The 72089-nt window shown below is 29.6% G+C and overlaps 1 long non-coding RNA gene across 1 annotated transcript; it reads left to right on the top strand.

Moving 5' to 3' along the window:
• The first annotated feature begins 44703 nt into the window (after positions 1 to 44703).
• Positions 44704 to 56621, top strand: LOC145270376 (uncharacterized). Its single transcript, XR_013865329.1, has 2 exons — positions 44704 to 45218; positions 53641 to 56621. It is a non-coding gene; the product is annotated as an uncharacterized LOC145270376 (long non-coding RNA).
• The last annotated feature ends 15468 nt before the right edge of the window (positions 56622 to 72089 follow it).

Below are 72089 nucleotides of genomic sequence, written 5' to 3'. Positions count from 1 at the left end.
ATTAAAAGTAGTTTTTTTAATAAACTTACATATTAAAAGTAGTTTTTTTAAATAAACTTACATATTAAAAGTAGTTTTTATTAAATAAACTTACATATTAAAAGTATTTTTTTTAATAAACTTACATATTAAAAGTAGTTTTTATTAAATAAACTTACATATTAAAAGTAGTTTTTATTAAATAAACTTACATATTAAAAGTAGTTTTTTTAATAAACTTACATATTAAAAGTAGTTTTTTTAATAAACTTACATATTAAAAGTAGTTTTTTTTAATAAACTTACATATTAAAAGTAGTTTTTATTAAATAAACTTACATATTAAAAGTAGTTTTTATTAAATAAACTTACATATTAAAAGTATTTTTTTTAATAAACTTACATATTAAAAGTAGTTTTTATTAAATAAACTTACATATTAAAAGTAGTTTTTTTAATAAACTTACATATTAAAAGTAGTTTTTTTAATAAACTTACATATTAAAAGTAGTTTTTATTAAATAAACTTACATATTAAAAGTAGTTTTTTTAATAAACTTACATATTAAAAGTAGTTTTTTTAAATAAACTTACATATTAAAAGTAGTTTTTATTAAATAAACTTACATATTAAAAGTAGTTTTTTTAATAAACTTACATATTAAAAGTAGTTTTTTTAAATAAACTTACATATTAAAAGTATTTTTTTTAATAAACTTACATATTAAAAGTAGTTTTTTTAATAAACTTACATATTAAAAGTAGTTTTTTTAAATAAACTTACATATTAAAAGTAGTTTTTTTAATAAACTTACATATTAAAAGTAGTTTTTTTAAATAAACTTACATATTAAAAGTATTTTTTTTAATAAACTTACATATTAAAAGTAGTTTTTTTAATAAACTTACATATTAAAAGTAGTTTTTTTAATAAACTTACATATTAAAAGTAGTTTTTTTAATAAACTTACATATTAAAAGTATTTTTTTTAAATAAACTTACATATTAAAAGTATTTTTTTTAATAAACTTACATATTAAAAGTAGTTTTTATTAAATAAACTTACATATTAAAAGTAGTTTTTTTAATAAACTTACATATTAAAAGTAGTTTTTTTAAATAAACTTACATATTAAAAGTATTTTTTTTAATAAACTTACATATTAAAAGTATTTTTTTTTAAATAAACTTACATATTAAAAGTAGTTTTTTTAATAAACTTACATATTAAAAGTAGTTTTTTTTTAAAAATAAACTTACATAATAAAAGTAGGTTGGTTTCGTTAAATATATTAGAGGAAATATATTTTTTAGGTGTTCTACTCCCTCCCCCCCACTATATTTCATGATCAAAAAACTAAACAAAATAAATGTAGGTTGATAAAAGTTTCAACATTTTTTAAAGCTGAAAAGATCAAATAATTCAAAAATCGTAATTTATATATATATATATGTGCCGTGCCGATATATATAAAATAGATTGGTTCGAGGTGCTACATAGAGCGGACTCCAAAAACCATTTAAAGATTTTGGAGGCCGTCTCTATCGCGGTGCATCAACCTTCTTTGTGCCGGCAAAAGGAAACATCAAACGCATTGTTTCTCTTTGGGGAACTTTGAATTTTTTCTCCAGCTTTTTTTTTTTTTTTTTCCTCCCTCGTTGTGCCAACATTTTTAATCGTTTTTTAAACATAAATAAATTTAATTAATGTCCCCGTACGTTGGCACATTAAATAAGTTCCCCAATAGAACTCTTTATTTTCGTTACAATATTATTTAGATTGCTATCGATTTACTCCTGAAGAGATGATAGCCGAAAGAGCTCTCGAGAAACTTCCGCCTAGTATCTTATTTAAAACCATATATATATATATATATATATATATATATATATATATATATATATAAAATCCTGAGATTTATTTCACTTACCTCAAAATTGTAAATAAAATTGGACATAAATTCAATATTATGTTAAAAAAAAAAACACTTTTTCTTGATAATTTTTTTCTCAGTAATATAATTATTTGAATTACAACAAAACAAAAACAATTTTAAAAAATAATTACTATAAAAAGCTTTAAATGATATTAAATTCAAATATTATGCGATATGAAGTTTAAATGGATTTTTTTAATAACAGGTTTCCAATAATAAAAAAATATATTCATATGAAAGAATGTAAGACTATTGAGATAATAAAAATGGTAAATCCAAAATCAACCTTTAAAAAATTCGGTTTGATTTTGTTATTTAAATTGATAGAGGGTGGTCCTTATGTTTTGTGCTTTTTTAAAAAAAGTATGGAAGCCTGTAAGCAACATTATCTTTAGATACATAAGTGTCAACAGAAGATGTTAAAATTAATTTATTTTATTAACTCTCGTGTGTAATTCGTTAATAAACATCTATTTGTTTTATAAAAGGTAAGTTTTATATTATTTTTTTTATCCATAGCAAAAAAAAACGTTACTTCCATTAACTATTATAACGCAAACGCCCATCCATAGAGATTGACACAAACACATAAAATGATGACGTCACTGTTAATGTTACAATGCTGACTATTGAGATAATAAAAATTGTAAATCCAAAATAAACCTTAAAAAAATTCGTTTTCATTTTATTATTTAAACTGATAGAGGGCGATCCTTATGTTTGGCGCTTTTTTTTCAAAAATGTACGGAGGCTTGTAAGTAACGTTATCTTTAAATACATGTGTCAACAGAAGACGTGAAAATTAATTTTATTTCATTAACTCTACTTTGTGTAGTTCGTTAATAAAATTGTATTTGTTTTATAAAAGGTAAGTTTTATATTATTTTTTTATTCGTAGCAAGAAACAAACAAAACAAAAAAAACATTACTCCATTAACAGTTATAATGCAAACGCTTATCCATAGAAATTAACACAAACACACGAAATGATGACGTCACTATTAATATGTGTAATACTGAAGTTTTACACATCGTCATCAACTATCCTTGCATTTTCTTTTTTTTTTTGTAATGTGAAAAACTAGGTGTCGGTGTTATTAATATTATAAACTTTGTTACAGTAAAAAAATAAATAAATAAATAAAAAAATTTTTTTAAATAAATAAAAATAAATAAATAAAAAATAAAATAAATAAAAAATAAATAAAATAAAATAAAAAATAAAATAAATAAAAAATAAATAAAAAATTAAAATAAATAAAATAAATAAAAAATAAAATAAATAAAAAATAAATAAAATAAAATAAAAAATAAAATAAATAAAAAATAAATAAAAAATTAAAATAAATAAAATAAATAAAAAATAAAAAGTTGAAAAAAATTGAAAAAAAATAAATAAATAAAAATAAATGAATAAATAAAAAATAAATAAATAAATTAAAATAAATAAATAAATAAATAAAAAATTTAAATAAATAAAAAATAAAAAAGTTGAAACAAATTGAAAAAAAAATAAATAAAAATAAATAAATAAACAATTTAAAAAAATAAATAAATAAAAAATTTAAATAAATAAAAAATAAATAAAAAATAAATAAAAATAAACAAATAAAAAATAAATAAAAACAAATAAATAAAAGATAAATTAAAAAAAATAAATGAATAAATAAAAAAAATAAAAAATAAATGAATAAATAAAAAAATAAATAAGTCGCCGCAGCTTTAAAATTTTCATCCTTGTTTTATAAAAGAATGTCGTTCTTTTGTAAATTTTTTAAGGTTAAAAAACTAATTTTTTTAATAAGCTTACCATTAACATTTACTTTTTGATACTCGTACAGTTTAGTCAAGACATTAAAAAATAAAAATACCGAAAAAAAAGTTTAAATTGTATGTATCCGTTATGGAACGAAGTTCTCCGAAAAAAAATTCACTGAATTCTATCAAGTAGTTTTTTTTTACAGCGGAAAAACACGTTTTCATGAGAGCGCGTTGAAGGCAGCCATATTGGATTTAAAAAAAAGTTTTTTTGAATTTTAGAAATGTCAAAGGGAGATAACTCCAGTTAAAGCGCTGACACCCCTCCCCATCCCTAATACTAGTTTTTCTTCCTAAAAATCGAAGATTTTTCTCGGTATCATAACAAATTGTTTTTCGCTGTAAAAAAAAAAAAAAAAAAAAAAAAACTACTTGATGAAATTAAGTGAAATTTTTTTCCGGAGAACTTTGTTCCATAACGGATACATACAATTTACACTTTTTTTTCGATATTTTCATTTTTTTATGTCTTGACTAAACTGTACAAGCGCCTACTTTTTAATTAAAAAAAGTTGAAACTTTTTTAAAAAATGTTTTCATCTAATGAAAATATTGTTGGTTTTCTCTTAATAGTCGCGTAAAGATTACATTTGGTTTTATTAATGTTTTATTAATGTTATTAATGTTTTATTAATGTTATTAATTGTTATTAATGCATTATTAATGTTTTATTAATGTTATTAATTGTTATTAATGCATTATTAATGTTTTATGAATGTTATTAATTGTTATTAATGCATTATTAATGTTTTATTAATTGTTATTAATGCATTATTAATGTTTTATTAATGTTATTAATTGTTATTAATGCATTATTAATGTTTTATTAATGTTATTAATTGTTATTAATGCATTATTAATGTTTTATTAATTGTTATTAATGCATTATTAATGTAATTAATTATTAATGCATTATTAATGTTATTAATTGTTATTAACGCATTATTAATGTTTTATTAATGTTATATTAATGTTATTAATGGTTATTAATGCATTATTAATGTTTTATTAATGTTATTAATTGTTATTAATGCATTATTAATGTTTTATTAATGTTATTAATTGTTATTAATGCATTATTAATGTTATATTAATGTTATTAATTGTTATTAATGCATTATTAATGTTTTATTAATGTTATTAATTGTTATTAATGCATTATTAATGTTATTAATTGTTATTAATGCATTATCAATGTTTTATTAATGTTATTGTTATTAATGCATTATTAATGTTTTATTAATGTTATTAATTGTTATTAATGCATTATTAATGTTTTATTAATGTTATTAATTGTTATTAATGCATTATTAATGTTTTATTAATGTTATTAATTGTTATTAATGCATTATTAATGTTTTATTAATGTTATTAATTGTTATTAATGCATTATTAATGTTTTATTAATGTTATTAATGCATTATTAATGTTTTATTAATGTTATTAATTGTTATTAATGCATTATCAATGTTTTATTAATGTTATTAATTGTTATTAATGCATTATTAATGTTTTATTAATGTTATTAATTGTTATTAATGCATTATTAATGTTTTATTAATGTTATTAATTGTTATTAATGCATTATTAATGTTTTATTAATTGTTATTAATGCATTATTAATGTTTTATTAATGTTATTAATTGTTATTAATGCATTATCAATGTTTTATTAATGTTATTAATGCATTATTAATGTTTTATTAATGTTATTAATGCATTATTAATGCATTATTAATGTTATTAATTATTAATGCATTATCAATGTTTAATTAATTTTATTAATTGTTATTAATGCATCATTAATGTTTTATTAATGTTATTAATTGTTATTAATGCATTATTAATGTTTTATTAATGTTATTAATTGTTATTAATGCATTATTAATGTTTTATTAATGTTATTAATTGTTATTAATGCATTATTAATGTATTATTAATGTTATTAATTGTTATTAATGCATTATTAATGTTTTATTAATGTTATTAATTGTTATTAATGCATTATTAATGCATTATTAATGTTATTAATTGTTATTAACGCATTATTAATGTTTTATTAATGTTATATTAATGTTATTAATGGTTATTAATGCATTATTAATGTTTTATTAATGTTATTAATTGTTATTAATGCATTATTAATGTTTTATTAATGTTATTAATTGTTATTAATGCATTATTAATGTTTTATTAATGTTATTAATGCATTATTAATGTTATATTAATGTTATTAATTGTTATTAATGCATTATTAATGTTATATTAATGTTATTAATTGTTATTAATGCATTATTAATGTTTTATTAATGTTATTAATTGTTATTAATGCATTATTAATGTTATTAATTGTTATTAATGCATTATCAATGTTTTATTAATGTTATTGTTATTAATGCATTATTAATGTTTTATTAATGTTATTAATTGTTATTAATGCATTATTAATGTTTTATTAATGTTATTAATGCATTATTAATGTTTTATTAATGTTATTAATTGTTATTAATGCATTATTAATGTTATTAATTATTAATGCATTATCAATGTTTAATTAATTTTATTAATTGTTATTAATGCATCATTAATGTTTTATTAATGTTATTAATTGTTATTAATGCATTATTAATGTTTTATTAATGTTATTAATTGTTATTAATGCATTATTAATGTTTTATTAATGTTATTAATTGTTATTAATGCATTATTAATGTATTATTAATGTTATTAATTGTTATTAATGCATTATTAATGTAATTAATTATTAATGCATTATTAATGTTATTAACGCATTATTAATGTTTTATTAATGTTATATTAATGTTATTAATTGTTATTAATGCATTATTAATGTTTTATTAATGCTATTAATTGTTATTAATGCATTATTAATGTTTTATTAATGTTATTAATTGTTATTAATGTTTTATTAATGTTATTAATTGTTATTAATGCATTATTAATGTTATATTAATGTTATTAATTGTTATTAATGCATTATTAATGCATTATTAATGTTTTATTAATGTTATTAATTGTTATTAATGCATTATTAATGTTTTATTAATTGTTATTAATGCATTATTAATGTAATTAATTATTAATGCATTATTAATGTTATTAATTGTTATTAACGCATTATTAATGTTTTATTAATGTTATATTAATGTTATTAATGGTTATTAATGCATTATTAATGTTTTATTAATGTTATTAATTGTTATTAATGCATTATTAATGTTTTATTAATGTTATTAATTGTTATTAATGCATTATTAATGTTTTATTAATGTTATTAATGCATTATTAATGTTATATTAATGTTATTAATTGTTATTAATGCATTATTAATGTTTTATTAATGTTATTAATTGTTATTAATGCATTATTAATGTTATATTAATGTTATTAATTGTTATTAATGCATTATTAATGTTTTATTAATGTTATTAATTGTTATTAATGCATTATTAATGTTATTAATTGTTATTAATGCATTATCAATGTTTTATTAATGTTATTGTTATTAATGCATTATTAATGTTTTATTAATGTTATTAATTGTTATTAATGCATTATTAATGTTTTATTAATGTTATTAATTGTTATTAATGTTTTATTAATGTTATTAATTGTTATTAATGCATTATTAATGTTTTATTAATGTTATTAATGCATTATTAATGTTTTATTATTGTTATTAATGCATTATTAATGTTTTATTAATGTTATTAATGCATTATTAATGTTTTATTAATGTTATTGTTATTAATGCATTATTAATGTTTTATTAATGTTATTAATGCATTATCAATGTTTTATTAATGTTATTAATGCATTATTAATGTTTTATTAATGTTATTAATGCATTATTAATGTTTTATTATTGTTATTAATGCATTATTAATGTTTTATTAATGTTATTAATGCATTATTAATGTTTTATTAATGTTATTGTTATTAATGCATTATTAATGTTTTATTAATGTTATTAATGCATTATCAATGTTTTATTAATGTTATTAATGCATTATTAATGTTTTATTAATGTTATTAATGCATTATTAATGTTTTATTAATGTTATTAATGCATTATTAATGTTTTATTAATGTTATTAATGCATTATCAATGTTTTATTAATGTTATTAATGCATTATTAATGTTTTATTAATGTTATTAATGCATTATCAATGTTTTATTAATGTTATTAATGCATTATTAATGTTTTATTAATGTTATTAATGCATTATTAATGTTTTATTATTGTTATTAATGCATTATTAATGTTTTATTAATGTTATTAATGCATTATTAATGTTTTATTAATGTTATTGTTATTAATGCATTATTAATGTTTTATTAATGTTATTAATGCATTATCAATGTTTTATTAATGTTATTAATGCATTATTAATGTTTTATTAATGTTATTAATGCATTATTAATGTTTTATTAATGTTATTAATGCATTATTAATGTTTTATTAATGTTATTAATGCATTATCAATGTTTTATTAATGTTATTAATGCATTATTAATGTTTTATTAATGTTATTAATGCATTATCAATGTTTTATTAATGTTATTAATGCATTATTAATGTTTTATTAATGTTATTAATGCATTATTAATGTTTTATTAATGTTATTAATGCATTATTAATGTTTTATTAATGTTATTGTTATTAATGCATTATTAATGTTTTATTAATGTTATTAATGCATTATCAATGTTTTATTAATGTTATTAATGCATTATTAATGTTTTATTAATGTTATTAATGCATTATTAATGTTTTATTAATGTTATTAATGCATTATTAATGTTTTATTAATGTTATTAATGCATTATTAATGTTTTATTAATGTTATTAATGCATTATTAATGTTTTATTAATGTTATTGTTATTAATGCATTATTAATGTTTTATTAATGTTATTAATGCATTATTAATGTTTTATTAATGTTATTGTTATTAATGCATTATTAATGTTTTATTAATGTTATTAATGCATTATCAATGTTTTATTAATGTTATTAATGCATTATTAATGTTTTATTAATGTTATTAATGCATTATTAATGTTTTATTAATGTTATTAATGCATTATTAATGTTTTATTAATGTTATTAATGCATTATCAATGTTTTATTAATGTTATTAATGCATTATTAATGTTTTATTAATGTTATTAATGCATTATCAATGTTTTATTAATGTTATTAATGCATTATTAATGTTTTATTAATGTTATTAATGCATTATTAATGTTTTATTAATGTTATTAATGCATTATTAATGTTTTATTAATGTTATTAATGCATTATTAATGTTTTATTAATGTTATTAATGCATTATTAATGTTTTATTAATGTTATTAATGCATTATTAATGTTTTATTAATGTTATTGTTATTAATGCATTATTAATGTTTTATTAATGTTATTAATGCATTATTAATGTTTTATTAATGTTATTGTTATTAATGCATTATTAATGTTTTATTAATGTTATTAATGCATTATCAATGTTTTATTAATGTTATTGTTATTAATGCATTATTAATGTTTTATTAATGTTATTAATGCATTATTAATGTTTTATTAATGTTATTGTTATTAATGCATTATTAATGTTTTATTAATGTTATTAATGCATTATCAATGTTTTATTAATGTTATTAATGCATTATTAATGTTTTATTAATGTTATTAATGCATTATTAATGTTTTATTAATGTTATTAATGCATTATTAATGTTTTATTAATGTTATTAATGCATTATTAATGTTTTATTAATGTTATTAATGCATTATTAATGTTTTATTAATGTTATTAATGCATTATTAATGTTTTATTAATGTTATTAATGCATTATTAATGTTTTATTAATGTTATTAATGCATTATTAATGTTTTATTAATGTTATTAATGCATTATTAATGTTTTATTAATGTTATTAATGCATTATTAATGTTTTATTAATGTTATTAATGCATTATTAATGTTATTAATTATTAATGCATTATCAATGTTTAATTAATTTTATTAATTGTTATTAATGCATCATTAATGTTTTATTAATGTTATTAATTGTTATTAATGCATTATTAATGTTTTATTAATGTTATTAATTGTTATTAATGCATTATTAATGTTTTATTAATGTTATTAATTGTTATTAATGTTTTATTAATGTTTTATTAATGTTATTAATGCATTATTAATGTATTATTAATGTTATTAATTGTTATTAATGCATTATTAATGTAATTAATTATTAATGCATTATTAATGTTATTAATTGTTATTAACGCATTATTAATGTTTTATTAATGTTATATTAATGTTATTAATTGTTATTAATGCATTATTAATGTTTTATTAATGCTATTAATTGTTATTAATGCATTATTAATGTTTTATTAATGTTATTAATTGTTATTAATGTTTTATTAATGTTATTAATTGTTATTAATGCATTATTAATGTTATATAAATGTTATTAATTGTTATTAATGCATTATTAATGCATTATTAATGTTTTATTAATGTTATTAATTGTTATTAATGCATTATTAATGTTTTATTAATTGTTATTAATGCATTATTAATGTAATTAATTATTAATGCATTATTAATGTTATTAATTGTTATTAACGCATTATTAATGTTTTATTAATGTTATATTAATGTTATTAATGGTTATTAATGCATTATTAATGTTTTATTAATGTTATTAATTGTTATTAATGCATTATTAATGTATTATTAATGTTATTAATTATTAATGCATTATTAATGTTTTATTAATGTTATTAATTGTTATTAATGCATTATTAATGTTTTATTAATGTTATTAATGCATTATTAATGTTATATTAATGTTATTAATTGTTATTAATGCATTATTAATGTTTTATTAATGTTATTAATTGTTATTAATGCATTATTAATGTTATATTAATGTTATTAATTGTTATTAATGCATTATCAATGTTTTATTAATGTTATTAATTGTTATTAATGCATTATTAATGTTATATTAATGTTATTAATTGTTATTAATGCATTATTAATGTTTTATTAATGTTATTAATTGTTATTAATGCATTATTAATGTTATTAATTGTTATTAATGCATTATCAATGTTTTATTAATGTTATTGTTATTAATGCATTATTAATGTTTTATTAATGTTATTAATTGTTATTAATGCATTATTAATGTTTTATTAATGTTATTAATGCATTATTAATGTTTTATTAATGTTATTAATGCATTATTAATGTTATTAATTATTAATGCATTATCAATGTTTAATTAATTTTATTAATTGTTATTAATGCATCATTAATGTTTTATTAATGTTATTAATTGTTATTAATGCATTATTAATGTTTTATTAATGTTATTAATTGTTATTAATGCATTATTAATGTTTTATTAATGTTATTAATTGTTATTAATGCATTATTAATGTATTATTAATGTTATTAATTGTTATTAATGCATTATTAATGTAATTAATTATTAATGCATTATTAATGTTATTAATTGTTATTAACGCATTATTAATGTTTTAATTATGTTATATTAATGTTATTAATTGTTATTAATGCATTATTAATGTTTTATTAATGCTATTAATTGTTATTAATGCATTATTAATGTTTTATTAATGTTATTAATTGTTATTAATGTTTTATTAATGTTATTAATTGTTATTAATGCATTATTAATGTTATATTAATGTTATTAATTGTTATTAATGCATTATTAATGCATTATTAATGTTTTATTAATGTTATTAATTGTTATTAATGCATTATTAATGTTTTATTAATTGTTATTAATGCATTATTAATGTAATTAATTATTAATGCATTATTAATGTTATTAATTGTTATTAACGCTTTATTAATGTTATATTAATGTTATTAATGGTTATTAATGCATTATTAATGTTTTATTAATGTTATTAATTGTTATTAATGCATTATTAATGTTTTATTAATGTTATTAATTGTTATTAATGCATTATTAATGTTTTATTAATGTTATTAATGCATTATTAATGTTATATTAATGTTATTAATTGTTATTAATGCATTATTAATGTTTTATTAATGTTATTAATTGTTATTAATGCATTATTAATGTTTTATTAATGTTATTAATGCATTATTAATGTTATATTAATGTTATTAATTGTTATTAATGCATTATTAATGTTTTATTAATGTTATTAATTGTTATTAATGCATTATTAATGTTATATTAATGTTATTAATTGTTATTAATGCATTATTAATGTTTTATTAATGTTATTAATTGTTATTAATGCATTATTAATGTTTTATTAATGTTATTAATTGTTATTAATGCATTATCAATGTTTTATTAATGTTATTAATTGTTATTAATGCATTATTAATGTATTATTAATGTTATTAATTATTAATGCATTATTAATGTTTTATTAATGTTATTAATTGTTATTAATGCATTATTAATGTTTTATTAATGTTATTAATGCATTATTAATGTTTTATTAATGTTATTAATTGTTATTAATGCATTATCAATGTTTTATTAATGTTATTAATTGTTATTAATGCATTATCAATGTTTTATTAATGTTATTAATTGTTATTAATGCATTATCAATGTTTTATTAATGTTATTAATTGTTATTAATGCATTATCAATGTTTTATTAATGTTATTAATTGTTATTAACGCATTATTAATGTTTTATTAATGTTATCAATTGTTATTAATGCATTATTAATGTTTTATTAATGTTATTACTTGTTATTAATGCATTATTAATGTTTTATTAATGTTATTACTTGTTATTAATGCATTATTAATGTTTTATTAATGTTATTACTTGTTATTAATGCATTATTAATGTTATTAATTATTAATGCATTATTAATGTTTTATTAATGTTATTAATTGTTATTAACGCATTATTAATGTAATTAATTATTAATGCATTATTTGGTTTTATTAATGTTTTATTAATTGTTATTAATTGTTATTAACGCATTATTAATGTTTTATTAATGTTATTAATGCATTATTAATGTTATCAACTTTGTTAGATTAAAAAAGTTGTTGCAGCTTTCTTGTTTTAATGTTTTGATTTATTTATATATGTGCGGCTTTCTGTGGCGGTTTTCTTTGTTGGAGTAAGGTGCAAGTTATTCTAATTATGTGTGTATCTAAAGAAATGGGGCTTGAAGTTGTCATGTGTGTTTATTGTGTTCATTTGCGTTGTACCGACGAACACATTTTTCTTATCGTCGCCATTGTTGTTGCCACGCAGCTGCTGCTGCTTTTCTGGTTTATTCATGTGAATATTGAGGGTTATGCGAATATAACAGTAGGGTGTATTCCAATTCCTGCTATAGCTGTTCATTTGAACGTGAAATCATAAAAATTGGTCAGTCATCTCATAAAATGTATAGCAATAATATAGTGAATTTTCAAGAGTCTATGACAATTTTAAATGTTTGTACAAAACAAAAGGTACTTGTATAGTTTAGTCAAGACATTAAAAAATGAAAATATCGAAAAAAGTTTGAATTGTATGTATCCGTTATGGAACAAAGTTCTCTGAAAAAAAAAATTTCATCAAGTATTTTTTTTTTTTTTTACAGTGAAAAACCAATTTATGATATCGAACAAAATGTTTGATTTTTAGGAAGAAAAGCTAGTATTTAGAGATGGGGAAGGGTGTCGGTGCTTTGACTGGAGTTATCTCCCTTTGGCATTTCTAAAATTCAAACAAATTTTTTTTTTAATCCAAGATGGCTGCCTTCAATGTGCTCTCATAAAAACGTGTTTTTCCGCTGTAAAAAAAAACCTACTTGATGAAATTAAGTGCAATTTTATTTCAGAGAACTTCGTTCCATAACGGATACATACAATTTAAACTTTTTTCGATATTTTCATTTTTTAATGTCTTGACTAAACTGTACAAGTACCGGTTTTTGTTTTGATTTTTTAAACGCTAGTAATGTTTATGTCTCCGCCTCGGAGAACAACCGGTGTTTTTCTTAGAAAGTCGCCCAATTTTTTATTTGGATGTATCATTTATTTATTTATTATTCTTAAAAACAGTATATATATATATATATCATCGCATCGATAGGTGTATCAGAATTTTTGTAGGAATTTTTGACACCCCTAACACGAGACTGCGAATAAAATATAAAAAAAAACTCGTAATTTCTCTTTTAAAAGTGGGTTGTTTATTTTCTTTATGGATTATACTTCCAAAATAAACTATTAAAGTTGTTTTAAAAGTAATAGAAATATTTTTTTTATTTTTTAAAAAACAGTAATGAATTTTACGAACTCAATATTTTTCAATTTTTAAACTTTAAAAATCTATCAAAATTTTTCTATTGATTCTATTTTTACAATATTTTCAGGGTCAATGTGAAATTTTATGCTCTTTCCAATAAACCGAATATAATATTTTAGACAAACGGGTTTTTTTAATTCACGCCCCCCATTTTGAAATGTCTATTAAAAAGTAAATAATTAATTTACTCACCAAAGTGTTATATATCACAAATTGAAGAGAAAAGGTCAATAAATAATATATTCAAATTTAAAACAAAAAAAGTAGTGTTTTTTTTTTAGAAATTTACCTGTAAAGTCCGAAGTTTAAAACCTTTTTTTTTTTAAACCACGTTGTTTGTTTTTCTTTTGTTTTTTTTTAATGAAACCTTGGTTCTTGCTTCTTTAATTGAAAAAAAAAATTAGGGCTTGAATGACATTTTTCGAGTAGTTATAAGCTTGGAAAGACAGGGGGTCGAATAATTCACGTCTCCCCCTATTTTAAAAAGTAAATAATTAATTTACTCACCAAAGTTTTATATATCACAAATTGAAGAGAAAAGGTCAATAAATAATATATTCAAATTTAAAACAAAAAAAAGTAGTGTTTTTTAGAAATTTACCTGTAAAGTCCGAAGTTTAAAACTTAAAAAAAAAAAAAGTGTTTTTTTTTAAATTTTGTTTTTTAATGAAACCTTGGTCCTTGCTTCTTTAATTGAAAAAAAAAATTAGGGCTTGAATTACATTTTTCGAGGAGTTATAAGCTTGGAAAGATGGGGTGGAATTATTCAATATTTTTCATGAAATTTCTGACACACCTATCGCATCGAGCGTCCTAAATTATGAGAAAAAAAATGAACGAATCTCTTAGTAATCGAATCGAGATTTGTCTCCCTTCGCACAGTGACAAATTGTAAAACAGCGCCAGATCACCAATGTATGAAATCAATAAAAAAAATCTTTTTTTTATGTTAAGAACGGTTTTCGGAATAAACACCCCGGTAATCATGAAGAAAGAGAGAGGCTGTTTCCTCCGTTTGACTATAGGTGGCGTTACTATCTGTCCATCCAGTTACGGAAGCACAAAATGTATATAATGGCACCCTTGAAATAAAAATAAATGTTTTTGTTATATTTTAATTTTAAACATGTTTTTTTTTGTTTGTTTTTTTGCAAACATATTATTTAAGTTTTATTTTTGTCAAGCATATTTAAGATTTTTTTTATTTTGTTGTTGTTTTTTCAAACATATTTAAGATTTTTCCAAACATTTACGTTTTGTTGCTAGTTCATTTTCAAACATTTACGTTTTGTTGCTAGTTCATTTTCAAACATTTACGTTTTGTTGCTAGTTCATTTTCAAACATTTACGTTTTGTTGCTAGTTCATTTTCAAACATTTACAGTTTTTTTGTTTTTATGTTTTTTTTTTGTTTTGTTTTGCAAGCATAAGCTAAATATTTTTGAAATATTTTTCTTTTTGAAAAGTTTGCTTATGCACTTATTGTACCGCGCTATTTTTTAATAGTAGTTTCAAGTAAGATTCAGGTTTTATAATATCCTTTTTCAAATATATATATATATATAAATACTCGCGGAAAAGGTAAAATAAGTGCAGAAAAATTAAGAAAAAGGGGGGGGGGTCCATAAAAAAAAGATAAAAGAAAAAACGTTGATTTTTTTTTTTTTATTAAAGTAAAAAATACTCGCGGAAAAAACGGTTGTACCCATAAATATGTTTAAAAGAAAAATATAGCAAAAACATTTAGTGTATGCTTGCTAAAAAAAAAAAAAAAAAAAAAAACACACAAAAAGTAAATGTTTGAAAATAAACCAGCAACAAAACGTAAATGTTTGCAAAAAAAAAAAATATAAATAAATAAAATAATAATAAAAAAAATAAAACTTAAAAATGTTTGCAAAAAAAAAAAAAAATAATAAAAAAAATAAAACTTAAATATGTTTGAAAAAAAAAACATGTTTAAAATTAAAATATAACAAAAATATTTATTTTTATTTCAAGGGTGCCATTATATACATTTTGTGCTTCCGTAACTGGGTGGACAGACAGTAATGCCACCTATAGATAAACGGAGGATACAGGCTCTCTCTTTCTTCGTGATTACCAACATTCCTAACCTCTCCATGTTAAGAACGGCTTTCGAGGGAGGGGGTTATTCCGAAAACCGTTCTTAACATAAGGAAGTTGGGAGTGTTTATTCCGAAAACCGTTCTTAACATAAGGAAGTTGGGAGTGTTTATTCCGAAAACCGTTCTTAACATAAAGAAGTTGTGAGTGTTTATTCGGAAAACCGTTCTTAACATAAGGAAGTTGGGAGTGTTTATTCCGAAAACCGTTCTTAGCATAAGGAAGTTGGGAGTGTTTATTCCGAAAACCGTTCGTAACATAAGGAAGTTAGGAGTGTTTATTCCGAAAACCGTTCTTAACATGAGGAAGTTGGGAGTGTTTATTCGGAAAACCGTTCTTAACATGAGGAAGTTGGGAGTGTTTATTCCGAAAACCGTTCTTAACATAAAGAAGTTGGGAGTGTTTATTCGGAAAACCGTTCTTAACATAAGGAAGTTGGGAGTGTTTATTCCGAAAACCGTTCTTAGCATAAGGAAGTTGGGAGTGTTTATTCCGAAAACCGTTCGTAACATAAGGAAGTTAGGAGTGTTTATTCCGAAAACCGTTCTTAACATGAGGAAGTTGGGAGTGTTTATTCGGAAAACCGTTCTTAACATGAGGAAGTTGGGAGTGTTTATTCCGAAAACCGTTCTTAACATAAAGAAGTTGGGAGTGTTTATTCGGAAAACCGTTCTTAACATAAGGAAGTTGGGAGTGTTTATTCCGAAAACCGTTCTTAGCATAAGGAAGTTGGGAGTGTTTATTCGGAAAACCGTTCTTAGCATAAGGAAGTTGGGAGTGTTTATTCCGAAAACCGTTCTTAGCATAAGGAAGTTGGGAGTGTTTATTCCGAAAATCGTTCGTAACATAAGGAAGTTAGGAGTGTTTATTCCGAAAACCGTTCTTAACATGAGGAAGTTGGGAGTGTTTATTCCGAAAACCGTTCTTAACATGAGGAAGTTGGGAGTGTTTATACTATCGTCGTAAAAAAAAAAACCAAATAATCGATCTCTTGATGTAACTTACCTTAATGAGAAAGTCCAACAGATTGAAATGCAAAAACGTTTTCGACTTAAAAATTTAAATTAAAAAAAAAACACAAAAAAAACAAAATGGCGTTTTTTTTTTTTTTGTTCTTTTTCGTTCCTAACAAAAAAAAATGCGCAAATTGAAAAGAATTAAACGAAATCGAATGAAAAAAAAGAAGAAAAAAAAAAACACGATTTAACAGACTTTAAAGAAACGTTTAAAATTCAACACCAAAAACGAAAGTTGATTGCCAACCGGTGTTAAACAAGATTTTATCCCTCAAAAAAAATATAAATAAATAAAATGAGTGCACCTTTGCCTACCTTAATTTAGCCTCACCCAACCTGTTTTGATTTAAATATTTATTAAGTTTTTATTTAGAATTCAACCTAAGAAGAAAAAAACATACAGAAAAATCGTCAGGGAACCGAAATGTCATATTCTAAAAATCGCGTCAATTATATGAGGGCATGTAGCCGAAACGAATGGAACTTTTTTCTTTTAACGAATCAATGCCTCATGGTCTCCCCCCCCCTCCCCCCTGTGCTATTTGGCCCCATACTGACCAATCAGGGTTACGGCGCATTGATCCATCCTATCCCCTAAGGAATTCGGCCAGCATCCGGTTTGGGGAAGAAGAACTCGTCCTTGCTGAGAGAGACACCAAAGATAACGAACCTCTCTTTTCTTTGCTCTCTCTACCTCGGTGTTATTTCTAACGGTATCGACGATTCCACTGGGAATAACTACCGCGATAACACCAGGTAGCTGGAGTCCAGCTTTTGACAAGGAACATATCACATTCTCCTTAACAAACCTGTTATGTGTTACCTTTTATGAAGTTGTTGCGTTCGTCATTTCAGAAGCTTGTATGGAATTATTTATTTTCTTAGGTTGTGCCCTAAAAGCATTCTAAACCCTAAAGGCATTTTTTTTTTAGGTGTTCTACTCCCCCCCCCAACCCATATTTAATGTTATGAAAACCAAACAAAATAAATTTCGGTCCATAAAAATTGCAACATGGCAAATGTGTATTTCAGCGGCGTCAATTATTTGACTGACAAAAATTTATAAAAATTATTTATTTTTATATAAAACACATTATTAGACCCTAAGGTTGAAATAAAACCAGAAAAAAAATTAATTTTTATTATTTTTTCATCATTTTTTATTAGACTAAACGTACGAAAATCGAGGCTGTTTTCTTGTTTTGAAAATTTGGCCTTTCTAAGGCTTGCCAGATTGGCCTTTTTGAGGCTAAATTTGGCCTTTTTACGCTCTTCCATCGACCATGATTCAACGCAAGAGGCTAAAAAAAAAAAAAAAGAAAAAGAAAGTCTGCACTTGTAATTTTTTTCAAAAACTGCAAATTTAAGCTAAATTTAATGCAACTGTTTAAACAAACTATACCTTATTTGATTCGCCTTTTATTCTTCTATAATTTAATCTGTTCATATTTGACTTTTAATTGAAATATTCTAGTGTTCATGTCAATTTAAAAAAATAACTTAAAATTGAGGAGGCAAAAAGAAAGTCTGCAGCAACAAATTCGCTTAAAACCAGCTTAAATTATTGCCCCTAAATCAGTTTAAAATATCCACCAACAAGCAACAAAACATCTTTAATCAGAAATGCTGTTGTTTCAGGTTATACAACGTAACATTTAGTCCATATGCCATGACATTCTCTTAGTGATCGTCAGGAGCTCATTAATCTCCACCTTTCTGGTTTATACAATCGAGAAATCAGCCGCAGATTGAAATGTGATGAGAAAACGGTACACAAGCTTATGCAAAAGCACTAAAACACTGGCAGTGTGCGTGATGCTCTTGAAATCTGGTCGTACTAGAGTTACTTCTAACACGGAAGACAATGCTAGCAAGATCCGCAGCCTAAGAAACAGATTTGAAACGGCTCCCCAAGTCCAACAACAGTGCAATCTTGTAAAAAAAATGCTCTCTTTCTACTGTCAAGAACAGATTAAAGAAATTTAATTTGTAAGGATATGTTGCAAGACGCAAGCCAATGATTTCTGTAAAGAACAGAAAGCACCGTCTGGACTTCGTCAGAGGCAATGAAGATCATGACTCTTCATATTGGTCAAAAGTGCTTTTTAACGACAAAAGCAAGTTCTATAGGCTTGGCAGTGATGGTAGGCAGTACGTCCATCAGAGGAAAGACGAGGAATTTAATCCTAGGTGCTCATTTTCAACAGTGCAAGGTGGTGGAGGTTCAGTTTTGGTGTGGATATTATTAGTACCAATGGTCCAGGGCCTATAGTTCGCTTGCAAGGTCAAATTAATTCAACCAAGTACATTAATATGTTGACTGAGCATTTTCTACCCTACTTTGGTTGGATTTTGGATGATAATCCCATCTTCATGCAGGATAATACTCTCATTCACACAGCTGGCAATATCAAGAGGTTCCTGTAGGAGCATGATATTCCGTGTTTGGATTGGCCTGCACAATTCCCAGACCTCAATCCTATCGAAAACGTATGATATAACATGAAGCAACAGCTACGCAATGATAAAATTTCAAATTTCGAAGAACTTTGGACAAAAATTAAAGAAAAGTGGGATGCCCTTTCCCCGGAGTATTGCTGCAGTCTAATTCAAGGAATTCCCAAAAGATTGCAGGCTGTCAAATTACAGAAGTGCTTTCTACTAAATATTAACTAGTTCATTGTTGTCCTGTTGTATTTGTGTTGCATTAATGTTCTAAAGTTTTTTTTTTTGTTTTTTATTACATTTTCACCCCAAACAAGGCGCATTGCCACTTTGGTGTAAGGGGCTACTATCAGGGTCAGCAACTACTGGGGCACTATGTAGGGATTTGGGCAGCAAGATGTTGGTTCACGTTGCACTTGAACTTCTGCATGTCAGCACAGTTAGGGAAGCAGGATCCTGGAATGGAACTCCAGAGTCTAGCGGTTCTGGGGAAAAAACTACTGGAGTAGAAAGATCTTTTACATCTAGGGATCTCTACTGTGTGGGGGTGGGATTTAGCTGCCTGTCGGGTTTGTCGAGGGTGTCTGCGTCCTGGGGGCACAAGTGTCTGGAGCTCGTCAGAGCATTCACCATTAAAATACTTGTAGAACAGGCAGAGGGATGCAACGTTTCGTCAATGGGACAGAGGCTGAAGCTTAGATGCCAGTTCAGGGCCTATCAGATTGGTGACTCTTTTTTGAACCTTGTCTAGGAGTGAGAGACTAGTAGCAGACACACCAGCCCAAATGTGACAGCAATACTCCATACATGGGCGAATATTGGCCTTATAGAGGTACAGTATACTTACATTTAAATAACAATTTTCCATTGTGCGGACATTTTTTTTTGCCTCATCAATTTGAAGTTATTTTTTTAAATTGACGTGAACACTAGAATATTTCGATTAAAGTCAAATATGAACAGGTAAAATTATAGAGGAATAAAAGGCGAATCAAATGAGGTGTAGTCTCTTTAAACAGTTACATTAAATTTTGCTTAAATTTGCAGGTTTTAAAAAAAATTGCAAGTGTGGACTTTCTTTTTGCCGCCTGTGTATATAGTCATCCACATACAGTAATGTTTCACTGTATCACAGCTCATCAGTGTGGCTAGACAGGCAACTACCTCAAGCAAAGATCGAAACCCGGCCGCACAAACAATAGTCAAGGCTTCTCACCATTACGTTATTCAGCTGCTGCTTTTTTTTTTTTTTTTTACTCAGTGATCACTACTTATCAAGGCCCAGAAGCCACTCAGGGATAAGGGTTATTGCAAGTACATTACGTTAGTGAGGAGATTTGCTGAAGTGTTTACTTAAGGGGCGGTTCATTAGGAATTTGTTAACGTTGGACTGGACTTGAAGACATCCAAGTTGTAGTCCGGTGGGAAGCAGGCAGACGGAACAGAGTTCCACAGGCGTGCAGTTCTAAGAAAGAAGCTTTGTTCATGGAATCTACGTTTTGATTTAGGCACAGATATAGAGTGGGGGAAATTTTTCACAGTGGATTCAGCTAGACGGGTGTTTTTCGTGAAAGATTGGCGAGGGGGGACCAGAGATTGGAGTTCAGATGAGCACCTGCCATGGAAATAACGATAAAACAAGGATAGGCTCGCAACGTCTCTTCTGTGGGAGAGAGGTTGCAGGGTAGAGAAAAGGACATTCCCCACTAAGCCACAAAGTCTATTTTGTACTCTGTCAAGGCAGGATAGGCTGTTTTTTGCAGCTCCTGCCCAGATATGGCAACAGTATTCCATCTTTGGACATACTTGGCTTTTATATAGATAGAGAATTGCATCAGTAGTGAGATATCTTCTTGAGCGAGTAATGAATTAACGATGTTTTGACATTGTCCAAATGACTCTACAAAAAATAATTTGAAAGTCTTACAAATTGACATCAACACATGGGAAGAACTCATTCTGCAAAGGCTGAAGTGGTGAAAGCTTGTACGTGAAAGTTGTGATGCTTTAGAGAAAAGAAAGCAGGCCCACAACAATCTGAAGCGAGAGCTTCGCAAAGGTTTAATTGATGGTCTTAATCATGACATACAGAGCTGGAAATGCCACACTTGTGAACGAGTGCTTTTGTCAAAAGCTGGCTACGTCAACCATTTTAAGTCGAACAAACCTCCTGTTCAGGTCAACTTTGCACCTACTAGTCTGAACCAAACGATCTGTTTAACATGCAGCAAAGTTTGTAAGTCTACTGCTAGTCTGAGAAGACATGTGATTGTTCATAGGAATACCCTTCAATCTCCAGAAGAAGTCAACTCAGTGGAAATTGCTCAATTTGTATGTCACATCTTCTCCAAAATGTGCAAATCTGCGGCAGGAGTGCAGAGTCATCTGAGATGGCATGGATGACAAGATTGGGAGAACTCAATGTGACGACGATCATCTGGAAAGATGCAGAAATTATCATACATATTTTTTTAATTTTTTTTTTTTATTCAATTTTCACCCCAAACAAGGCACAGTGCCACTTTGAAGCAGGGGGCTACTATCAGGGACTTAATTAGCGGGGTCATTATGAAGGGAGATGAGTAGAAAGATGTTTGTTGACATTACACTTAAACTTCTGCATATCGTTGCAGTTGGGAAAGCAGAATCCCGGAAGGGAGTTCCAAAGACCCGCAGTTCTGGGGAAGAAACTATTGGAGTAAAAGGCTTTCTTGCACCTAGGGATCTCTACTGTAAAGGGATGAGACTTACTAGCTTGTCGGGTTTGTCGGGGGTAGTTACGTCGGGGAGGTACAAGTGTTTGCAGTTCGTCAGAGCATTCACCATTGAAGTATTTGTAGAACAGGCAGAGGGATGCAACATCTCGTCGATGGGACAGAGGCTGAAGCCTAGATGACAGTTCAGGACCTATCAGGTTGGCAACTCTCTTTTGAACCCTGTCCAGGAGCGAGAGACAAGAAGCAGATGCACCAGCCCAGATGTGACAACAGTACTCCATACATGGGCGAATGGTTGCCTTATAGAGGTATAGGATACTGTCAGGCGTAAGTAGTTTTCTAGCACGGTAGAGGGAGCCAACCTTCCTTGCAGCAGCCTTGGCAATGCTCTCAATGTATCTATTCCAGTTCATATTCCCTGTAAACGTTAGGCCGAGAAGTTTAAAAGAAGTACTTGCAGGTAATGTGTTCTTGGCCATTGCTATTAGTGGTAGAGAAGGTTTCTTGTAGTTATTGAAGGAAACAAGCTTAGTCTTAGCAGCATTGAATGTGACCAACCATTTTTGTCCCCATTCCACTATGGATTGAAGGTCATCCTCTAGTGTTTCTGCCATTTCCTTGGATATGTGTTCATTTGTTTTCCCCTCATATCTGTTATAGAGAGTGGTGTCATCGGCAAATATACCCATCTCCGAAACAATTTTATCAGGGAGGTCGTTTATGAATATCAGGAATAATAGAGGTCCAAGGATAGACCCCTGAGGTACACCCGCATTTATGTCATATTGTTTGGATGTACGACCGTCGAGGACAACTTTGATTTTTCTATTACTTAAGAAGGATTTAATTACATTATGAATTCTTCCAGGGATTCCATATGATCTAATTTTCCTTAGAAGACCATCGTGCCATACCCTGTCAAAAGCCTTAGATATATCGAGGGCCACCGCTCTACCCTCCCCCGTTTTATCTATATGTATATATCTATGCATGTGTATGTATATATTTATGTATGTGTATGTATATATTTATGTATGTGTATGTATATATCTATGCATGTGTATGTATATATTTATGTATATATATGTATATATTTATGTATATGTATGTATATATATGTATATATTTATGTATATGTGTGTATATATCTATGTATGTGTATGTGTATATGTATGTATATGTATGTATATATCTATGTATGTGTATGTATATATGTATATGTATGTATATATGTATGTATATGTATGTATATATTATGTATGTGTACGTATATATCTATGTATCTGTATGTATATATCTATGTATGTGTATGTATATATCTATGTATGTGTATGTATATATCTATGTATGTGTATGTATATATTTATGTATATGTATGTATATATCTATGTATGTGTATGTATATATCTATGTATGTGTATGTATATATCTATGTATGTGTATATCTATGTATATGTATGTATATATTTATGTATGTGTATGTGTATATGTATGTATATATCTATGCATGTGTATGTGTATATGCATGTATATATCTATGCATGTGTATGTATATATTTATGTATGTGTATGTATATATTTATGTATGTGCATGTGTATATGTATGTATATTTATGTATATATCTATGCATGTGTATGTGTATATTTATGTATGTGTATGTATATATCTATGTATGTGTATGTATATATTTATGTATGTGTATGTATATATCTATGTATGTGTATGTATATATTTATGTATGTGTATGTGTATATGTATGTATATTTATGTATATATCTATGCATGTGTATGTATATATTTATGTATGTGTATGTATATATCTATGTATGTGTATGTGTATATGTATGTATATATCTATGCATGTGTATGTAAAAAAATAGACTTCGTGGCTTTTCTCTACCCTGCAACCTCTCTCCCACAGAAGAGACGTTGCGAGCCTATCCTTGTTTTATCGTTATTTCCATGGCAGGTGCTCATCTGAACTCCAATCTCTGGTCCCCTCTCGCCAATCTTTCACGAAAAACACCCGTCTAGCTGAATCCACTGTGAAAAATTTCCCCCACTCTATATCTGTGCCTAAATCAAAACGTGGATTCCATGAACAAAGCTTCTTTCTTAGAACTGCACGCCTGTGGAACTCTGTAACGTCTGCCTGCTTCCCAACAGACTACAACTTGGATGTCTTCAAGTCCAATGTTAACAAATTCCTAATGAACCGCCCCCTTAAGTAAACACTTCATCAAATCTCCACACTAACATAATGTACTTGCAATAACCCTTATCCCTGAGTGGCTTCCGGGCCTTGATAAGTGGTGATCACTGTGTAAAAAAAAAAAAAAAAAATGTATATATTTATGTATATGTATGTATATATCTATGTATGCGTATGTATATATCTATGTAACACCGCCCACCCTCTCCTCCCCGCTAATGTAAACACAGAATTTTTGTGAAACGTAAAACAGTACTTATCTTGATAAATGTTGGCATGTTACTTACGGTTAAATAAACTGCAGAGGAATCTGTTAAGCTATACAAGTTCTATAATTGAATACCCCTCCCCCCCCAAACCCCCCCCCCCGAAAAACATAAACATGTTTTTTGTAAACCGCTCGTAAAAACTTACTGACAGCATTATTTTTACTATAAAATGAGGTGAAAACTTCTTTTTTTTTATTTTATGAAAATATTTCTTGTGATTTAAACGGTCCACCATGTATTCATGCGCCTTGTGAAATGTCACGTGACTACTGCTCATGTGTAGTATAAATGAAGTCAGTGAAATGGCCTCTGTGTGCATGCGTAATCAGCCGACTTACGCCATTATAGCTGCTTTTATAAAGAAAATAATCCCTTGGAAAACTATTAATGTCTCCGAAACTATTATTTTGCGACAGATACGGTTTTCGGATTCTTTTCTAAAATAATAGAAAAACGAATAATATACCGGTGATTAAGTGAATTTGGTTCCTTTTATGTGATATAGGGTTCGAGGTTATTTATTTATTTTATATATTTATTTATTTATTTATTTATATATTTATTTATATATTTATTTATTTATATATTTATTTATTTATTTTATTTATTAACATATTTATTTATTTATATATTTATTTATTTATTTTATTCATTTATATATATATTTGTTTATTTTATTTATATATTTATTTATTTATATATTTATTTATTTATTTATATATTTATTAAGTTATTTATATATTTATTTATTTATATATTTATATTTATATATTTATTTATTTATTTATTTTATATATTTATTTATTTATTTATATATTTATTTATTTATATATTTATTTATTTATATATTTATTTATTAATATATTTATTTATTTTATTTATATATATATATATATTTATTTATTTATATATTTATTTATTTTATTTATTTATATATTTATTTTATTTATTTATTTTATTTATTTATGTTGTGGTTGCAAGGTTGAACAATAATTAGTAAAGAAATACAATGAAGACGCAAACAACAAGATAACGCAATAATAAGTGTATTAAAGAAAAGGTATATTTACAATATGTACAAATGACGGTGTTGAGTCAGAGAGTCTTGGTGGGAGGACATGTACGCTCTTCGGCATCACTTCCGGTGGCATTTGAGTAAGACACACCAAGGCCAACCTAGGCTTGCCATTTATAGTGTTATGTTATTCGCATATGCAAATAAGTGGTTGCCACCACAACACCCCCTCCCAAGATTTGAAGAAGTTTGGGTTTACCATTAATGGTTCATTCACTTTTCTTTTCCTACCTGATCTTAAGGGTTCAGGTGCATTTTGAGGCGGTTCCAAATTAAAAGATTCGTATATGATATCTATGGTGTCCTCCTCTTCGACTGTTGTCGTATCATCATCATCTTGGATATGACGTTTTTTTATCTGATTTAGGTGCCTTTTATGTATATTCTGTGGACCTTTAATCATGTATGTACAATCACCAATGCGTTTATCCACTACTCCACATTCCCAGTAAGATGTGTTATTTCTGTAGCACTTAAGATATACTCGATCTCCCGAGTTATATTTCTTTCTTCTCGTGTGTGTAGTGTTTCGGATAATTGCCTGCCTTGCCAATAGTTTGTCAAACGCTGATTTTACCTTTCTGGCAAACATTAGATCAGCTGGTGATATGTTTGATGGTGTACTAGGATGTGGTGTAATCCTATATACTTGCAAGAATTGTTGCAAAGCTTTTTCTGTTGGTGTTCCAATGGATTTCTTTAACGCTCGTTTTAGCGTGTCCACGAACCTTTCCGTGAGGCCGTTCGACCTTGGATGATACGGCGGAGTCATGATGTGCTTCACTCGGAACGTGTCGCAAAATTCCTTAAACTCTGCGGATGTGAACTGCGTTCCGTTGTCAGTGACCAGTGTGTCTGGTACACCGAATCTTGCAAACAACTCATGTAGGAACCCTATTGAGTTGTTCGTTGTTGGATTCCTGCAACGCATTACCTCCGGCCATTTTGTGAAACTATCCACTACAATTAAATAATAGTTTTCACCTACTGGACCAGCGAAGTCCATGTGGATTCTCGACCATGGTTGGTCGGTTTTTGGCCAAGGTTTGTGTACTATAGGTGGAGATTTTGCCGTTAACTGGCATCCGTTACATTTATCAATTGTTGTCGCTATGTCAGTGTCCATGTTACGCCAGTACACGTAGCTTCTCATTAACGACTTCATTCGATTTATCCCCGGATGTCCTGTGTGGAAATCTCTTAACATCCTATTCTGCAATGTTTTGGGTATTACCACTCTCTCGCTGTACAGTAACACATCGTCACATATGGAGAAAACTTCCTGCACCTTTGTGTCCATTATAATTTTCTCTTTTATGTCCTTTATATATTCGTCTTTCTCGGCTTCCCTTTTAATATCCGACAAAGTTACGGGTAGTTCCTTAATGATGTTTGCTACCATATTTTTTACTTCAACATTTGTCCGAATTGCTGCAATGACTGATTCTTCCAGATTGTGTTTCTGTGATATCAGTCTTGACAGTCCATCCGCATGGCAAATCTTTTTTGATGCTAGATGTTGTAGCTGGAAATCGTAATTAAGTAGTATTGTACCCCAGCGCAGCAATCTATTTGCGGTGTATACCGGCAATCCTTTTTTTGATCCATAGATCGTAACTAATGGTTTATGGTCGGTTTCAAGTATGAATTGTCTACCATATAAATATCGGTGAAATTTAGTCACGGCAAAGATTATGCTCAACGCTTCTTTTTCGATTTGTGAATATGCCCTTTCGGCTGGTATCAGCGTTCTCGAAGCGTGCGCTATTGGTTTTCTAGACCCATCCGGCATAATATGTTGAATGCATGCTCCTAAGCCGTAGGAGCTAGCATCACTAGCGACGACTATTTTTAAGTTTGTGTCAAAGTGCGTTAAGAATAATTCGGATGTTAGTGCGCTCTTTATTTTGTCAAAAGCGGTTTGACATTCTTGCGTCCAGTTCCACGGTGTATCCTTTTTAAGCAGATTATTTAAGGGGGCTCGCAAGTTATGCATTCCTTCAATAAAAGATTGGTAATAATTTGCGAGTCCTAAGAAACTCTGCAAGGTTGTTACATTATCGGGTGCTGGCATATTTTTTATTGCCGCAGATCTGTCTGGGTCTGGACGTCGTCCATGTTTATTTATTATGTGTCCAAGATACTTAATCTCGCTCATACAAAAATCACATTTACTTTCTTTTACTTTAAAGCCGAATTCTTGTATTCGAGTAAATACTTGTTTCAAATGTTCTTCTAGGGATTTGCTCCTGACAACAATGTCGTCCAGGTATGCACATGCGCACTCAATACCACTTAGCATGGTGTCCATCGCTTGCTGAAAGATGGCAGGCGCTACTTTGATGCCAAAAGGCAATCGGTTGTATTTGTATAATCCCTTATGCGTATTGATGCATAGTATTTTTGAGCAATTCTCCTCGACCGGTATTTGCAAATACGCGTCGCTCAAGTCTATCTTGGAGAAGATATTACCCCCATTCAACTTCGTGAATATTTCCTCTGGGCTTGGTAGGGGGTAATGGTGATCTTTTAATAGGGAGTTGACCCCGGTCAAAAAGTCTGCGTACACTCTAACTTCGTCATTCTTTTTCTTTACGTATACGGTGGGGGCTGCCCACTCGTTGCATTCTATTTTTGATAGAATTCCCGTCTGTTCCAATCTGTTTAATTCTTTATCAATCTTTTCCAACCCATCGAATGGAACATTTCGCTTTTTTCTAAAAATTGGGCTGGCGTTTTCTTTAAGTTCAAACGAGGCCTTGAATTTATTGCAGCGACCTAAGTTAGTCGTGAATGCCTCAGGAAATAATTCTTTTAAATCGTCTTTTATATTTACTGTTGTTGGAGAAGAACATTCTAATTTTTTACAGAATGTATTGGTTGGCTTATCCCATAGTCCGAATTTCTCAATTAAATCTATTCCAAACAGATTTTCACTATTTTTTAGTACGAATATTTTTAATTTCTTCGAAATCCCTTTCAATTTTATCGGGAGGACAACTTCTCCTTCAAATTTTATACCACCACCAGTTACCGTCCAGGCTGCTTTACTAGTTTTCATCATGGCCGGTTTTCCCAACTTTTTCCACGTATTCAGGTTTATTATAGAAACATCGGAGCCGGAGTCGAGTTGTAACTTTATTGATGCTTTAAATATTTCCACTTTTACGTATTTTCGCCGATCTTTGTCTAATTTTGTATTTGATTTTGTTTGCTGTACTCTCTTTCTGGTGTAATCTTTATATCTGCAGCAATCGCTTTTGTGTCCCACCTTCTTACAAATGTAGCATTTTTTCTTCTTATAAGGACAATCTGATTCCCAATGCTTTTCTGCGCATCTCTTACAGTTATATCTAGGAAGAGGCTTGTTATATTCTGTACTATATTTATGGTTATTATCTTTGGAATATCCCGTTCCATTGCTTTTCTTTGTAAAGTTCTTGGTTGGTGCGTATGGTTTTCTAACTTTTCTTACATATGCCACTCCGGATTCTTCTATATTTTTTGAATCCTTTTTTAGTGTAATGGCCCTTTCACAGTCCTCTGCTAGTTTCTGGAGGGTTAAATCTTGCTCAGATTCCAGCTTAGACAACACTCGTCTGCGTATTTCTGCATTTTTCGTGAAAACTAACCCTTGAGCGAAGATTAGACATTTAAAATCTTCTACTGTTAGTTCTGCAAGCTTAAAATTATCGCAGTTTTTATTGACAACTGATGCGTATGTCAAATAATATTGGTTGTCCATCTTTCTTAGATTCATGCACAGCCACCTTTTATGAAAAAGAGATATATTTGGATTAAATAATTCTTTTAGTAATTTTACAGCTTCCATGAACTCTAATTCCGCAGTTTTTTTTAGGTAATATGTAATCTACGAATTTGCTGTGTTCTGATGTACCCAATTTTCTGAGTAAGAGGCTTACTTTCTGACTATTTGGCCAATTTTTACAGTCCAGTTGAAAAACATCCTCGTATCTTGTGTAGTATGCTTCAAAATTCTTCTCTTCCTCAGGCACATAATGAAATGTGTCCATGCTATTAAAAATAGTTGTATGGGAGAAATTAACACTATCGACATTTTCTCGATTACTCTTTAGTAGTTCCAGTGTTTTAGCAAAACGTTCATCTTGTCTTTCTTCATATTCCAATTGTAGTTTCTTATGCCTTTCTTCCTGTTCTAATTGCCGTTTTTTCTGCTTTAATTGTGCCATTTTCTGCTTTTCTTCTTGTTCCTGCTGCCATTTCAATAATCTGTCCTTTCTCTTTTCCTCGCGGTCAGCCTGTGCCTGTATTTGTGTTTGCAAAAACTCGTTTTGTGTAGCTTGTCTGCGTTCATCCCGCTCAGCCTGTGCTTGTAAAAATTGCATGAACATTTTTGATAAGTCTTCTATGTTTTTTTTTGTTTTTTTTTTAGTGTGTAGTAAAAAAAAAATATTGTACCATGTACAATATACACCGGTTTGGGTTACAACAAAAAAGCAAATTGCTGTAAGCTCTTGTTTTCAATAATAATATCGCTGCTTGCAATAATATATTCTTTTTGCGAGTTACGCTGCAAAAAAAAAAAATAAAACAGGTTTATCTGGAATCACGAAATGGAATTGACTTTCCGTTTTTAGGCACTTACTAATAAGTAACTCTTTCCACAAAATAAAAGTTTGGGTTTTTTTTTTTTTTTAATCGAGTCACAATTGAATAAATGTATGCAGTACATTTAGTTCTTTGAGTTTTTTTTTTCTCTAGTATTTTAGTAATTAAAATACCTCTTAAATTGAGATTACCTTTTTTTTCCGTGACGTTTTACTGTATTATCCGTTATTCAGTGACAACTTCAAGAAAAAAAATCCTTTCCTTGAATTTAAGTTTTAGCTGTGGTATTTCCTTTTAGTACCGCCGTCAACCAAAACATTAATTAAAAAGTCCTTTAGTTGCTGTTTTGTTTACGGAGAACAGTAATTAGAATCCACTGGTGAACTTTTTTCGTAGGTTACTTCCTTGCTTTTCGTAATACGGGTCTGACCTGTCGTTTTTGCGACAGAACAAAGTTTGCTTTTCGTTTGCAAGTTGGTCCTTTAGTAAGATTTGTCGTGTAGCGACAAAACAAAAATTCACTTTTACATTCGTCTGCAAGTCGGATTCCCAGAAAACGGCGTAAATTGTTGCTTTTGCCACGTTAGAGTTTTTTTTTTTTTTCACTTGAGTTGAAACTTCTCTTTAGCGTAAAATCCGTTTGCTCGTCAACACTTTGCATTCCTTAAAAAAAATAGCCAACCTTTGCGTTGTACTTTTTTTTTTTTTTTTTTAAATAGTTCTTCGTTAAACTGTTATATTTGACGCTTCATATCTCGTCGCCAACTGTTGTGGTTGCAAGATTGAACAATAATTAGTAAGGAAATACAATGAAGACGCAAACAACAAGATAACGCAATAATACGTGTATTAGAGAAAAGGTATATTTACAATATGTACAATTGACGGTGTCGAGTAAGAGAGTCTTGGTGGGAGGACATTTACGCTCTTCGGTGTCACTTCCGGTGGCATTTGAGTAAGACACACCAAGGCCAACCTAGGCTTGCCATTTATAGTGTTATGTTATTCGCATATGCAAATAAGTGGTTGCCACCACAACAATTTATATATTTATTTATATATTTATTTTATTTATTTATATATTTATTTATATATTTATTTATTTTATATATTTATCTATTTTATATATTAGTTTATTTATATATTTATTTATTTTATATATTTATTTATATATTTATTTATTTATATATTCATTTATATATTTATTTATTTATATATTTATTTATTTATTTATTTATATATTTATTTATATATTTATTTATTTATTTTATATATTTATTTATTTATATATTTATTTATTTATATATTTATTTATTTTGTACATTTATTTATATATTTATTTATTTATATATTTATTTATTTTGTATATTTATTTATATATTTATTTATTTATATATTTATTTATTTTATATATTTATTTATATATTTATTTTATTTATATATTTATATATTTATTTATTTTATATATTTATTTATTTTATATATTTATTTATTTATATATTTATATATTTATTTATTTTATATATTTATATATTTATTTATTTTATATATATATTTATTTATTTATATATTCATTTATTTTATATATATTTATTTATTTATTTATTTATATATTTATTTATATATTTATTTATTTTATATATATTTATTTATTTATTTATTTATATATTTATTTATATATTTATTTATTTTATATATTTATTTATTTATATTTTTATTTGTTTTATATATTTATTTATTTATATATTTATTTATTTATATATTTATTTATTTATATATTTATTTATTTATATATTTATTTATTTATATATTTATTTTATATATTTATTTATTTTATAGATTTATATATTTATTTATATATGTATTTATTTATTTTATATATTTATTTATTTTATATATTTATTTATTTATTTATATATTTATTTATTTTATTTTATATATTTATTTATTTATATATTTTATTTTATATATTTATTTATTTATATATTTATTTATTTATATATTTATTTATATATTTATTTGTTTTATATATTTATTTATTTATATATTTATTTATTTATATATTTATTTATTTATATATTTATTTATTTATATATTTATTTTATATATTTATTTATTTTATAGATTTATATATTTATTTATATATGTATTATTTATTTTATATATTTATTTATTTTATATATTTCTTGGAAAACTATTAATATCTCCGAAACTATTATTTTGTGACAGATACGGTTTTCAGATTCTTTTTCAGCATGCCGAAATCTACAAAAATAATATAGTTCTTCTACTAGTTCGAGTTCACGCTTTTTCTAAAATAATACCGAAAAGTGTTATTTTTTATTAAAAGAACAGACTGAAAAATATTTTCATATAAAAAGTTGTTTTTTTTTTGCATTAAAAAAAAATAAAAAAATAAAATAAAATGAAATATTCGACTTCCTTCGATAAAAATTCAAAAACAAACCACTGTTATATTTGGTTAGATTAAAATCTTCCCCATGTGCAATTATTATAGAGAATTCGCGTTTGTATTACTGTACACATAGATTCGAAAACGTTGTCAAAAAACAAATATATAACAAATAAATGTTATCAAAGGCAAGATAAGTTACTTTTCTACCAAACTGGATATATTTTTTGTGTTTTTATTCAATGTAACATATTTATTCAGCTCGAAAAGCATACAGTGTTTACTACCGATGTATTGGAAAATTCAAGATGGCGCCCGACACTCTCTTTAACACCGTAAGTTTGGGAAAAGGTGTTATAAATAAAAAACTATACAAAATACTATTAAAAACCCGCCGAATATATGTCAACCTATGTCACGGCAACATATATTGAGCGAGTTTTTAACAGTATTTTATCCGTTTTTTTTTTAAATTTATAACACCTTTTCCCAAACTTACGGCCATCTTGAATTTTCCAATACATCGGTAAACACTGTATGGTTTTCGAGCTGAATAAACATGTTACATTGAATAAAAACACGAAAAATATATCCAGTTTAGTAGAAAAGTAACTTATCTTGCCTTTGATAACATTTATTTGTTATATATTTGTTTTTTGACAACTTTTTCGAATCTATGTGTACAGTACAGTAATAAAAACCCGAGAATTCTTTTTTCTCTTTAGGAGAATAAAAAACTTGCAGAATCTAAGACAACGAAAAAAATTTTTTTATACCTATGAGGTTGAATGCCGGAAACTTTCTTTACCTACATGTTGATCTGGTAATGACGTCACACTGTCATGTTCATTGGTCTTATCTCTCAGTAGCCATGGCTAAACTGGCAATCTTCAGGAATGTACAAACAAAACTTAACTGGCATCCTGAAACGTTATTTAAAATGTTAGCGGAAACCGAAATATGCGAGACATTTCTATGGTATTTGTTGTTGCAAAGAAAAAAAAGAAGAGTACACAAACCTTTTTTTTTTTTTTTTTACACGGTGATCACCACTTATCAAGGCCCAGAAGCCACTCAGGGATAAGGGTTATTGCAAGTACATTAGGTTAGTGTGGAGATTTGATAAAGTGTTTATTTAAGGGGGCGGTTCATTAGGAATTTGTTAACGTTGGACTTGAAGACATCCAAGTTGTAGTTAGATGGGAAGCAGGCAGACGGAACAGAGTTCCACAGGCGTGCAGTTCTAAGAAAGAAGCTTTGTTCATGGAATCCACGTTTTGATTTAGGCACAGATAAAGAGTGGGGGAAACCTCAGCTCACTATAGCAGTGTCGTCCGTCGGTACTTTCTGTAGACTCGTTTTCACATCCGTCCCCATCTGCTCCAGTTGTTACATGATAAGGGCTGCCCCCTTTTCATGTAAGTATAAAAATAGAGAGATTAGTTAAAATGAAAATGAAATAGCAATAGACGAAATTCGAACCTCGTAATTTAGGTTTAGAAATAGATTACGTGTGAGAATTAAAAAAAAAGAATGTAAAACAAGCGATTGTTTAGAATAGAGATAAAATATTTCAAGAAAAGAATGTGAACTGTCAAGTTTGTTATGAAATTTAATTGAAAGAATGCAGCTATAAGATAATGTTTTTAACATATTGGAAAAATAGGTTACTGAGTATAGGTTAAAATTCCTTTTGTAGAAAAAGGAAAAGTTTTGGACACGCATGTCCAGAACACGTGAAAGAAGGCACATGTTTTAACATGTGTATGACGTCACGGAAAATAGAAAGTTCTAGGGATAGAGAAAAAACTTTAGAGTAAAAGAAAACAGAAACTGGGAGAAACTCAGAGAGTCAGAGCGTCTAGAAGCGAGACGGTCACTTTGAACTAATATGTGAAGCTTTGAATTCTTGATGATGAAAACCACGGCCGGTCGTGTGAAGAAATAAACCCATCATGTGTTTTGATAAAATGTCGTCTTGTCTTATGATTCTACAAAAAGGTAAATTGAATTGTTATTATAGGTCTGTGTTATAAAATGCCGTGACATACACATCTCATGTCTACACAATATCTGAACACTATCTCCTCACTCAAAGAGCTTCCCCTTCTCCTTCTTCAACACATCTAAGGAATGAACATTTAATATATAGGAATCGTTATAAACGAACAATCTCTCTTACAACATCTCTCTCTCTGAGTCTTAAAACATCATATGTAAACAAACTCTCTCAACGACAAACACTGTAATAAGACTCTTACTCTCTCTCTGAAACCACTATATGTAACACAGTGGCCTGTTTTTATAAAACAACTACATCATCATCACAGAGAGGGCAGGGACATAGTAGCCTTTTTCTTCGGATACTTCTTTGGAGAGGGGGACCGGGGGCTTCGTCCTTGCCTGTGCTTCCATCCTCGGTTTCAGGGTCGGTGAACCTAAAGCTGCTAATCTCAGGACTACAACTTGGATGTCTTCAAGTCCAATGTTAACAAATTCCTAATGAACCGCTCCTTAATTAAACACTTCATCAAATCTCCACACTAACGTAATGTACTTGCAATAACCGTTATCCCTGAGTGGCTTCCGGGCCTTAATAAGTGGTGATCACTGTGTAAAAAAAAAAAAAAAAAGAGTCCTCCAAATTTGCATATTTGCATATGTGCGCGAGAGCACGCAAGATTCTGCGAGACTGCCTTGCTATATAAGGCTACAGGCGCCACTTTGGACCCTTTTCAGCAACATAATGCTGCGTCGGCAAAGCACACACCAAGGCCGTTTAAGAGGTAAGCCTGCGTTTCCACAATTTTCACCACACCCCCCCTGATATCATCATCACAGAGAGGGCAGGGACATAGTGGCCTTTTTCTTTGGATGCTTCTTTGGAGAGGGGGACCGAGGGCTTCGTCCTCGCCTGTGCTTTCGTCCTCGGTTTCAGGGTCGGTGAACCTAAAGCTGCTAACCTCAGAGTTGCTGTCCAATAAAGTCGACGTAACTCAGAAAGATGGTTCTCTGGTCTCGGATGAGTGGCGGCTGCGCTTGTGATGTCGATCGAAGATCCTTGATGTGACGAGGCACCCCGTTAACCTGCACCGATTGCGGGCTGACCACCTCAGTAACATGCCCGGTTCCGTAGCGTGTGGTGCACTTGCCGCTGGGGTTCTTAACCCAAATGGCATCCCCCTCTTTGATACTCTCTCTCATCGCCTCTGACTTGAGCAGTGGGCTGGTCTCCATGCCTCTCACCCTGACGTACCTGTGCAGTGCTTCGGCTGGTGCGGTAGAGGGTGAAATGTCACCCTTAAGAGTGATGATATACCAATAGACCACCTCAGGCACCATATACCTCTTCCTAGCTGTGATGGTCTTGACGGTCCTGTGGTTTCTCTCAATAATTCCATTCCCGCTAAGTACATGGGTGCACCGAAATCACAGACGTATACCCCAGCTGTCTGCGAACTGTTTGAACTGCTCGCTAATAAAGGCGATGCTATTGTCGGTTAGTATCTCAGAAAGGGAACTATGCTCAAGGAAGACACTTTCTAGCTCACAGACAACGGCGGCTGAGTCTTGCTGGTAAAGGAGCCGCCACAATGCAAATCTAGATGGTCCGTAATTAATGAACATCATAAAATGCCCGCCATTGTGATGAGTTTTTTTTTTTTTTTTTACATAGGCACAACCACTTATCAAGGCCAAGAAATCACTCGAGGATAATTGTGGTGAGTTATGTCCATTGCGAGCCTGTTCCAATTTCCTCTCATACTCAGGTTTCCCTTCTTCCACCGGACAGGTGCTGGGTTAATCAACTGACAGGTTTCACAGCTCCTCACAACAGATTTCACGTCTCTTTTACACATGGGGGTCCACCAGCCTGGCGAAGTAAAGGGTTCGGTTTACACTGGGGTGCCTGCTTTGGCAATGGATATCAGCAACACGGTCCGGGCTAAGCCGACGCCCTACCGCGGTGCAATTCACAGGTGCCGGTTCTTTCAGCAGGTTCAGCCAATGGCGTGGCACTCTGGTCAGATGATCCACGCAATTCTGACAGGACTGCAATAGTGTAAAATCTATGGCCAGGTTCAATTCCTTGATGATTTCGCTCAGGGTAGCAAATCGTCTCCGTATTAGCATTTCGGCCGATGCCTTCGTTGTCAACCATGCTTTCCCGCTCAAGTCATCGATTATCCACCGATGCACGTCTGTGACGATGTGAAGCACTCTGGCCTGCCACTGAAGTGCCAGATTTACCTCTTTGAGTATAGCATCAAGCTCAGCCAGGTTTATGTGCCTGGCATCATTTTCCGGCCAAAGCCAGCCGGCATCTAACGATAAATCCGTAAACCACCAGAGCAGCGCCAAGGGCAAGTGAGCTGGCGTCCACCCAAACTGTAAACTCGCTCCCGTCGATGCACCAGATCCCTCGCACAGGGTCGTCCTCAGTCACTCTGGCCACAGCTTCCATTAGCATGCTGCGCAGGCCGGGATCCCGCACCTCATCATTCCATCCAGTTAACATGGAAGTCGCACGTCGCTTTATGGCCACCACTGCTACCCGGAGCCACCCACACACAGGAAAGTAGCCCACCAGTTTTCCACAGATGCTAAAAACGCTCCAATGCGTGATGTTGGATGGAACTTCTCGGATGTCACCACCTCTTCCCCAGTGGAGTCAGTCTGCAGTGCTGCTCACATGCAAGCCAAGAACTTTTGCTCCATCTTGCAGGTGCTCTGGCTCCTTGCATGACAGCCTGAAGCTCTCAAAGTATTCTTTCACCACCTGGGCAGACATGACACTTTCGTTGACGAACATGCCATCAATATACAACAACATCGCCTGTTGCACGGCTTCATCCTGACAAACAATAGTCCCTTTGATCTCGACTGTCTGGAACGGCTACAGCGATTTCTTGATGCGTATCTGTAAGTAGGCTCTTCGCAGGTCCAGGATTGCTGTGTACGCCTTTGCTGCCGCCACTCCCTCAGTTTATGTGCGCAGACGTCAGCCCTCACCATGTGTGGGTCAACGTGTTCATTGAGTTCCCGGTAATCCATGACAAGTTGGACCTTCTGTTTATTCTCTTGCCTGATGGCCATCAGGGGGGTCAGCCCCCTGGGTGGCCTGAGCTCATCCTCTGGGTACGGAACCAGCCAGCCATTATTCATCCAAACCTCGAGTTCTGCCTCGTACTGCCCCCTGAGCCACGTGGGAGGGAGATACTCCATTAGCTAATTCGGCAAGGACACTGATGGCTAGTCGTCCCACCACTTCCAGGACGCAGTCCACGCGTTTGTGCCCTTGTCCTATTCTGCATGGAAGTTGGGTTCATCAACAGTGATTGCCGCGCAGATCTGTTCCTTCCGTTGGGAAAACCTGACATCACCGGCGCCATCCACAGTAATTCCACTGTCGACCACCAATGCCTTCACAGCCACCGGAGGCCATCGCCAATGCTTATATGGACAAATGGACAATGCTCACCATACAACACACCAGCGAGCCTCTGCCAATGGTTAATACCGGGATCTTCTGTTTCGTCCATGCAGTGCAACATTTCTTGCATATGAGGGTTTGGGTGCATCCAGTCTCAACCAGTGCTGAGCACCTACACCCATCAACTCGCACTGTCACTACAGGAAGTGCCTTGTTAGGTATTGTTTTCGGGAGGGTGCTGGTGCCGCAGCTTCCTCCCCTTACTTGTTTCCCAGAAAATTCTGCGCTACGTAGCCTAGCTTGTTGCATCGGTGAAAGCGTCCTCATTTCCATGCTCCATAGTGCAGGGTGCTCTTCGCACGTCTTCTGCAGTCTCTGGCAAAGTGGTTGGGGCCGCGACATTTGTAGCACCGTGGACTCTCTGTAGGTGATTCCGGTGCGTCAACAGCTGCCGAGACCTGCCCCACATTGCCATTTCGGATGTTTCGGGCTCTAGCCAACAACTCCTCCAACCCAAGCTCATTGAGCTTCGATGACGCCCGCAACAGCCGACCGGCGTCATCCGGGAGCCCAGACAAAAAGGTGCATGCCAATATTCAGTTGCTTGCACCACCGAAGGGAGCAGCAAGCTTCTTCAGGTCGGCCAGGTAGACGTCCACATGTTACATGATAAGGGCTGTTCCCTTTTCATGTAAGTATAAAAATGGAGAGATTAGTTAAAATGAAAATGAAATAGCATAGGCGAAATTCAAACCTCGTAATTTAGGTTTAGAAATAGATTACGTGTGAGAATTTAAAAATGTAAAACAAACGTTTGTTTAGAATATAGATAAATATTTCAAGAAAAGAATGTGAGCTGTCAAGTTTTTTTATGAAATTTTAAATTGAAAGAATGCATCTTATAAGATAATGTTTTTAACATATTGGAAAAATAGGTTACTGAGTATAGGAAAAGTTTTGGACACGCATGTCCAGAACACGTGAAAGAAGGCACATGTTTTAACATGTGTATGACGTCACGGAAAATAGAAAGTTCTAGGAATAGAGAAAAACTTTAGAGAAGAAGACAGTCAGTGAAGAAACTCAGAGAGAGTCAGTCGTCTAGGAAGCGAGACGTCACTTCAAGAAAAAAATGTGAAACTTTGAATTCTTGATGATGGAAGTCACGGCCGGTCGTGGGACGAAATAAACCATCAAGTGTTTTGTAAAGCTCGTCTTGTCTTATGATTCTTACAAAAAGGTAAAGTGAAATTGTCTTATATATTTGTGTTATAAAATGTCTTTTCATACACATCTCGACTTCTCATATTACAATGAGAATCTACATCATGTCTACACAATGTCTGAACAGTGAACACTATCCCTTCACTCAAAGAGTTTCTTCTTCTACACAATTAAGGGATGAACATTTAATTTTTTTTTTTTAATTTTTTTTTTTTTTATTCAATTTTCACCCCAAACAAGGCACAGTGCCACTTTGAAGCAGGGGGCTACTATTAGGGAATTAATTAGCGGGGTCATTATGAAGGGAGAAGAGTAGAAAGATGTTTGTTAACATTACACTTGAACTTCTGCATATCATTGCAGTTGGGAAAGCAGAATCCCGGAAGGGAGTTCCAAAGACCCGCAGTTCTGGGGAAGAAACTATTGGAGTAAAAGGCTTTCTTGCACCTAGGGATCTCTACTGTAAAGGGATGAGACTTACTAGCTTGTCGGGTTTGTCGGGGGTAGTTACGTCGGGGAGGTACAAGTGTTTGCAGTTCGTCAGAGCATTGACCATTAAAGTATTTGTAGAACAGGCAGAGGGATGCAACATCTCGTCGATGGGACAGAGGTTGAAGCCTAGATGACAGTTCAGGACCTATCAGGTTGGCGACTCTCTTTTGAACCCTGTCCAGGAGCGAGAGACAAGCAGCAGATGCACCAGCCCAGATGTGACAACAGTACTCCATACATAGGCGAATGGTTGCCTTATAGACGTATAGGATACTGGCAGGCATAAGTAGTTTTCTAGCACGGTAGAGGGAGCCAACCTTCCTTGCAGCAGCCTTGGCAATGCTCTCAATGTATCTATTCCAGTTCATATTCCCTGTAAACGTTAGGCCGAGGAGTTTAAAAGAAGTACTTTCAGGCAATGTGTTCTTGGCCATTGCTATTGGTGGTAGAGAAGGTTTCTTGTAGTTATTGAAGGAAACAAGCTTAGTCTTAGCAGCATTGAATGTGACCAACCATTTTTGTCCCCATTCCACTACGGATTGGAGGTCGTCCTCTAGTGTTTCTGCCATTTCCTTGGATATGTGTTCATTTGTTTTCCCCTCATATCTGTTATAGAGAGTGGTGTCATTGGCAAATATACCCATCTCCGAAACAATATTATCAGGGAAGTCGTTTATGAATATCAGGAATAATAGAGGTCCAAGGATAGACCCCTGAGGTACTCCCGCATTTATGTCATATTGTTTGGATGTATGTCCGTCGAGGACAACTTTGATTTTTCTATTACTTAAGAAGGATTTAATTACATTATGAATTCTTCCAGTGATTCCATATGATCTAATTTTCCTTAGAAGACATCGTGCCATACCCTGTCAAAAGCCTTAGATATATCAAGGGCCACCGCTCTACCCTCCCCTGTTTTATCCAATGAACGGTATATACGTTCAGAAACTATAGTTAAGATATCTGCTGTTGAACGGGCTTGCCTGAATCCATATTGTTTGTCAGTCAGGAGTTTAGCAGCTGTTAGGTGCTGGACTAGGGCTTGATTAACTAAGGACTCAAATATTTTGGCGAAAAGCGGGAGGAGGCTAATGGGGCGATCTCTAAGTCTCTTACATCAACATCCCTCTCTCTCTCTAAGATACAACAAGCCATTGAATAAGACTCTTTCTCTTTTAATGAAACCCCTATATAACACACAGTCTCCCGTGACCCAAGCCTACGTTCAGAGAATTGCCTCCAGGAAACAAAAGGGTCCACACCGAATGCTCCGTACAACACTTGTTTTATCTGCTCCATTGTCACCTCATCCCTGAGCTGCTGGTCCACGGCATAAACCCCCTTAGTGAGCCTCAATAGGATGACCATAGCTGAATCCTTAATTTTGCACAACCGGCAAACGTGCTCGGCTTTCTCCAGCCATTCAACCACTGAAGGACCAACCGGGAACCCGTCAAACTCTGGTATCAGCTTTAGGTCGAATCTGTCCATGGTAAAAATGTACGCCGAAATAGCTTGTTGTTTCAAAGAGCACACAACACCTCAGCTCACTGCAGCAGCGTCAGTACTTTCCGTAGACTCGTTGTCACGTCTATCCCCATCCTTATGTTCAAGTGGCAATATGTCTTGTTTGGGGGTGAACGTGATTAAAAAAAAACAAAAAAAAAACGGTGCTTTTCCATTATTGGGACGAAATTTCTACGTTTTCCTAATATTTTTAAGATGATTATATCCAAAAATTATGAAAATCGATAACGTAGAATGATTTATTTATTTATTATTATTTATTACAGAAAATAAAAAATAGAATTTGATGAAAACGATCGTAAGACATAGGAGAGTTCAAAAGGGGGGTAATTTTTCCCTTTCAATTAAATCAAGATGGTGGCAATTTTTCACCTGCTAACACGATTAAAGTTGTTGTTGTTTTTTTTTTTTTAATAATTGAGTAATATTCAGATTATTTCAACTGCATAATTTGGAAGCTACAATTGTAGTTTATTAGAATTGACAAAAAAAGAATCAGTTGAAACCATTGTTTTTTTTATCTAAAAACTCCATTGACTACAAAATCTCGCCCCAATAGTGTAGAAGCGCCGTTTCTGATATTTTTGCCTTTGGTAACATTTATTTGTTATAGAAGTGTATTGTTTTTTTTTTTGTTTTTTTTTTGCTACTTGTTCAAACTGTTGTTTATAGTAAAAAAAATGCCCATCGACGAGTGTTAACTCTTCTGTACTTTTACATATTTTAAGGCTGTTTAGTTCTTTCACACTGCAAGAACTATGACACCTTTACCGAGGTGCATGATTTATATGATCTTCACCAAGGTGCGCGACTTGACACACAAAAAAAACAGCCTCTTAATCACCTGCTAACGCACGCGTCACTGTAACGTCCAATGACAACAACAACAACAACCTTCTCACTCGACCTGCCTTTATACCACTATCTCAATCCCTTCTCTTGCGCATACGCCTGTAGATTCCTGACAACCTCGAGACTTCCGCTTATAAAAACCCAAGTTTTGTTGTCGCGCATGCCTATACAAGGCACAAACACGTGGGCGTTTATTGTGTTGGTAAGTACTACACTCCCCCCTGATTTGATGATCACATAGAGTGCACTCCGGGGGTGGCCTCTTAGTTCGTTGGCTTCTGCGAAGGGTGGTATTTACACTCTCGGATTCAGGTTCTGGTTCTGAGTGTGGTTCTGGTTCTGGTTCTGATCCTGCCTGATCAGACGAACTTCAACTACCACTCTCTTGCTCGGTGACCTCACTCATCATCAGCTCATCATCTGATGATTCATCGCTCTCTGTAGTTGTACTTCACTAGCTGGGCAAAGATCGCGCACATGGCATGGGGTTCCATCAACAAGGACAGACTGCTGGCTGACCACTCCAGATATTTGTCCTCGCTTGAACTTGGTGGTGCACCGGTTTCCAGGGGGTCTAACTCAAACTGGATCCATGCCTCAAGTTCCTTCTCGTATTCATTACGGGCCTCGTCAGGTATCGAGTACTCTGCAATGCTATTCTTGAGTTTGGTTGGCGCCCTTCCTTCTGTTCACTTCCACGATGCAGTCCATGCTTTTTGGTGAGAGTCGTAGTCCACCTTAAAATCAGGTCGATCAATGTGAACTGCAGCACACACTGGGGTTTCCAAAAATCACACAGTCCCATCTCTTCCGATAACCACTCCCCCCAGTGCCTTAATAGCATCATATTGCAACAGTAAATCGAATCCCAGCAAATCCCCTCGCATCACCAGCACATTAATGTCTGCAGCCACACTAGAGTCTGTGTGGACTTTGACAGTTCCGGCTCCACAGCAAGCTTGTGTATTGCCACCTATTGTGGTTACTTTGATGTTCTGCTTTGTCCAGTTTCGACACAACTTGGCACTCATGATGGTGTGTGAGCACCCAGAGTCGAGAAGAGCTGAACAAGGCACTTGGTCCACGTACACATTTATTGCTGGTTGCGCCTCAATTAAATCTTGTCCGGGGAACAGGGCGGCGCTGACGTCCTGCCCCCTGATGCATTTCCCGCACAATTTTGGGATAAATGTCCATAACTACCACATTGGAAACAGCGCAGGCGCCCCACCCCTTGTTAGTACAATTTCTTGCGAAATGGCCTCGCTGGCCGCAGCAGAAACATCTCCCATTGGTCGTGGGTCTCAAACTGGGACTCTTTTCAGCATTAGTCTTGGCTGCCTGCGCCATCATTACAACCGGTTCCCTCAGGTCCTCCTCATCTCTGATAATGGCTCGAGCGCGTTCTAACAAATGTTCCATGGGCGTTACAGATACGCTGGTAGAAGCCCTCAACAGTTGCTTAACATGGGTGGGAAGGCCGGCCACAAACGCATACGCCAGTGTTTGCTCTGACACTCCATTGCCAAATAGAACTGCAAGTTTCTTCAGCTCCGCGAAGAAGACGTCCACGGTTTCTCCTGGCATGAGCTTTCTAGAGGCAAATGTTTCGTAGGCCGTACAGGGATCCATGGCAAACGCCTTGTATAAAACAGGTAACATCAGCCTTCTCCACGGCACTAAGTTGCTGATATACACTTAGGGCGCCTCCAGCTAATCTCAGGGGAATCACGGTATGCACCCCCTTTACTTCACAGAGGTTGCAGGTCAGCTCAACCCTTTCGACCCAGTTGACAACAGAAGTGGATCCGTCGAATTCGGGTATCAGTTTTAAATCAAACTTTGCCCCAGCCATAGTTGTCCAGGAAAAGAGACAAAACGAAATAGCCGAAATAGCTTATGACCTTCACCTTCACCGAGATGCACGACTTGACACACAAAAAAAACAGCCTCATAATCACCTGCTAACGCACGCGTCACTGTAACGTCCAATGACAGCAACAACAACAACCTTCTCACTCGACCTGCCTTTTATACCACTATCTCAATCCCTTCTCTTGCGCATGCGCCTGTAGATTCCTGACAACCTCGAGACTTCCGCTTATAAAAACCCAAGTTTTGTTGTCGCGCATGCCTATACAAGGCACAAACACGAGGGCATTTGTTGTGTTGGTAAGTATTACAGGTCGGACAGGGGGATTAAGAAGTCAGCACCCCAGAGAAGAGGTACTCTGACCTGAAAAAAGTGCCTGACAGTCCCCTTGACATTTCCCGGTAAGGGCATCTCAGGCGAGAGAAGGCAAAACCTGAGAGGGGGGAGATCTCTTAGAACTGCATAGAACTAAACTCCCACCGCAAAATCAACAAAAACTAATCATTACAGGAATGGTCTAATCTCGGTTGATTTAACCCGGGGTGGGGGGATAAATTTTTTAGCCGATTTGGGACTTTTTATATTAAGCTTTGGGTGATAATTTCATTTTTTTTCTTGAAAAGATGATTTTTATTTTATTTTTTGATTCACCGGTTTCGAGTGCTTTTGTCACACGCATTTTCATTGGATAATGTCGAAGATTAAACCAATCGCTGTGCTTGTTAGTAAAATGGTAAGAAACAGGCGATAGAAATAAAAATTGAAGAGAGAGAAAGCGAAATTATACGAAAGCGTTTATTCAACGTTTACAGAAAAAATAAATAAATGAAATGTAAGTTTGATTTTTTTTTCTATTTCTTGTGTGTGTGTGTGTGTGTGTGTGTGTATGTGTGTGTGTGTGTGTGTGTGTGTGTGTATGGTATTTGTGGTCTGGTAGATTAAAGGAAGACTTACAGCCTTTCGTTAAGATTGGCACTTCTTTGTTTACATAGCCATTCGGCGGCAGTGACGTCAGACAAATTTTCAGGTACGGATGACCAACACTGTATATAATGTTGTTTTTTTTTGTTAAATTAAATATAAAAATTATCTGTAAAGCTTGCGGGAATGCTCTGTTTTACGATTGTCTTAAAAATGGAACGGAAATTTAAATTTCGTTCCGTTTTAATTTTTTTTTAATTGCACATAACGCCTTCCTTAAAAAAAACAAAAACAAAAACAAAAAAAAAAACGAAAGAATAACGTTCATCAACCGTACTTTTTATATCTTAAGTAAAAGGGTATTGGGGTTTGTACACATAGATTCGAAAAAGTTGTAAAAAAACAAATATATAACAAATAAATGTTATCAAAGGTAAGATAAGTTACTTTTCTTCCAAACTGGATATATTTTTCGTGTTTTTATTCAATGTAACATGTTTATTTAGCTCGAAAAACATACAGTGTTTACCGATGTATGTATTGGAAAATTCAAAATGGCGCCCGACTTTCTCTTTAACACTGTAAGTTTGGGAAAAGGTGTTATAAACAATAAGCTAGACAAAATACTATTAAAAAACCACCGAATATATGTCAACCTATGTCACAGTAACATATATTGAGTGAGTTTCTAACAGTATTTTGTCTAGTTTTATGTTTATAGCACCTTTTCCCAAACTTACCGTGTTAAAGAGAGAGTCGGGTGCCATTTTGAATTTTCCAATACGTCGGTAAACACAGTATGTTTTTTGAGCTAAATAAACATATTACATTAAATAAAAACACTGAAAACATATCCAGTTAGGTAGAAAAGTAACTTATCTTGCCTTTGATAACATTTATTTGTTATATATTTGTTTTTCGACAACTTTTTTGAATCTATGTGTACAGTAATACAAACCCAAAATCGAATATTGCTTTCATTGCAAAATTGTTTTATTAAAATTAGATTTTCTTACACAAACTTTTTCTTGTTCTGTGTCAGTGGAGGAGAAATCCTTCACGACTGAGACAATTGTTATTTTTGTTCCTTTTCTCCACGTTAAAAAACGACCCTGGTGTCTAACTCTGTCCCGTGGGGAGGCATTGTAAATAGGAATATATAAATAAAGTTTGTACAGTAATACAAACCCGGTATTATTTATATGTTCCTATTTACAATGCCTCCCCACGGGACAGAGTTAGACACCAGGGTCGTTTTTTAACGTGGAGAAAAGGAACAAAAATAACAATTGTCTCAGTCGTGAAGGATTTTTCCTCCACTGACACAGAACAAGAAATTGAAGTGCAGCATCTGAAGAACAGATATTACACTTTGATCTTGTCCCGTTCATGAAAATATGTGCACACACATACACACACACACACACATATATATATAGATTTGTCTATACATAAGCAGTAGTTTGGGTTGTCGCCTGATGAGGTCTCAAGTTAGTAAATACTAGTAGACCGAAACATGCTCATGACTGTGTAGCAACAAACTCCTGCTTATGTAAAGACAAATGTAACTTGCTCTACTTCTGTAGTGAGCACTCTTGGATGAACCTCGTTATATTTCACTGGTTACTCTACCTTTAGAAAATAGCAACTTCAAATTATATATATATAGCAGGGGTGCCCGGCGTTGCTCGGGTGTTTGGAGGTGTATGCTGTGCAAAAAAAGCAAAAAAACAAAAAAAATGGTTAATTTTTTAAAACTTTGACCCCTATTATAACTCCTTAAAATTTATTGTTTCGGGCTCAAATCACTTTATTAAGTTAGATCCAGGTTCAAGAAACCTATATCTAAAATTTCAAGTGTCTAGACCCAAAATTGTCGGAGGAGTTTGGTAGAGTTCTTAAAGGTCAAATCGTTGAAATTTGACCCCTTAACAGCCAAATTTCTGGCTGACACCCGTCACATCGATTTTCCCAAATCTCAGTACCTGGTATTTCAAATTTCGAGTCTATAGACTAAAAATTGACAGAGTTATTGCATAGGGAAATGTACACAGACAGACAGACAGACACATTCACTTTTATAGATATATATATATACACACACACTAGGTGTGTCAAAATTTTTTTGGAATTATTGACACTCCTAACAGAAAACGGCGAATAAAATACAAAAAAATCGCGTAATTTCTCTTTTCAAAGTGTGTTGTTTATTTTCTTTATGGAATTTACTTCCAAAATAAACTATTAAAGTTGTTGAAATATTATTTTTTATTTAAAAAAAAAAAATGTGTTTACAAAGTGCCGGCGAGCTTTCATGCAGCCATTTTGTTTATGTAATGAAATCAATCGAATTTTACGAGTAAATTTTTTTTTCAATTTTTAAACTTTAAAAATCTATCAAAATTTTTCTATTGGTTACAATAGAAAAATTTTGATAGATTTTTAAAGTTTAAAAATTTTTTACGATATTTTCAGGGTCGATGTGAAATTTTATGCTCTTTCCAATAAACCGAATGTAATATTTTAGAGAAACGTTTTTTTATAAATTCACCCCCCCATTTTGAAATGTCTATTAAAATTTTAATAATTTATGTACCAAAGTTTTATATATCACAAATTGAAGATAAAAGATCAATAATTAATATATTGTAAATTAAAACAAACAAAAAAGAACTGTTTTTTTTGGAAATTTTCCTGTAAAGTCCAAAGTGTAAAACTTTTTCTTTTTTTTTTTTTAAAAACCACGTTGATTTTTTTTTTTTTAATTGGAAACCTATGTTCTGCTTATATTGTCCAGTAAGTAATGGACGATGACGACAATTTTTTCTATTTCATTCAATGTTTTCTTTTTTTAGATATTCAAAAAAAAATTTCACTCAACAAAAAAAGTGTGTAAATATAATAAAACAAAAATTTGAGAAAAGAAAAAAAAAATTCCATGAGTGTCTTTTTTTTACAGGCAAAATCTTATAAGTAAAATTTGACTATTTTTAAACTATGGGAACACATATTTCTTCACAGACAAGGCTAGACGACTAACGTGAAGTGTGGTTTTTACTTCCTTCATGTCCATCCATAGTTCAAAACAATTAAAAAAAAACTACTTCCGGTTTGGGATAAAAACGTAAAATACTTTCGTCATGGCGTGTTTTTCAAATTCTTTTATTCAAAAAATAAATGGATTTTAAAATATAAATATGGATAAATTCTTAACAATGAAGAATGAAACTACACATTGATTAGTAATTTTTATAGGTAAGTGATTTTTTGGAATTTAAATCGATTTTTTATAATCGACGTAAGTTAAATTTTGTTATTTTCTTCAAATTTTTTTAAAGAAAACTGATTTAAAAAAAAACGAATATTGCATAATTTGCGATTAAACCTGTTATTTTTTTTTAATTTGGTCTTTGCTCCTTTCATTGGAAAAAAAATTAGGCTTTGAATTACATTTTTCAAGTAGTTATAAGCTTGGAAAGATAGGAGGTCAAATTATTCAATATTTTTACACGCATTCGTAAGGTCGGTTTCTGACACACCTAGGCCGGCTTCCTTCGAAGAGTGTCAAATGGTATTAGTTATATGTTCATGAAAATACATACGCATGCACACTATCTATCTATATATATATATATATATATATATATCTATATATATATATATATATATATATATCTACACACACATACACTAGGTGTGTCAGAATTTTTTTTGGAATTTTTGACACCGCTAACATGAAACTGCGAATAAAATATAAAAAACTCGTAATTTCTCTTTTAAAAGTGGGTTGTTTATTTTCTTTAGGGATTATACTTCCAAAATAAACTATTGAAGTTGTTTAAAAAATAATAGAAATATTTGTTTTTATTTTTTTAAAAAATGTGTTTACAAAATGCCTGTGCGCCTTCATACAGCCATTTTTTTACGTAATGAAATCAATTGAATTTTACGAGTTAAATTTTTTTCAATTTTTAAACTTTAAAAATCTATCAAAATCTTTCTATTGGTTCAATTTTTACGATATTTTCAGGGTCAATGTGAAATTTTATGCTCTTTCCAATAAGCCGAATATAATATTTTAGACAAACATTATTTTTTAAATCCCCCCATTTTGAAATGTCTATTATTAAAATGAAAATAATTAATTTTCCTACCTCAAATTTATATATCATAAATTGAAGATAAAAGATCAATAAATAAAATAAGCTAATTAAAAAAAAAAAATAATAGTTATTTGCATATTTACCTGTAAAGTCCAGTTTTAAACCTTTTTTAAAAACGCGTTGATTTGTTTTTTATTTTTTTTAAGTGAAACCTTGTTATATGTTAAAAAACATATAACAAGATTTCACTTAAAAAAACTGGAATCTTATATTGTCCAGAAAATTTCGCATAATTACGACAATTTTTTCTATTTCATTCGATGTTTTTCTTTAGATATTTAAAAAAAAGTTCACTCCATAAAAAAGAAGTAAAATATATTAAATCGAAAACTCATGTATTTCTTTGATAGAAGAAAAAAATTGAAATTGGTCGAGTGGTTTACGTTTAATCAGCGAAAATTGAGTGAAATATGATCATTTTTTACGTACGGTAACCCATATCGACCAACTTTATTGACTTCAAATATCTAATTAATTACAAGGGGGAGATAAGAGGAGATAAATGTTTGTTTCTTCATATAGTTACTATCGAGATTACTTTTGAAATGTATTTGGTCTAATGTGTTGTTTTTACGTGTTGGAAATAATTATTTATGTCCCTTTGAGGCATCCATATTTGACAACTTGAAAAATCGAAGAAGCACTGCTTGGCTAATGGCAGATAACGAGTTGCGAAAACGTGGTTTTCTAGGACCCTTGCTTTAAAAAATCCTTTTATTTAAAAAGTACATGGTATATAAAATATAAATATGGACAAATTCTTATAAATGAAGAATGGAAGCACCCATTGCTTAGTATTTTTTTATAGGTAAGTGATTTTTTGGAATTTATATATATTTATTAGATTTGGATTAAGTTAAAATTCGTTGAATTTCGTGAAATCTTTTTTAAAGAAAACCAATGAAAAAAAAATTGTATATTTTTTTATTAAGCCTATTTTAAAATTTGGTCTTTGCTCATTTTATTGAAAAAAAAAAATTAGGGATTGAAATTATATTTTAATTTTGTTATAAGCTTTGAAACATAGAAAGTCTAATTAATCAAATGTTTATTCACTACTTTGTAATGGCGACGTCTGACACTGCTACACATACACACACACCCACATATATATATGGGGCGGTAGAATCACTGAGTATATATAAATAATATAAAAAACGGTGCTTGTTCAGTTTAATCAAGACATTAGAAACTGAAAATATAGAAAAAGGTTACATTGCACATATCCGTTATGGAATGAAGTTCTCCAAAAAAAAAATTTCACTTAATTTGATCAAGTAGTTTTTTTTACAGCGAAAAAACAATTTGTTATGATACCGAGCAAAAAAGTTCGATTTTTAGGAAGAAAAGCTAGTATTAAAGATGAGGAAGGAGTGTTGGCACTTTAACTGGAGTTATCTCCCCGTGGCGTGTTCAACAAATTCCATAATGGCTGACTTCAATGTGCTGTTATAAAAATGTGTTTTTCTGTCATAAAAAAAAAATATTTGATTAAATTAAATGAAATTTTTTTTTTTCGGAGATCTTCAGTCCAAAGCGGATACGTCTCTACCACCCATAGCAATGGCCAACGACTCTTTATCTGAGAGTCCATCTTTCAAACTCCTTGGCCTAACGTTCACACGAAACATGAGTTGGAACAATTACATTGAAGGCATTGCCAGGGCCGCTGCAAGAAAGGTGGGCTCTCTCTACCGTGCTAGAAAACTACTAACACCCGAAAGTATCCTGTACCTCTATAAGGCCACCATTCGCCCATGTATGGAGTATTGCTGCCACATTTGGGCTGGTGCATCTGCTACTAGTCTCTCGCTCCTTGACAAGGTTCAAAAGAGAGTCGCAAACCTGATAGGCCCTGAACTGGCATCTAAGCTTCAGCCTCTGTCCCATCGACGAAATGTTGCATCCCTCTGCCTTTTCTACAAGTATTTTAGTGGTGAATGCTCTGACGAACTGCAATCACTTGTGCCCCCACGACGTGAGCACCCTCGACAAACCCGACAGGCTATTAAATCTCACCCCCACACTGTAGAGATCCCTAGATGTAAAAGATCTTTTTACTCCAATAGTTTCTTCCCCAGAACCGCTAGACTCTGGAATTCCATTCCAGGTCCCTGCTTCCCCAACAGTACTGACGTGCAGAAGTTCAAGTGTAACGTGAACCGACACCTTGCTGCCCAAATCCCTACATAGTACCCCAGTAGTTGTTGCCCCTGATAGTAGCCCCTTACACCAAAGTGGCAATTTGCCTTGTTTGGGGTGAAAATGTAATAAAAAAAAAAAAAAAAAAAAAAAATATATAACCTTTTTTTTTTTTTTTTCGATATTTTCATTTTTTAATGTCTTGATTAGCCTATACAAGTACCAAAAAAATAACGAAATTTTATCAACAAAAACGAAATTTAATTTTTAAACGAAAAAGTCAATTTGGTAAAACTTTTTTGTATAAATCAAACTCACTGTTCACATGGGAAATGCCAACTTTTATAGGTTTTCGGGGTTCCTTACAATGAATAAACACCCCAACCTCCTCATGTTAAGAATGGCTTTCGGAATTTGGCACTTCGGACATATGGCCGTTTTAGGCAATATTCCATGTTCAATAAGAAATCTACTTAAATCTTGTTCTCAAAATTTAATTATTGCATAAAATTTTCTTATATTTGCAACGTGTGCACATATCAATGCTTGTGCTATCCATTTTTTAAAACTTAACTTTTTATTATTTTATCAATTATTTTCGATTTTTTGGCGCATTAAAAAAAAGGTGCTAATAATGCACTTAGTGATCTGCGCTATTTTTTTAATCGTATTTTCAAGTTTAATTAAAGTTTTATGATATGTTTTTTTATTTAATTGTAAGGTTAAAGTACAGAATAGGTACAAAACACCCTCCCATCCCCATCTTAAGAATGGTTTTTTAAATAATAACGTTATTATTTCAGCACGGATCAATAAGTGCACTAGTGTTATATTGTCTCTATAATAAAGGGTTGAGTGTTTGTTGCGTCATCTCTAATAATGGATTAGAAGAGATGACGTGTTATATTATTTATTTATGTTGTATCATAAAGGGAATCGTGTGTGAGTGACATGTATTTTCAGAACCTACCTCTGCTTCTTCGATGTTGGATTATCTGGAATTTCTCATCCTGGAGGGAGACTTGATACCTGTTTTTGGATGTTGAAATCATTTACAAAATAAAATGTTTTTGCATGTTTAAATTATTTAACAAAATAAAATGCTTTTTGCATGTGGAAATTATTTACAAAATAAAATGTTTTTTGCATGTGGAAATTATTTACAAAATAAAATGTTTTTTGCATGTGGAAATTATTCACAAAATAAAATGTTTTTTGCATGTGGAAATTATTCACAAAATAAAATGTTTTTTGCATGTGGAAATTATTTACAAAATAAAATGTTTTTTGCATGTGGAAATTATTTACAAAATAAAATGTTTTTTGCATGTGGAAATTATTTACAAAATAAAATGCTTTTTGCATGTAGAAATTATTTACAAAATAAAATGTTTTTTGCATGTTGAAATTATTTACAAAATAAAATGTTTTTTGCATGTGGAAATTATTCACAAAATAAAATGTTTTTTGCATGTGGAAATTATTCACAAAATAAAATGTTTTTTGCATGTGGAAATTATTTACAAAATAAAATGTTTTTGCATGTAGAAATTATTTACAAAATAAAATGTTTTTGCATGTAGAAATTATTCACAAAATAAAATGTTTTTTGCATGTGGAAATTATTTACAAAATAAAATGTTTTTTGCATGTGGAAATTATTCACAAAATAAAATGTTTTTTGCATGTGGAAATTATTTACAAAATAAAATGTTTTTTTGCATGTTGAAATTATTTACAAAATAAAATGTTTTTTTGCATGTAGAAATCATTTACAAAATAAAATGTTTTTTGCATGTGGAAATTATTTACAAAATAAAAATTTTTTTTTTGCATGTGGAAATTATTTACAGAATAAATTTTTTTTTTTCATGAGGAAATTATTTATAAAATAAAATGTTTTTTGCATGTAGAAATCATTTACAAAATAAAATGTTTTTTGCATGTGGAAATTATTTACAAAATAAAATGTTTTTTACATGTGGAAATTATTTACATTGATATAATTAATCTCTTTTTTATTTTCAGATTCAGGAGCACACAGGATGTAAATGTGGAATTCATATGGGAGAATCTTTAGTAAAATAATTTTCCTTTGAATTTTTGTTTTCTCTGAAATCCATCTTCTACAGTTGCATCTTCTCCCTTCATAATGACCCCGCTAATTAATTCCCTAATAGTAGCCCCCTGCTTCAAAGTGGCACTGGAATAGTTGTCAGTTGGTAGAAGCAGACAACCGAAAAACATTTACTCCCCCCCTCTTGATGTAAATACCACGGACCTCTTGATGTAAATACCACGGACCACCAGAAAAACCCTGTCATTTCCATTAAATTTAAATTCAAAAATAAAATAATCCAAAATTATAAACACCCATCTAGCTGAAACCACTGTCAAAAATTTTCCCCAATCTTTATCTGTGCCAAAACCAAAACGTAGATTCCATGAACAAAGCTTCTTTCTTAGAAGTGCACGCCTGTGGAACTCTCTTCCGTTTGCCTGTTTCCCACCTGACTACAACTTGGATGTCTTCAAGTCCAACATAAACAAATCTCCATTACTAATGATTACTACGATATTATCCCATTGATTACTGTACACGCAATAACTCTTATCCCCAAGTGGCTTCTGGGTCTTGATAAGTGGTGGGTACCTTGTAAAAAAAAAAAAAAAAAAAATTTTATTAAATTTATTAAATTAAATAATTTTCACCTGAAATTCAACACATCGAGAAAAAGAGAAAAATATTTTTGTAAATTTTGTTAATCATTTCCATTAAATTTAAATTCAAAAACAAAATGGAAGCTGATCAGAAGGGATGTTGACACTATTTTCTCTGAAATCCGTGTTCAACAGCTGCATGGTCAAGTGGAAGATCATGTCAAGAAAATAAACAATATTTTTGTAAAGTCAAAATTTCCATGAAACTTTTTCAAAAAATGCAAGCTGATCGGAACATTTTGATTTAAGATGTGTAAATATTGACTTATAAAACTTTTCTGTAGAGAAAAGAAACAATAATTTTTTTTAAGTTGGTTAGTCGTCATTTCATCATTAAATTAAAAAAAAAAAATCAAAGCTGATCAGAAAATTGCAATTTGTAAACGGGTGATAAACTACACAAGTGTAGCAGCAAATCCTGGGAACATCAACCTAAAAAAACAGTTGAAAATGACTTATATACCATATATTACGACCATATAATCCCTACAGCCACCTACCATTTTTTACTCCTCTCTCAACCCGGTCTGCCTACTGTTGTGTGGATTTACTCCCACTCCTACCACTTTTTAACACCTTTCTCCACCCAGATTCCCCACACTTTTCCACATCCGGGAAAGCCGGGTACCCCCGCAAGCCAAAATATTAAGTGAGATTTATCGCCTACTGAGATCATGTATGAATGGAAATACGTTCAATATTTGACAGGTTGTTGCCAAATAGAAGGAAGAACTATACGAAAATAAAGACGGACTATAAATTTTATAAAGAAGGGGATCAAATTTTCTTTAGGAATTATTGTGCTGGAACTTGCTTTGGGGAAGATGGTATTGTAATTAGAAGAATCTCAGGAATTATCTACAAAATTCAAGGCGCAAAGTTTTTAAGAGAATCTTGATCAATTGAGACCTCAATATATCAAGAGTCCAAAATAAGAGGAAATTACAATAGAGTTATTTTATGACTTGTTCTGAATAATACCACCCATGAACTTAGTAATGCCAATAGATGCAACAGCGAATAAACGAACTGTTGATTCTTCTGAATGCGAAAGTACAACGACTGAAGTAGTAAAAAAAAGAAGGGAACTATAGGCGTACGCCTTAATTATATACAAAATAAATATTGAGAGCAAAATTCGAGGAACAATTTAATTCGAAGAAAGCTGATAGAGTGGAAGGTGTTAACAATCCTGAAATGGATTTCTCAATTTAAAAAAAAAAAATCTATAAAAAATTAAACATCCAATGTAGCAGCAAATCCTGGGAACATCAACCTGAAAGAACAGTTGGAACTGACTTATATACCATACATTACGACCATGTAATCCCTACAGCCACCTACCTTGAAAATGCTGCTGTGAAACTTGACATAGTTATATGGAATAAGTCAAAGAGAGAGTTGCAACCTTGGTTGAAGGGAGTGTTCCTAATGATGGAGGTCTGAACAGAGCTGAAAGGGAGAAACACACCAAATATCAAGGTCTCATGTATGATATGAAAAGAAATTGGAATCTTAGGGAGATATCAATCATACCAGTTATTATAGGTGCCACAGGGCTTATGAAGAAGAACCTGAAGTCCTACCTAACTAATATTTCTGGTGAACAAAGTGCAAAAGAGATCCAGACAATTGCACTTAAGGGAACAGCAAGGATACTAAAAAGAGCTCTCGGTTGGTTTCAATAAAAAGCAGGGCAATGTTAGCAGCTGGTTTGGCTGCCTCATACCCAGCATTACAATCTTCAAAGGAAGGAAATTTTAAAAAAAAAGTGAAAAGCCTTACACATGTAGCATTTGCAACGCGTTGTTTGTAGAGAAAAGAAACAATATTTTTTTTAAGTTGATTAGTCGTCATTTCATCATTAAATAAAAAAAAATTGAAGCTGATCAGAAAATTGCAATTTACAAACAGATGATTAGCTGCACAAGTGTAAAGTTTGTCTGCAAATGTGATCCCAAATAGTAGCACTTGATGAATTAGTGCTGCTGTGCCTTGTTTGGGGTGAAAAAAAACAAAGACAGTAAGTTATATATAGAGATAGATAGATAGATATTTATCACCTGAAATTTGACACATAAAAAAAGAACCAATTTTTTTACAAAGTTTGTCTGCAAATGTGATCCCAAATAGTAGCACTTGATGAATTAGTGTCACTGTGCCTTGTTTGGGGTGAAAAAAAAAACAGTAAAAAAAAAAAAAAAAAGCGCAGTAAGTTATATATAGAGGCATATTTATCACCTGAAATTCGACACTTAGAAAAAGAACCAATTTTTTTTCAAAGTTTGTGGGTCAAAATTTCCATTAAATTTAAATTTGGAAAAAAAAAAAATGGAATCCGATCTAACAATTCCGATTCAAACGACTAACAAACGACACACGTGTAAAGTTTGTAGACTTTCATTTTCACGAACGACTCACTTGCAGGATCATATTCGCATCCACACAGGTGAAAAGCCGTACACATGCAACATTTGCCACGCATCGTTCGCATGGTGCAGCAACTTAAAAGTGCACATGCGTAAACACACGGGTGAGAAACCATATCGATGCAAAATCTGCACAGCGTCGTTTTCACAAAACGCAACTTTAAAAAACCACGTTCGAATTCACACGGGTGAGAGACCTTTTGTCTGCGATTTCTGCGAATCATCATTTGCCTGCAACAGCAACTTGAAAGATCATCGCAGAATTCACACGGGAGAGAAACCCTACGTGTGCAACGTTTGCGGTTCGTCGCATTCGGAAATTTCAAATCTTAAAGTGCATATGCGCACACATACGCGAGAGACGCCATATGATTGTAAAATATGCGGGTCTGCCTTTTCACAGAATGGAAATTTGAAAAGTCATATGAAAATTCACACGGCTCAACAGAAACAATTATCATAATTATGGAAGAGTGCAATATTTGAAAAAAAAGTCTAGGGGAGGCTCCATGTTTTGACAACCTTCTGGGATTGACCTTTATTTCTGACCTGAAATGGAACAGATACATCAAGTCTGTTGGCAAGCTCGCTGAAAAAATGGTGGGATCCTTCTACTGCTCCAGAAGATACCTCACTGCTGATGCAATTCTCTATCTATAAACGCCAAGCACGTCCAGGAATGGAGTACTGCTGCCACATCTGGGCAGGAGCTGCTAAAAACAGCCTATCCTGCCTTGACAGAGTACAAAATAGACTTCATGGCTTAGTGGGGGATACCCTTTTCTCTTCCTTGCAACCTCTCTCCTACAGAAGAGACATTGCAAGCTTGTCTTTGTTTTATCGTTATTTCCATGGCAAGTGCTCGCCTGAGCTCCAGTTTCTGGTCCCCCCTCGCCAACCTTTCACGAAAAACACCCGTCTGGCTGAAACCATTGTCATTCTTTATCTGTGCCTAAATCAAAACGTAGATTCCATGAACAAAGCTTCTGTCTTAGAAGTGCCCGCGTGTGGAACTCTGTTCCGTTTGCCTGTTTCCCACCTGTCTACAACCTGGATGTCTTCAAGTCCCACATAAACAAATTCCTGATGAATCACCCCCTTAAGTAAGACACTTTATCAAATGTCCATTACTAATGATTACTACGATATTATCCCATTGATTACTGTACACGCAATAACCCTTATCCCCAAGTGGCTTCCAGGCCTTGATAAGTGGTGACTACCATGTAAAAAAAAAAAGCATACAATGTCCAATGGAAATGTTTAAATGTCTCTGAACGGCAATTTGGAAAATCATATGAAAATTCATGCAGCTCAATGAAAACAATAAATGTAAGTTTTCGCACACGGGATTGGAAATTGTGAAAAATATCAGATATTGAGTTGGGGAATAAGGGTAACATAATGGAATGTGTGAATATCTCCACTGGACCAGCTGCACAAAATTGGAACAATAGAAAAATGCGAGCATGAAAAGTAATATGGTTAAGCTTAAACATAGAAAAGTAAAGGACTAGCTGTTAAAACTGGAAAAGAAAAGGACAAGATATTCTAGTAAAAAATATAATAAATTTATAACTTAAAATATTGCAGCATTAAGAATTGATTATATAATGTTATTACAATAGAAAAATGCGAGCATGAAAAGTAATATGGTTAAGCTTAAACATGGAAAAGTAAAGGACTAGCTGTTAAAACTGGAAAAGAAAAGGACAAGATATTCTAGTAAAAAATATAATAAATTTATAACTTAAAATATTGCAGCATAAACAATTGATTATATAATGTTATTACAATAGAAAAATGCGAGCATGAAAAGTAATATGGTTAAGCTTAAACATGGAAAAGTAAAGGACTAGCTGTTAAAACTGGAAAAGAAAAGGACAAGATATTCTAGTAAAAAATATAATAAATTTATAACTTAAAATATTGCAGCATAAACAATTGATTATATAATGTTATTACAATAGAAAAATGCGAGCATGAAAAGTAATATGGTTAAGCTTAAACATGGAAAAGTAAAGGACTAGTTGTTAAAACTGGAAAAGAAAAGGACAAGATATTCTAGTAAAAAATATAATAAATTTATAACTTAAAATATTGCAGCATTAAGAATTAATTATATAATGTTATTACAATAGAAAAGTGTGAGCATGAAAAGTAATATGGTTAAGCTTAAACATGGAAAAGTAAAGGACTAGTTGTTAAAACTGGAAAAGAAAAGGACAAGATATTCTAGTAAAAAATATAATAAATTTATAACTTAAAATATTGCAGCATTAAGAATTGATTATATAATGTTATTACAATAGAAAAGTGTGAGCATGAAAAGTAATATGGTTAAGCTTAAACATGGAAAAGTAAAGGACTAGTTGTTAAAACTGGAAAAGAAAAGGACAAGATATTCTAGTAAAAAATATAATAAATTTATAACTTAAAATATTGCAGCATTAAGAATTGATTATATAATGTTATTACAATAGAAAAGTGTGAGCATGAAAAGTAATATGGTTAAGCTTAAACATGGAAAAGTAAAGGACTAGTTGTTAAAACTGGAAAAGAAAAGGACAAGATATTCTAGTAAGAAATATAAATCTATAACTTAAAATATTGCAGCATTAAGATTGATTATATAATGTTATTACAATAGAAAAATGCGAGCATGAAAAGTAATATGGTTAAGCTTAAACATGGAAAAGTAAAGGACTAGTTGTTAAAACTGGAAAAGAAAAGGACAAGATATTCTAGTAAAAAATATAATAAATTTATAACTTAAAATATTGCAGCATAAACAATTGATTATATAATGTTATTACAATAGAAAAATGCGAGCATGAAAAGTAATATGGTTAAGCTTAAACATAGAAAAGTAAAGGACTAGCTGTTAAAACTGGAAAAGAAAAGGACAAGATATTCTAGTAAAAAATATAATAAATTTATAACTTAAAATATTGCAGCATAAACAATTGATTATATAATGTTATTACAATAGAAAAATGCGAGCATGAAAAGTAATATGGTTAAGCTTAAACATGGAAAAGTAAAGGACTAGCTGTTATAACTGGAAAAGAAAAGGACAAGATATTCTAGTAAAAAATATAATAAATTTATAACTTAAAATATTGCAGCATGAACAATTGATTATATAATGTTATTACAATAGAAAAATGCGAGCATGAAAAGTAATATGGTTAAGCTTAAACATGGAAAAGTAAAGGACTAGTTGTTAAAACTGGAAAAGAAAAGGACAAGATATTCTAGTAAAAAATATAATAAATTTATAACTTAAAATATTGCAGCATTAAGAATTGATTATATAATGTTATTACAATAGAAAAGTGTGAGCATGAAAAGTAATATGGTTAAGCTTAAACATGGAAAAGTAAAGGACTAGTTGTTAAAACTGGAAAAGAAAAAGACAAGATATTCTAGTAAAAAATATAATAAATTTATAACTTAAAATATTGCAGCATAAAGAATTGATTATATAATGTTATTACAATAGAAAAGTGTGAGCATGAAAAGTAATATGGTTAAGCTTAAACATGGAAAAGTAAAGGACTAGTTGTTTAAACTGGAAAAGAAAAGGACAAAATGTTCTAGTAAAAAATATAATAAATTTATAACTTAAAATATTGCAGCATAAACAATTGATTATATAATGTTATTACAATAGAAAAATGCGAGCATGAAAAGTAATATGGTTAAGCTTAAACATGGAAAAGTAAAGGACTAGTTGTTAAAACTGGAAAAGAAAAGGACAAGATATTCTAGTAAAAAATATAATAAATTTATAACTTAAAATATTGCAGCATTAAGAATTGATTATATAATGTTATTACAATAGAAAAATGCGAGCATGAAAAGTAATATGGTTAAGCTTAAACATGGAAAAGTAAAGGACTAGCTGTTAAAACTGGAAAAGAAAAGGACAAGATATTCTAGTAAAAAATATAATAAATTTATAACTTAAAATATTGCAGCATAAACAATTGATTATATAATGTTATTACAATAGAAAAATGCGAGCATGAAAAGTAATATGGTTAAGCTTAAACATGGAAAAGTAAAGGACTAGTTGTTAAAACTGGAAAAGAAAAGGACAAGATATTCTAGTAAAAAATATAATAAATTTATAACTTAAAATATTGCAGCATTAAGAATTGATTATATAATGTTATTACAATAGAAAAATGCGAGCATGAAAAGTAATATGGTTAAGCTTAAACATGGAAAAGTAAAGGACTAGCTGTTAAAACTGGAAAAGAAAAGGACAAGATATTCTAGTAAAAAATATAATAAATTTAAAATTTAAAATATTGCAGCATTAAGAATTGATTATATAATGTTATTACAATAGAAAAGTGTGAGCATGAAAAGTAATATGGTTAAGCTTAAACATGGAAAAGTAAAGGACTAGTTGTTAAAACTGGAAAAGAAAAGGACAAGATATTCTAGTAAAAAATATAATAAATTTATAACTTAAAATATTGCAGCATTAAGAATTGATTATATAATGTTATTACAATAGAAAAGTGTGAGCATGAAAAGTAATATGGTTAAGCTTAAACATGGAAAAGTAAAGGACCAGTTGTTAAAACTGGAAAAGAAAAGGACAAGATATTCTAGTAAAAAATATAAATCTATAACTTAAAATATTGCAGCATAAAGAATTGATTATATAATGTTATTACAATAGAAAAGTGTGAGCATGAAAAGTAATATGGTTAAGTTTAAACATGGAAAAGTAAAGGACTAGTTGTTTAAACTGGAAAAGAAAAGGACAAAATGTTCTAGTAAAAAATATAATAAATTTATAACTTAAAATATTGCAGCATAAACAATTGATTATATAATGTTATTACAATAGAAAAATGCGAGCATGAAAAGTAATATGGTTAAGCTTAAACATGGAAAAGTAAAGGACTAGTTGTTAAAACTGGAAAAGAAAAGGACAAGATATTCTAGTAAAAAATATAATAAATTTATAACTTAAAATATTGCAGCATTAAGAATTGATTATATAATGTTATTACAATAGAAAAATGCGAGCATGAAAAGTAATATGGTTAAGCTTAAACATGGAAAAGTAAAGGACTAGCTGTTAAAACTGGAAAAGAAAAGGACAAGATATTCTAGTAAAAAATATAATAAATTTATAACTTAAAATATTGCAGCATAAACAATTGATTATATAATGTTATTACAATAGAAAAATGCGAGCATGAAAAGTAATATGGTTAAGCTTAAACATGGAAAAGTAAAGGACTAGTTGTTAAAACTGGAAAAGAAAAGGACAAGATATTCTAGTAAAAAATATAATAAATTTATAACTTAAAATATTGCAGCATTAAGAATTGATTATATAATGTTATTACAATAGAAAAATGCGAGCATGAAAAGTAATATGGTTAAGCTTAAACATGGAAAAGTAAAGGACTAGTTGTTAAAACTGGAAAAGAAAAGGACAAGATATTCTAGTAAAAAATATAATAAATTTATAACTTAAAATATTGCAGCATTAAGAATTGATTATATAATGTTATTACAATAGAAAAATGCGAGCATGAAAAGTAATATGGTTAAGCTTAAACATGGAAAAGTAAAGGACTAGCTGTTAAAACTGGAAAAGAAAAGGACAAGATATTCTAGTAAAAAATATAATAAATTTAAAATTTAAAATATTGCAGCATTAAGAATTGATTATATAATGTTATTACAATAGAAAAGTGTGAGCATGAAAAGTAATATGGTTAAGCTTAAACATGGAAAAGTAAAGGACTAGTTGTTAAAACTGGAAAAGAAAAGGACAAGATATTCTAGTAAAAAATATAATAAATTTATAACTTAAAATATTGCAGCATTAAGAATTGATTATATAATGTTATTACAATAGAAAAGTGTGAGCATGAAAAGTAATATGGTTAAGCTTAAACATGGAAAAGTAAAGGACTAGTTGTTAAAACTGGAAAAGAAAAGGACAAGATATTCTAGTAAAAAATATAATAAATTTATAACTTAAAATATTGCAGCATTAAGAATTGATTATATAATGGTATTACAATAGAAAAATGCGAGCATGAAAAGTAATATGGTTAAGCTTAAACATGGAAAAGTAAAGGACTAGTTGTTAAAACTGGAAAAGAAAAGGACAAGATATTCTAGTAAAAAATATAATAAATTTATAACTTAAAATATTGCAGCATTAAGAATTGATTATATAATGGTATTACAATAGAAAAGTGTGAGCATGAAAAGTAATATGGTTAAGCTTAAACATGGAAAAGTAAAGGACTAGCTGTTAAAACTGGAAAAGAAAAGGACAAGATATTCTAGTAAAAAATATAATAAATTTATAACTTAAAATATTGCAGCATAAACAATTGATTATATAATGTTATTACAATAGAAAAATGCGAGCATGAAAAGTAATATGGTTAAGCTTAAACATGGAAAAGTAAAGGACTAGTTGTTAAAACTGGAAAAGAAAAGGACAAGATATTCTAGTAAAAAATATAATAAATTTATAACTTAAAATATTGCAGCATTAAGAATTGATTATATAATGTTATTACAATAGAAAAATGCGAGCATGAAAAGTAATATGGTTAAGCTTAAACATGGAAAAGTAAAGGACTAGCTGTTAAAACTGGAAAAGAAAAGGACAAGATATTCTAGTAAAAAATATAATAAATTTAAAATTTAAAATATTGCAGCATTAAGAATTGATTATATAATGTTATTACAATAGAAAAGTGTGAGCATGAAAAGTAATATGGTTACGCTTAAACATGGAAAAGTAAAGGACTAGTTGTTAAAACTGGAAAAGAAAAGGACAAGATATTCTAGTAAAAAATATAATAAATTTATAACTTAAAATATTGCAGCATTAAGAATTGATTATATAATGTTATTACAATAGAAAAGTGTGAGCATGAAAAGTAATATGGTTAAGCTTAAACATGGAAAAGTAAAGGACTAGTTGTTAAAACTGGAAAAGAAAAGGACAAGATATTCTAGTAAAAAATATAATAAATTTATAACTTAAAATATTGCAGCATTAAGAATTGATTATATAATGGTATTACAATAGAAAAATGCGAGCATGAAAAGTAATATGGTTAAGCTTAAACATGGAAAAGTAAAGGACTAGTTGTTAAAACTGGAAAAGAAAAGGACAAGATATTCTAGTAAAAAATATAATAAATTTATAACTTAAAATATTGCAGCATTAAGAATTGATTATATAATGTTATTACAATAGAAAAGTGTGAGCATGAAAAGTAATATGGTTAAGCTTAAACATGGAAAAGTAAAGGACTAGTTGTTAAAACTGGAAAAGAAAAGGACAAGATATTCTAGTAAAAAATATAATAAATTTATAACTTAAAATATTGCAGCATTAAGAATTGATTATATAATGTTATTACAATAGAAAAGTGTGAGCATGAAAAGTAATATGGTTAAGCTTAAACATGGAAAAGTAAAGGACCAGTTGTTAAAACTGGAAAAGAAAAGGACAAGATATTCTAGTAAAAAATATAAATCTATAACTTAAAATATTGCAGCATAAAGAATTGATTATATAATGTTATTACAATAGAAAAGTGTGAGCATGAAAAGTAATATGGTTAAGCTTAAACATGGAAAAGTAAAGGACTAGTTGTTTAAACTGGAAAAGAAAAGGACAAAATGTTCTAGTAAAAAATATAATAAATTTATAACTTAAAATATTGCAGCATAAACAATTGATTATATAATGTTATTACAATAGAAAAATGCGAGCATGAAAAGTAATATGGTTAAGCTTAAACATGGAAAAGTAAAGGACTAGTTGTTAAAACTGGAAAAGAAAAGGACAAGATATTCTAGTAAAAAATATAATAAATTTATAACTTAAAATATTGCAGCATTAAGAATTGATTATATAATGTTATTACAATAGAAAAATGCGAGCATGAAAAGTAATATGGTTAAGCTTAAACATGGAAAAGTAAAGGACTAGCTGTTAAAACTGGAAAAGAAAAGGACAAGATATTCTAGTAAAAAATATAATAAATTTATAACTTAAAATATTGCAGCATAAACAATTGATTATATAATGTTATTACAATAGAAAAATGCGAGCATGAAAAGTAATATGGTTAAGCTTAAACATGGAAAAGTAAAGGACTAGTTGTTAAAACTGGAAAAGAAAAGGACAAGATATTCTAGTAAAAAATATAATAAATTTATAACTTAAAATATTGCAGCATTAAGAATTGATTATATAATGTTATTACAATAGAAAAATGCGAGCATGAAAAGTAATATGGTTAAGCTTAAACATGGAAAAGTAAAGGACTAGTTGTTAAAACTGGAAAAGAAAAGGACAAGATATTCTAGTAAAAAATATAATAAATTTATAACTTAAAATATTGCAGCATTAAGAATTGATTATATAATGTTATTACAATAGAAAAATGCGAGCATGAAAAGTAATATGGTTAAGCTTAAACATGGAAAAGTAAAGGACTAGCTGTTAAAACTGGAAAAGAAAAGGACAAGATATTCTAGTAAAAAATATAATAAATTTAAAATTTAAAATATTGCAGCATTAAGAATTGATTATATAATGTTATTACAATAGAAAAGTGTGAGCATGAAAAGTAATATGGTTAAGCTTAAACATGGAAAAGTAAAGGACTAGTTGTTAAAACTGGAAAAGAAAAGGACAAGATATTCTAGTAAAAAATATAATAAATTTATAACTTAAAATATTGCAGCATTAAGAATTGATTATATAATGTTATTACAATAGAAAAGTGTGAGCATGAAAAGTAATATGGTTAAGCTTAAACATGGAAAAGTAAAGGACTAGTTGTTAAAACTGGAAAAGAAAAGGACAAGATATTCTAGTAAAAAATATAATAAATTTATAACTTAAAATATTGCAGCATTAAGAATTGATTATATAATGGTATTACAATAGAAAAATGCGAGCATGAAAAGTAATATGGTTAAGCTTAAACATGGAAAAGTAAAGGACTAGTTGTTAAAACTGGAAAAGAAAAGGACAAGATATTCTAGTAAAAAATATAATAAATTTATAACTTAAAATATTGCAGCATTAAGAATTGATTATATAATGTTATTACAATAGAAAAGTGTGAGCATGAAAAGTAATATGGTTAAGCTTAAACATGGAAAAGTAAAGGACTAGCTGTTAAAACTGGAAAAGAAAAGGACAAGATATTCTAGTAAAAAATATAATAAATTTATAACTTAAAATATTGCAGCATAAACAATTGATTATATAATGTTATTACAATAGAAAAATGCGAGCATGAAAAGTAATATGGTTAAGCTTAAACATGGAAAAGTAAAGGACTAGTTGTTAAAACTGGAAAAGAAAAGGACAAGATATTCTAGTAAAAAATATAATAAATTTATAACTTAAAATATTGCAGCATTAAGAATTGATTATATAATGTTATTACAATAGAAAAATGCGAGCATGAAAAGTAATATGGTTAAGCTTAAACATGGAAAAGTAAAGGACTAGCTGTTAAAACTGGAAAAGAAAAGGACAAGATATTCTAGTAAAAAATATAATAAATTTAAAATTTAAAATATTGCAGCATTAAGAATTGATTATATAATGTTATTACAATAGAAAAGTGTGAGCATGAAAAGTAATATGGTTACGCTTAAACATGGAAAAGTAAAGGACTAGTTGTTAAAACTGGAAAAGAAAAGGACAAGATATTCTAGTAAAAAATATAATAAATTTATAACTTAAAATATTGCAGCATTAAGAATTGATTATATAATGTTATTACAATAGAAAAGTGTGAGCATGAAAAGTAATATGGTTAAGCTTAAACATGGAAAAGTAAAGGACTAGTTGTTAAAACTGGAAAAGAAAAGGACAAGATATTCTAGTAAAAAATATAATAAATTTATAACTTAAAATATTGCAGCATTAAGAATTGATTATATAATGGTATTACAATAGAAAAATGCGAGCATGAAAAGTAATATGGTTAAGCTTAAACATGGAAAAGTAAAGGACTAGTTGTTAAAACTGGAAAAGAAAAGGACAAGATATTCTAGTAAAAAATATAATAAATTTATAACTTAAAATATTGCAGCATTAAGAATTGATTATATAATGTTATTACAATAGAAAAGTGTGAGCATGAAAAGTAATATGGTTAAGCTTAAACATGGAAAAGTAAAGGACTAGCTGTTAAAACTGGAAAAGAAAAGGACAAGATATTCTAGTAAAAAATATAATAAATTTATAACTTAAAATATTGCAGCATAAACAATTGATTATATAATGTTATTACAATAGAAAAATGCGAGCATGAAAAGTAATATGGTTAAGCTTAAACATGGAAAAGTAAAGGACTAGTTGTTAAAACTGGAAAAGAAAAGGACAAGATATTCTAGTAAAAAATATAATAAATTTATAACTTAAAATATTGCAGCATTAAGAATTGATTATATAATGTTATTACAATAGAAAAATGCGAGCATGAAAAGTAATATGGTTAAGCTTAAACATGGAAAAGTAAAGGACTAGCTGTTATAACTGGAAAAGAAAAGGACAAGATATTCTAGTAAAAAATATAATAAATTTAAAATTTAAAATATTGCAGCATTAAGAATTGATTATATAATGTTATTACAATAGAAAAGTGTGAGCATGAAAAGTAATATGGTTAAGCTTAAACATGGAAAAGTAAAGGACTAGTTGTTAAAACTGGAAAAGAAAAGGACAAGATATTCTAGTAAAAAATATAATAAATTTATAACTTAAAATATTGCAGCATTAAGAATTGATTATATAATGTTATTACAATAGAAAAGTGTGAGCATGAAAAGTAATATGGTTAAGCTTAAACATGGAAAAGTAAAGGACTAGTTGTTAAAACTGGAAAAGAAAAGGACAAGATATTCTAGTAAAAAATATAATAAATTTATAACTTAAAATATTGCAGCATTAAGAATTGATTATATAATGTTATTACAATAGAAAAGTGTGAGCATGAAAAGTAATATGGTTAAGGTTAAACATGGAAAAGTAAAGGACCAGTTGTTAAAACTGGAAAAGAAAAGGACAAGATATTCTAGTAAAAAATATAAATCTATAACTTAAAATATTGCAGCATTAAGAATTGATTATATAATGTTATTACAATAGAAAAGTGTGAGCATGAAAAGTAATATGGTTAAGCTTAAACATGGAAAAGTAAAGGACTAGTTGTTTAAACTGGAAAAGAAAAGGACAAAATGTTCTAGTAAAAAATATAATAAATCTATAACTTAAAATATTGCAGCATAAACAATTGATTATATAATGTTATTACAATAGAAAAATGCGAGCATGAAAAGTAATATGGTTAAGCTTAAACATGGAAAAGTAAAGGACTAGTTGTTAAAACTGGAAAAGAAAAGGACAAGATATTCTAGTAAAAAATATAATAAATTTATAACTTAAAATATTGCAGCATTAAGAATTGATTATATAATGTTATTACAATAGAAAAATGCGAGCATGAAAAGTAATATGGTTAAGCTTAAACATGGAAAAGTAAAGGACTAGCTGTTAAAACTGGAAAAGAAAAGGACAAGATATTCTAGTAAAAAATATAATAAATTTAAAATTTAAAATATTGCAGCATTAAGAATTGATTATATAATGTTATTACAATAGAAAAGTGTGAGCATGAAAAGTAATATGGTTAAGCTTAAACATGGAAAAGTAAAGGACTAGTTGTTAAAACTGGAAAAGAAAAGGACAAGATATTCTAGTAAAAAATATAATAAATTTATAACTTAAAATATTGCAGCATTAAGAATTGATTATATAATGTTATTACAATAGAAAAGTGTGAGCATGAAAAGTAATATGGTTAAGCTTAAACATGGAAAAGTAAAGGACTAGTTGTTAAAACTGGAAAAGAAAAGGACAAGATATTCTAGTAAAAAATATAATAAATTTATAACTTAAAATATTGCAGCATTAAGAATTGATTATATAATGGTATTACAATAGAAAAATGCGAGCATGAAAAGTAATATGGTTAAGCTTAAACATGGAAAAGTAAAGGACTAGTTGTTAAAACTGGAAAAGAAAAGGACAAGATATTCTAGTAAAAAATATAATAAATTTATAACTTAAAATATTGCAGCATTAAGAATTGATTATATAATGTTATTACAATAGAAAAGTGTGAGCATGAAAAGTAATATGGTTAAGCTTAAACATGGAAAAGTAAAGGACTAGCTGTTTAAACTGGAAAAGAAAAGGACAAGATATTCTAGTAAAAAATATAATAAATTTATAACTTAAAATATTGCAGCATAAACAATTGATTATATAATGTTATTACAATAGAAAAATGCGAGCATGAAAAGTAATATGGTTAAGCTTAAACATGGAAAAGTAAAGGACTAGTTGTTAAAACTGGAAAAGAAAAGGACAAGATATTCTAGTAAAAAATATAATAAATTTATAACTTAAAATATTGCAGCATTAAGAATTGATTATATAATGTTATTACAATAGAAAAATGCGAGCATGAAAAGTAATATGGTTAAGCTTAAACATGGAAAAGTAAAGGACTAGCTGTTAAAACTGGAAAAGAAAAGGACAAGATATTCTAGTAAAAAATATAATAAATTTAAAATTTAAAATATTGCAGCATTAAGAATTGATTATATAATGTTATTACAATAGAAAAGTGTGAGCATGAAAAGTAATATGGTTAAGCTTAAACATGGAAAAGTAAAGGACCAGTTGTTAAAACTGGAAAAGAAAAGGACAAGATATTCTAGTAAAAAATATAAATCTATAACTTAAAATATTGCAGCATTAAGAATTGATTATATAATGTTATTACAATAGAAAAGTGTGAGCATGAAAAGTAATATGGTTAAGCTTAAACATGGAAAAGTAAAGGACTAGTTGTTAAAACTGGAAAAGAAAAGGACAAGATATTCTAGTAAAAAATATAATAAATTTATAACTTAAAATATTGCAGCATAAACAATTGATTATATAATGTTATTACAATAGAAAAATGCGAGCATGAAAAGTAATATGGTTAAGCTTAAACATGGAAAAGTAAAGGACTAGTTGTTAAAACTGGAAAAGAAAAGGACAAGATATTCTAGTAAAAAATATAATAAATTTATAACTTAAAATATTGCAGCATTAAGAATTGATTATATAATGTTATTACAATAGAAAAATGCGAGCATGAAAAGTAATATGGTTAAGCTTAAACATGGAAAAGTAAAGGACTAGCTGTTAAAACTGGAAAAGAAAAGGACAAGATATTCTAGTAAAAAATATAATAAATTTAAAATTTAAAATATTGCAGCATTAAGAATTGATTATATAATGTTATTACAATAGAAAAGTGTGAGCATGAAAAGTAATATGGTTAAGCTTAAACATGGAAAAGTAAAGGACTAGTTGTTAAAACTGGAAAAGAAAAGGACAAGATATTCTAGTAAAAAATATAAATCTATAACTTAAAATATTGCAGCATTAAGAATTGATTATATAATGTTATTACAATAGAAAAGTGTGAGCATGAAAAGTAATATGGTTAAGCTTAAACATGGAAAAGTAAAGGACCAGTTGTTAAAACTGGAAAAGAAAAGGACAAGATATTCTAGTAAAAAATATGATAAATTTATAACTTAAAATATTGCAGCATTAAGAATTGATTATATAATGTTATTACAATAGAAAAATGCGAGCATGAAAAGTAATATGGTTAAGCTTAAACATGGAAAAGTAAAGGACTAGTTGTTAAAACTGGAAAAGAAAAGGACAAGATATTCTAGTAAAAAATATAATAAATCTATAACTTAAAATATTGCAGCATTAAGATTGATTATATAATGTTAAATTGAATTTTTAAAAAAATCTTAATTCTGCAATATTTTAAGTTAAAAATTTATCATATTTTTTACTAGAATATCTTGTTCTTTTCTTTTCCAGTTTTAACAACTGGTCCTTTACTTTTCCATGTTTAAGCTTAACCATATTACTTTTCATGCTCGCATTTTTCTATTGTAATAACATTATATAATCAATTCTTAATGCTGCAATATTTTAAGTTATAAATTTATTATATTTTTTACTAGAATATCTTGTCCTTTTCTTTTCCAGTTTTAACAACTAGTCCTTTACTTTTCCATGTTTAAGCTTAACCATATTACTTTTGATGCTCGAATGTTTCTATTGTAATCCATGATTTTTCCAGGCTTCCACTAAGTTCACTTGTTCTTTGTTTAATTTCAGTCTTATTTTTTTTTGCCGCCATAAACATAACAAACACGTTTGTAATAATAATGTATGGCACTCGTCTGTTTTTAATAAATTCCCCCAATTATCTCCCTTTTATTCTCTCTGTTTCACTTGTTACTTCTCTTTTCGCAAAAGCGAATAATTGGTAGCAACAGTAGTCACTGAAACAATGTGGTTGCTATGGAAACCAGTCATAAAAACGTTGCCCACTTCCTTACGTTTTTTTTTTATGATTTTGAACACCAGTAAATTCATCATAACTTTTGTTTTACTGAACGAAAATTGAATTTTTTTTCACAATATAGCTGAGAAGGTGATCTATAAACTGTAATAATTGCTGGAAATTTGGTCGAAAAATAAGTGAGCGGTGACGCTTTAAACAGTTCTAAATGACTAAAACTGTCACTTAACCATATTAAATCTACCAGCACGTATGACAATTCACGCAGCTTAACAGAAACAATTATAATCATGGAAGATGAAAAAGAAGTTCAATATTTGAAAACGCATAAGATGGCCAGATTTTATCCAGAATTTTCATGCAACGGCAATTTCATGCAGCTCAACAGAAACAACAAATGTTCCGTCTGCCTGCTTCCCTCCGGACTACAACTTGGTTGTCTTCAAGTCCAATGTTAACAAATTCCTAATGGAACCGCCCTCTTAAGTAAAAATTTCAGCAAATCTCCTCACTAACGTAATGTACTTGCAATAACCCTTATCCCTGAGTGGCTTCCGGGCCTTGATAAGTGGTGATCACTGTGTAAAAAAAAAATAAAAAAAATAAAAAAATATGAGCTACCGGATAACAAGTTGGGGGACGAGTATAACACAAGGGAGTATGTGAATATCTCATCTGGGCTTTCTGCACAAAAGTGAACATCCAGTGTAGCAATAACTCGTGAAAAGATAATGTTAAGTATTGAGACATTAAAAGACTCAAAAGAAACAATTATAATCATGGAAGATGAAAAAGAAGTTCAATATTTGAAAACGCATAAGATGGCCAGATT

Source organism: Euprymna scolopes, chromosome 46 (assembly GCF_053919585.1).
Source record: "Euprymna scolopes isolate OS-2025 chromosome 46, ASM5391958v1, whole genome shotgun sequence".
NCBI lineage: Eukaryota > Metazoa > Mollusca > Cephalopoda > Sepiida > Sepiolidae > Euprymna > Euprymna scolopes.
The sequence above is the reverse complement of the archived record's forward strand: the minus strand, read 5'-3'. Positions and strand labels throughout refer to the sequence as shown.